Raw genomic sequence first — 70,854 nt, forward strand, 5'->3', positions numbered from 1 at the left:
TTTCTTACTTACTTTTACAATATAATGAATGTGCCAAGGTATTCTGCCTTTATCTTTGATGCTGTAGACAAGGACAAGACTATCCGATTCAATCCATATTTTATTAATTCCTACACAATAGCGAAGATCATCTCTCATCGCTCTAGCTTCAACCAACATATTAGTATCAACATCATGAAAATGGGAGAAAGTAAATCTTACCATACTATTATCATCTCAGATAATACCCCTCACTGTCAATGTTCAGCTTCAAACAATTGTCATTAGATTTTTTTTTTCCCATTAAACCTAAGAGATTTTTACCGGAATGGGATCTTTAATTGTAATCTCGATCTGCTCCAAAGATAATCTATTTAAGAGGTTGCAATTGGATGTTGATTTAACATTAGCATGCGTCCTTTTGCATCTTTCTAACCCTAATTTCCATATTATAATTGAGGGGATAGTTTTGCCAATAGTATTGAAGGTTGAATTACCTTTTTTAGCTTTTTCATGCCAAGATTGAATTATGTTTTTAATAGATTGCCTAGATATTAAATTGGAATTAAAAATGTTAAAAAAGAAGATCCAAAGGTCACTAGCCAAGTCACTTTCTATAAGTAGTGTTTAAGATTTTTAAAATTCTCTTCATCTTAACACTTACATTTAGAAGCAATGTTTAATATTTTTATAATTCTCTTCGTCGCAACAGTAACATCTAAAGACAATTTAAACTTCTTTAGTCCTAATCCTATCATCAACTGATACAACTCTATTTAAGAGTTTCCATATGAATTTCTTTAGCCCATATGCAATGTCAACAGCATGATATGACTTGATAGTTCCCTCTTAAAATAGTTTTTCTTGAGGGAATTGCTAGGGACCATCGCAAAAGGCATTTTGCGCTTGGGCTGTTGCATGTGAGAGCAGCCACACAGGCTCAAAGTTTGTCTTATTCATTTAATTCATATGAGGTGGCTGCTCTCACATGCAACAGCCCATGCGCGAAATGCCTTATGAGATGGTCCCTAGCAAATCCCTTTTCTTAATCATAGGAAATGTTATGCTCACCCCTTTTCTCTTTTCCACAAAAAAGGTTGTATTTCCATCTTTTGATGAAGATTTTCTAATGAAGTCTTGGGTCCTGTTTGGACTGCAAGATACACATTTGCGTCCTATTTGGACTGCATGATTCACATTTCTTTCGCAATTATTTTTCTCAAGACATTCATGATATGGTTATGACTTTGTTTTTTAGAGATCTTATTATAAATTGAATGTCTCTCAAGATAAAATTGAAGGGTGGTGGTTAAAGTCACACTCTCATGTTTAATTAAATCACAAGCCAAAGGAGATGAAAATACTGGGAAAGCGATTGTTTTTTACCCCATAAGTTTATCTTCTGCTTCCAAACTGTCATGATGTGGATTGATAGATAAATATCTTAGAGCAAGTTCCATTAAATTTTCAACCCTTTTCCTTTTGACTTTTTCTTAAAAATGTTTCTATTTCCACCCTTTTATTTATCTCTCTTACGAATTGGAACGTTATAAAAAGACAAACAAAAGAGTCAGAAATGTTGGAAAAGAGGGTGGAAGTATCATTTCATATTCCTTTGACAAGTTTCATGATTTACCAAACCTTAGAATTCAGGTGCTTCAGAGAAGAAGTCAATTTGTCAGATTTTTCTCTGTTTTTTCAATCCTTTTGGTCTCAATTTATTCTCTCCTTTTCTCATCTTTCTCCTCCCCAAAAATCCCATTCCCCATCTTTCACCTCTCAACAAAAGAATAAAGAAACAAATATTTCCTTTTCTCTATTCATTTCAAGGTTGGTTTGAGCACATGGGTAACTGCTTCAATGCTTCTGCAAAAATTGAAAGTGCTCTCACTTCTTCTGGTAAAAGTTTTTGGTTCTATTTTCTCTTAAGATTATTTGAAATTCATGTTTAGAATGAGAATCCATTGTGGTCTTTGATGGGTTTTGATTGTTTTTGGTTTTAATATCTGCCTTTATTTTTATTTTTATTTTTTTAGTTTTGTTTGTGCTGTAACTTCTTTATTTGAAAGCTTGTACTGTATTTACTTTATTCTATTTTTTCTGTATGATTACCTGAAATTCGTTAAAGATGTCATTCCTTGTGTTTCCCCTCATGTTTAGAATGAAAATCCATTGTGGTCTTTGATGGGCTTTGATTGTTTTTGGTTTTAGTATTTGCATTTAGGCTTTTTTTTTATAACTTTTTTGTTTTAAAGCTCATACTGTATTTACTTTATTAAGAAGTGGTTTGATAGTTATAAATATGTTGAGAACTCTGGCTTGTTATAAAAATAGAGTTTAAGAGATTTGCATTGGTATTTTTTAGAATTGTTCTGATACGAGACCTTCCATGCTTATGTGACTGAGAATATGGGTATGTGGTCGATGCCATGTCACCAGCTCATACTGCGGGGTTCAGGGCATGACATGTGTGAAATTGTAAAAGATGGTTTTTTGGTGTTTTAATTGCATTATAAAAATGGAGTTTATGAGATTTTCATTGGTAGTATTTAGAATTGTTTTGATGTGAGAACTTGCATGCTTATGGGACTGAACCTATGGGTATGCGGTCACTGCAACATCACTGGCTCGTACTGCCGGGTTCGGGGCGTGACATATGTGAATTTGTAAGAGACGGTATTTTGGTGTTTTAATCGAATTATAATTGCAGTTAATAAGTACTTCTATTACGTATTAGTTTGCGTTAGAAATGCGAGTTCTTCATGTTTTGATGTGGTTGGTTGTTTTCAGATGGAGATTTTTAGTTTGGGATTCTGGATTTGGCTCAGATGTTCATAGTTTCATTAGCAAATACTTTTCTATGGATTTGATTTGTGTTATAAATGTGATACTTTGTGGGTTTTCACCATTTTTTGCTGTGGATTTTGGATTTTAGATTTAAATTCTTATGTGGCTAAGTATTGGATATGCTGATTCTTCGTGATTTTGTTGTGTTTATCTGTTTTTAGTGTGGATTTTTGTTTGGAGTATGGGTTTACGCTAAATGTTTTGAAATGATTAACAGTTATTTCATATGGGCTTTTATTAGGAAATCTAATTCTTGTTGGTTTTCGATGGGTATTGTTTTTTCTTTATCCTTTTGCCCTTTTTCTTTTGGACTTCAGTTTATGTTTAAATCAAGAAAAAAATTGTTATGGGTTTTGATGGATTTTGGCTGATTGCGTTCTGATTTGGGGCTTTGGGTTTACCTTTAGATGTGTAATAGTTAGTAGTGGTTAAGGTGTACTTCCTTATGGGTTAAGATCGCGTTGGAGATGTGAATTCCTTTTGGGTTTTTATGTCTTATTTCAATTTGTAATTGTGGATACTGTTTTGGGTTTGGGGCTTAGTTCTCGACTTTAGATGTTTGAAATTAGTTACAAGGAATTCTTTTCTCTCATATTCTAACAATTTCTAATATGTTTGTTGAAGAAAATACGGCGAAAGAGCAAGTATTACTTGGTTTGTCAGTCTTTTAATTGATAAAAACAAGCCAAATTTGTGTGGAAGTTTGTGTTTGATTACATTCATGTTAATTCTTTAGATGAACTTCGTTCACTGTTATTGAATTTTATTATTATTTTCTTAACAGAATAAAGCTCTGTTACCATTCAAAAAAAAAAAAAAAGCAGTATAAAGTTCCGTTTAGTGATCATTTCATTGGTACCTTAAAAGTTACAGCAAGGATGTTGTTTATGGAACTTCCAACAATAAAAATAAAAAAGGTTTAGTAGCACTTCAAAGAACTGGTCCCACTTTTCCATTCTAGATTTCAGGAAACCAGATTTTAAGCTAATGGGAACATAACATAATACAGTTGAGCTGAGGTTTAATCTCTGATGAGCTGCAGAGATGGGCAGAGTACAACATTAATAGGAGAAGGGCTGCATATAAAAATCCCCAATGCTTGTAAAGCATTCAGTGACATGGATCATAACCTTTGAAGATGTATACATTAATGGAAGAACTAGGTCATATTGCAGTTGTGAGATGTATTGAAATGTCAACGAAATTGAAATGAAAACAAAATAAGAAATAGAGAACAAAGATCAGAATAACATGATATCATCCAGAGTCTTCACAAACTACTCTCTCCGATACCTTTTATCTCTATTGAGCTGCAGAGCTTGGCAGGGGTGCAACATTAATGGAAGACCTATGTCTAATATCTATTTGATTTGATTCTTTTTTCGCGGTTTCCCTGTCGAAATTCATCTGGTTGGAAACAAACTAATAGTATTGTTTCAGGAGAATTTCTTGTGATTCTGTGTTCTATGATTGTTATCTATATGTACTAACAGTGATGCTTTTTTTCTCTTCAAAATTTAGAGCCATCAAAACGAACATCCAAAACAGGCCTATCATCTGGCCCACCCAGTTTGACAGTGCCATCTTACAGTGAGAAGGGTGCTTGTGAGAACGTCCATACACCACGATCTGAAGGCGAGATATTATCGTGCTCGAATTTGAAGGCCTTCACCTTCAATGAACTAAAAAATGCAACTAGAAACTTCCGTGTAGACAGTCTTCTTGGAGAAGGAGGATTTGGTTATGTTTTTAAGGGCTGGATTGATGAGCAAACTTTGGCTGCTGCAAAGCCTGGATCTGGACTGGTTATTGCTGTCAAGAAGCTTAAACCAGAGGGTTTCCAAGGTCACAAGGAGTGGTTGGTAGGTTTATCAATAGTCATTCATTTATTTTTGGTCATTCATTTATAAGTAACAATGGTTTGATTGGGTTTTGGCATTAATAATTGTAGACAGAGGTTGACTATCTTGGCCAACTTCACCATCCAAATCTGGTTAAGCTCATAGGGTACTGTTCCGATGGTGACAACCGACTATTGGTTTATGAGTTCATGCCCAAAGGCAGTTTAGAGAATCACCTATTTAGAAGTAAGTAATATTCCTTGTCAAACATTTCATGGTTATTTTTGTTAGTCCAGGCATAGCATCCTATATTGTATATAACTAGGACATCAACACTTGTCTTGGGAAGAGAAAAACATGGCGTTTTACCTGACAATGTGTAAGCACCTGCAGTAAATTCACCAGCATTTGCAAATCTCAAAATGCAAGACTCATCCATATAGCAACTAATTGTATGGCTAAGGCATCAATTCCTTATTGTTTGGATCTCATCCAGAACATGTCTAACATCATTGTTTCATTAACACAGCTTGAGTGGTGGATTTGTCTGCTGCCATTATTATCCCTAGTATTTCATCCCTACACCTTATCAGGCTATGTCTGTCATTATTTATGTATCCTCAACCCAGATCCTGTCATAGTTCCATTTTTTTTCTATTTTCACTATTTGATTCTTGTTGAAGTATAAATGATTAAATAACCCCAACTTGAACAGCTTAAGCTTTTGGACTAATTTGCTGTTTCACATGGTGTCAGAGCTATTGCCTCATGGTAGGTACTGGGTTCAAAACCCAAAAACTCCTTGATATTAAATCCACGTGTATGACCAACCCAAAAGATGGGCCACATGTGCCATGTATACGGCCAACCCAAAAAAGAGGGCCACCCATGAGGGGGGAGTGTTGAAGTATAAATGATTAAATAACACCAACTCTAACAGCTCAAGGGATTGAGCCTCTAGCTCGGCTAAGACTTTGTTCTCCTACCTCGAGGTCGGAGTTTCAATCCCAGCTTACCGAAGAAAAAAAAAAACTCTTAAGAGCTTAAGCTTTTGGAGTAACTGGTTGTTTCACAATTCTAAAATTGGGGCCATGCAGTTTCTGCTGCAAGTTTTCACTGTGTTGCTTTTTGCAGGAGGTGCCCAACCACTTTCTTGGCAAATAAGGATCAAAGTTGCTATTGGTGCTGCCCGGGGACTTTCTTTTTTGCACGACGCTGAATCTCAAGTTATTTATCGTGATTTTAAAGCTTCAAATATCCTTCTCGATGCGGTATGCCGTAGAAGAACATTCACCCCACCAGATTTGAAGTAATCATATAAGGGTAGAACTTATTATGCTTTTACTTGTGCAGGAATTTAATGCGAAGCTTTCGGACTTTGGCTTGGCCAAAGCTGGACCTACTGGGGATAGGACTCATGTCTCCACACAAGTCATGGGTACCCACGGCTATGCGGCGCCCGAATATATTGCTACAGGTTTTTCAAATCTATATATCGAAGAATTATTCTTCTTGGTTTGCTTTTCTCATAATTACTAGTATTTGAAAGAAAATGCTTATCCTTTTGCATGCTGATAGTTTTTTTTTTTTTTTATCATTGTAAGAATATGTTTTGTGTTTTCCAAAACTAGGAGGGTATGTCTCAGTCTAAAACAAGGAAAATTGTAGAAGTAGGACTACTGATTGATTGGGCCGCCTGACAGGCCTTTTGGGCCCAGCCCAACTACAGCTAGACTGGGCGTCTATTTTAGGCCCATTTAGAAATTGGGCTGGGTTTATGCGTGAGTTACTACAGTTAAGAGTTTAGACCAAGCCTGAGCAAATGGGACCTGATTTGGTTTGGATATAGTTTTCATGCCCAAAAAGGAAACATGCCACATTTTGTTAGAATGTAACCAGACCTGAACCAGCCCCCCTTGTGGCTCTACAGAAAAACCAATGCCACTCCCTATTGCAAACTAAACAAACCCCCAAAACCTATTTTACAAACCAGGAATGCTAGGAATATGCTTATGATAACGTGCCTGGAGATGAGAAAAAGCCCTGCTAGCAGTAAGGGTGTTATTAAATGACTAAAATATCCCTAGTTTAGGTGTTAATTTTTAAATGAATGCCATCATTTGAATAGCCATCTATAGCTGACCCTGGCCACCGTTGGCCTCATTGGCTAGCCATTGGTGAAAATGAAACTTATATAATTCATGTAAAAATTAACTCCTAAACCAGGGGTATTTTGGTCATTTTCTTTAAAAAAAAGGGTTACAGCCAACATTTTTTTCTCTCCTTAACATGTGGCGTAATACTTATGGCAAAGCATTGCCTTCCTACAATCAGGCTTGGGATGGCTTAAAGAGAAGTTGTAGATGCTAGAGGTTATTTATTTGTATTTTTGGAAAGGGTGTATCAATTAGTTTTGATCATTCATGGAAAGGTAAATGCAATTTGGTTGTTTAGTAGAGAACATGATCATACAGATTCCTCTTATGGGTAAGGGTCATTTTCATGGCAGTAGAGCCATGTTCAGCTATTCATGAATTCTCTTAATGCTTTTCAAATTCTTGAAAGGTCGCTTTTGATTTTAAAAAAATCACTATTCATTCCCCTCCTTGCATGCTTCGTATAACCATCGAGGCTTAAATCTTTGAGCCAAAATAGTATGGATTAGTGAAAGCAGTGAGGCAACTCATATATATGTATTAGGCCTATAATTGCTTGTATCATGCTTTTAAATTTCCATGGAAACCGACACAAAACAATCAAAATGTTTCCATTTCCATCCCTACTGAAACAATTCTAAGACAGAAACTCATACCGAAACCAAAAGCATACGTTTACGTGTTAAAGGGCGGCCCAGTGCACGAGGCTCCCCACCATTGCGGGGTCTGGGGAGGGCTAGATGTATGCAGCCTTACCCCTGCTTTGCAGAGAGGCTGTTTCCGTGACTCGAACCCGTGACCACCAAGTCACAATGGAGGAACCTTACCATTGTGACTGCATGTGAAATATGGTGTATTTACTATGCATATATTTATAGAATTGCATGTGAAATGTGGTATGTACTGAATTATCAAACATGTGGGGCAGTGCATGTCACGAGGTGTTCAATGTTATTAAAACACAGTTTCAAAGTGTGAATTTGTGTTTATTCTAGCATTTCCTGATGTTTCATCTTAAAATTCTATCATTCACATATGTTTCCATAAGTTTCCGTGATTTTAAAGGATTTCCACCGAAATTTCCAACCAAAACCAAAACGTTCCCATTTCCGTAGCCACCGAAACCAAAACCAAAACTGAAACCGAAACCGAAACCGAAATTTAAAACCTTGTCCTGCATATGTGATAACAATATTATATCAGTACTAGAAAGGAAGTGATGCCTTTTCTATCCATATCTTACATGTGTAAGTTGGCGGCTCCAGTGGAGCATCCATGTAGTCAACATTGCATGTCTCCTATGTCAGATATGACATAGTATTGGTATCCCCATGTTGGAAATTTCAGGGTTACAACTGTTATTTGTAACAGGCATTAAAGATTTCATACTAATGTTTCCATAGTTAAACAGGTCGACTATCAGCAAAGAGCGATGTCTACAGCTTCGGTGTTGTCATGTTGGAGCTCTTATCTGGACGCCGCGCCCTTGATAAGTCAAAAAAAGGCATAGAGAAGAATCTAGCTGAATGGGCGAAGCCATATTTAGGTAACAAGCGCAAGCTATTCAGAATTATGGACACCGAATTGGAGGGTCAGTATCCTCAGAAAGAAGCCTATACGGCTGCCACTATCGCTTTACAGTGTCTCAGCTCTGAAGCCAAAGGAAGGCCACGTATGTCTGAAGTCTTAGCAACATTAGAACAACTCCAAGTCCCTAATAATGCAATAGTCAAGGCCTCAAAAACAGAAAAGCAAGCTATTTCTAGTGCTAAAAATTGCCAATAAAACACCTCCCTTCCTCTAAGAATCTGACACCTGGCGCAACCGCATTGCCTTCCTATCAGAAATCACCACGGGTACGCTGAGCAAGGGACCACACTCAATATGGTGTCCTCATTTATATTTGGTAGTTCATAAGAAGTGGGGGCTTGTTTTTGCCAAAATCACGTCTTCAGGAATACGTGCTTATATTATGCAAAATTCATTATGCTGCCTTTGCATGTGGTTTCTGAATATATGTGATTAGTTTTATCCATTTACAATAGTTCTGTAATTGCATTGATTGAAGGTCCTGAATTTCCTTTTAGGCCGTGTTTGGATTGCCAGAATTTTCTGAAAATATTTTGAAAGTAAAAATATTTCTAAAAGTTCCTACTTTTTTACATGCAAAAAAACATAACTTAAGCCGACCATATTCAATTTTTATGTAGAGGGACCTTCAATTTATGATAATATCCCTTTAAAACATAATCATAATATTTCCCTCTAAATTGTGGAAAGGAAAAAATTGTGAGATTTTTTTTCAATCAGAAATGTTTTCTTGCAATCCAAACAGGGCATTAGAGACGACTGTTAGAAATCCCTCACTTCCTCTATGACGCATAGTGTGTCCCTGATCTTGCCTTTGAATGAACATGTGTCGAACCTGTCCTATATTTAAGGAAAGTGGTTTCCCGTTTCCTTGTGCAATATGTGGGGCTAAGTACTAAACATTGTGAACCAGGATATTCTGGATGTAAATTCTGTTTTCCTTGCGAGTACTTATTATATGAATGATTGTCAATTGAAGACTTGAAGTTTTTTGGTGTTTGTTTTCATTGAAAGCTTTGTTAATTTACAGAAAGCATGTATCGCGTTGCTGAATGAGAACATATCACTTATAACATTGAAATGTTGTGCAATCTTGATTTGTGCTTTATAGCCCTGCCCTTCTGCCCATCTCACCCTTCATCAAGATATTGCTCAGAGTCTCAGATTCCATCTAGCATGGCTTGGTCTATGATGTCCCATGTGCGGCTTCACCTTCTTGGTGCTGGCCTGACAATTTTGACTGATTATTTGGGGAACAGATGTAATGTACTCATGTACATCCTCTAATCCAAAAATCTTGCACAAGATGCAAAGACACCCTCAAAACAGAAGAAATAGAGATCCATGACATCATTCTAACTCAAATGTTCCTTTGAAACCTTCTTGTGCATGTATTTTGAGCCCTTGTTTGGGAAGACCTTTAAATCCTCTTTGATTTAGATCTTCATAGTAGGATGTTTTTAGCCAAGGTGGCGTTCCAGTCGGAATTCTCACTGCTGCTCCTCCCCAATGATCTCCTGCTCCTGCTCTTCAACCTCGTCCTCATGTCACCAGCGTCCACTGTCATGATTCCATCAAGACTACCATTAAGTTGATGATTTTGCATGATTTGTAATTTATTATTTGTTGACTCTAAATAGGATATGATTTCATAATCAATACAATAATAAGTTAATATAATTTTTCAGTTAATTGTTAATGTGTTTTTCAATCTTCATACTATTTTTATACATACGCTTTCTCCCGGCTCTTCCACCTGAACTTGATATTCCACATGCGCCAACCTACATATAACATGACCCATAATTTATTTAACATTAAGTTATTTCATTTAAGATGTCAGGTTTAATGTTTTATAAAAGGATCTTTTAATATTTTCAAACTTCCCCTCCTTTTTGTGTCTTCGCTTTTGTAGCTACTTAATTTTTAGTGAATCGTCTTTTCCTTGTGGTGTATATAGGATTCAACCTCCTTTATTTGGGAATCAAAACTCCGCCACAAATATTAATTATCAAAACATTTACTTGGAATTATTGAGCCATAGCAATTCATTTAACAACATCAAGATGAAATATGCTCATAGTCACACAATGTTTCTGGAAGGACCAAGGGTGTTACTAGTCTACAAGAATGCACAGAGCTAATCTACGGTTTATACAAATGACCAAATTATACACTCAAGAATTTCTTGTTTTCTCATTTCCCCTTTAATTTTTTTTAATTCGTTTCACATATCGCTTCCCAAATTTGTTTCCCAATCTGGCAACTATGGTACAAACAGTGCTATGCATCAATCAGCTGGTTGTATTGAAGTCTTGCCATAAAACTCTGAAATCGTTCCAAGCTTGGGGATGCCTGGAAGCTTGATTGGACAGTAACAATGGAAAGATCTTGCTGCTCCAAGTAGTAGTGGTAGAAGGAAGAAAACTCAGCTTGCCATTCAAGCTCTTGTTTTTCCTCTTTCTTGGATGGTTTCATTAGAAACTCCTCCAAATGGAGAATTCCCTCCGCATCGAAGGTTTCTATCATTCCCAAATTATGCTTCCCTCTTTACAGTCGAAGAGGAACTCAAATGAAATTACCATGAGAAATCTAAATGCAATGGTAATTAAAGTCTAAGCTAGAAGAATGCAGATTTAGCTTAAATGTGTAGAAAACAAGGATCAAAGCACAAAGCTTTGATACCACTCATAGAAAACAAAGATCAAAGCACAAAGCTTTGATACTACTGTTTATTATTCTTGTCTTTAATTCATGCTAAGCTCTTGTTACTTTCTATGTTAACAGAGATTGTAGAGGTTCATATTTACAGATCAGAGAGGATGTTTGAAAATCACAAAAATATTCTTCTTTCGAGTCGCTTATAGGCAATGACAACACCTTCAAGACAGATTCTCCACTCAAGTACTCTTCTTGAACTTCTTGGATGATCTCTCCATTAAAAGTTTCCATTCTCTCATGGTGATGTAAAAATCAAGGGATTTAACATAACCTTGTCTTCAATAAGGTGGAAGATGAAGAAAAATGAAGCTTGAAGATCAAGCTCAAATAGTCTCCTAACTTTGGCTGAAATTTCCAAAGGGGGGGGGGGGGGGGGGGGTGGTTGGCGAGATTTCCCTCCAAAATGCATTTTTCTAGATCTAGAGACCAAAAATCAATTCAATTTCAATTTCAAATCAAAGGTCTAACCAGAAAAGAGAGGAAAATGCTAATTACATAGAAAATTTACCTAATTAGCCCTCCTAAATGCCAAATGCCAAATGCCTAAAAGTGACATGAAAAATAGCAACAATGACTAAGCTATTCCTACTAAGTGACAAATGACTAAAAACATGAAAAGACCACAAAATTATCAAACTATCGCTACGTGTATACATGATCAAATGCAGCAATCTTATGCCAAATGGGATATGAAGGCTGATGTAGTGAATCCCGTGGATGTCCTGCATCAAATTGATGAACCTGAACTCCTTGGAGGAGGAGCTGCCCTTTTATGGGTTGAGGGAACACACTTTTACAACTTAGTAGTCTATAAAAGACACTAAGATGCTCTGTCTACAGAACTGGACAAACCAGAGATGTAGAAGAGAACCCTGAGAGAGGACAACTAGTAGAGAAGAGGGCTTAATCAGTTGGTTGTGTTCAAGCAAGAGCCTCGACAGACCCAGTCGAGAAGCGTGGAACAAGTCCGAAGTGGTGAACTGATGATAAAAACACAGTTCACAATATCAAAGTACAGATCTTTAGGGGTGAGCTAACTACCTTGAACCTCTGATTCTTAGGCTTTTGCCTTCGTCAGAAAAGGTTATGATGAGTGAATACTCACCTTTCTGATCGTGAAGATAGAACTTCACTTTGATATTCTGAATCTTTGTAGCAATAAAGGTGAAGGTTTTGAACCTGGTTTCACCAAAGAATAAGGAAGCTGATTATAGCTTTCTTTGTCCTTGTCCTCTCTTTGTTTCCCATTTGAAACTTCTATTTTTTGAAACCATTCATCAAGGAATGCAGTATTGGTGTCACTTTGAGATGATGCTAGAGTGACAATTGAGTTTGGACTTGTTGAATCCTGGAGATGGTGAAGCCACATCACTTTCACATTATGAGGCTCAACAATCTTCAAAGAGCAGCATATACTGGACTTCTGAGCTTCGATTTGTTTTAACAATAATGAATCAGTGCTGTTACTGAAATAGTCATCTCGTGTAGTTGTTGATCAATGAAGCTTATTGCATCTGAATGTCTAAATACAGAAACTAAGTTTCAGAATGTGTCATATACAGAGATGCAGTTGAAAAACTCAAAGGTCACTCATTGCCTAGTAGCGGTGGCAAAATAGATAAAACAAAGAATAAATGGGGCCCTTCGCTGTTGAAGGGGGTGGTATTTACTTCGATCCTGTCGAAGTAGAGTTTCTTAGGAAAACACTCCTACAGGGGCTAATCCTACCAACCCAAAAGTTTTCAAAGAATTCAAAAGCCTGAAGGCCAAATTTCATTCAATTATTCATAGAAATCCGTAAGCTTTGATAACATCTATTTATAAGAAAAAGAAACCCTAAATTAAGAATTAATCTCGGTCGTCCATCTAAAGTAACTCCCAATTTATGATTTCTTACTCTATGTAATAATAAAATGATTTCAAGTCTTGTTTTACCTCCCATTCTCGGTATTCAACAACTCTCCTTTAAAATGGTTGAAGCCATCGCGAATTCATGCAAACGTCACTACGAAACTTCTTCTTCAACCCAAGGAAAGAATATACTCATACCAACTAATGTTGTTGAAAAAACGTGGAGGTACCTCGTTGCTTTGTAGCGTAGGCAAAATAGATAAAATAAAGAAGAAAATGGGGTAGGCTACAGATAAGATGACGAAAATAAAACTTGGAAGAACAAGCGCTCCGACTTTCACACTTAGTATTCAATGACCAACAGCACGTTGATATTTATAGGGAAATGATTCATGCGCACCAACGTTTTGATAAACATGTGCTCCGACTTTTGTCGTGTAGTATTTAAAGGGCTGTCAGAGGGAATATTACGGCTCTAAAAAAGCTCTTAAATCCCTGAAATACTACACGACAAACTTGTGGAGCGCATAAATCATTTCCCTATTTATATTTCCTTATTTTAGTATGGCACTCTCGTTAGGTACGTTTTTTAACTAGTATCATAAGGTTATTATAGTTCGTGGAAAACTATAAAGAGGAAAGTGTTTAGTAAACTGAGTAGTGCCAATATCCAAAGAAGAGAGTGGAGATATCACCTGTATAATATCTCAAGCTTATGCTTATATTGGGGCTGTTCTCCATGGGATATATCCCAAGTTGGGGTTCATTTTACACCAATTATGTTGGAGGGCAAGGATCATCCTATGAAGATGATTCTTGACACACGGCGAGCCAGCAAATTTGAATTGCAGGAATCTTCAGGAAAAGTTTGGAAAGGAAAATTATTTCTCAAAATTCCTACGTTTTTACACACTAAAATAGATAACTTGAACCAATGCCTTTTCAAATTTTACTTAGGGAGAACTTCAATTTATGATACTATCCCTCTAAATTAGCCATAATCACATCAATTCCCCCTAAATTGTAAAAAGAAAAAAATTTCCCAAGAAAAGATTTTCCATCTAAAATACTTTTCTTACAAACCAAACAGCTCCTAAATGTGCGTGCCACACTTGCCTTCTTGTGCTTATATTTTTCCAAGGGGGGAAATACTAGCAGCATAATAAAAAAATGTGGGCCCAGTGCAAGTATTTTTCTAAGGAGAAATTATATGGTGCCCGAATGTGCACTTTTCAGCAGATTTTGGCTTATTCAGGAGTGGCCACTCTCAAGGATTTCTATTGAAGGGATTCAATGATAAATTTCTGAGAGTTCTACATTTCATCTCACAATTAAACATGAGATTAGTAAAGCTTCTTATGCTTGGAGCTTAAGGAAAATTCTTTGTTAATCACACTTAGTAGCCCGAATCGATTGGAAATTATGGAGGAATTCTAATTTTATTTCGTTTTTTCCTACTAAAATGAAAAAAATGCACGTTCCGGGCTCATTATCACAAGAAGTTTATGAGGACTAGTAGCAGAACTTACATTGTAGTCCATGCTCTTTTCAAGTTGCTCTAGAGTCGCGACGACTTCAGTCATGGTGGGTCGGCTTTTGGGGTTGGCGTCGGTGCACCGGAGAATTATATTAGCAAATTTACAGGCTTCTTCCATTCGGAACTTCCCTCGTATTCTCGGATCAATGACATGGAGTAATTCGGATTTTTTGCAGAGATATGGTTTTGCCCAGCATGTTAGATTGCCGACAAATCCATCTGTATGTTCTCTGATCGCCCCACTACCGGAGAGTATCTCGAGAAGTAACACGCCGAAGCCGTACACATCGGTCATTAACGTCAAATGGCCTGTTAGATAATAAGTAATCAAATTTGGGTTATGGAAGTATAATTTTATGCCCTATTTGGATTGTAAGAAAACATTTCTGATGGAAATTTTTTTATGGATAAATGTAGATAGCTTATCTAAGCTGGCCACTCTAAATAGGGGGGTGCCTATGTTGTTTGGGTTATGTTAGATATTGATTCTATAGGTCCATTTTCTGCCTCTGCAGATTGAATGGTTAGGATGATTGTATGGAGATAGTTTCTTAGGAACACCCTCTCTACATTAGGTCCTATGGAATGAATGGGTTGGATGAGTCAAACAAAATGGGAGATGGTGTATTTATAGTGGCTAACTCATATAAGCTATCAGAGCTTGACCTCACATGCATCACCCCCAAGATTTTATTGGGAAATTTTTTTCCTTTCCACGATTTAGAGGGAAATGATGAGATTATGGTTAATTTAGAGTGATATCATCATAAATAATTGAAGGTCCATCTAAAATAAAAATTGAATAGGCTTGGTTCCAATTATCTTTTTCGGTGTGTAAAAAAAGTAGTACATTTTAGAACGGAAAATGATATCAGCACATTCATCTTTTAATAATTGCACAGACCCAGCTTGTCTTTTCATTTTTAATTGGCTTCTGAGAGCTTTTTTGGAACTGTAATAACCTTTTAACAGCTCTTTAAATACTAAAAGACAAGATGCATTAGTGAAAATATCAAAACATGGTTGTGCTGATAACATTTCCGTTTAGAAATGTTTTTCCTTTCCAACCTTATCCACAAAATTCTTGCAATGCAATATCATCAGATTGGACTTAATCCTCACCTTTGAGGAAAAGACTAATCTGCTCCTTTGCACTCCTTTTCTTGCCGACAAAGAAAGTAGAACAAACAATCTATGGTAACAACAACTATGTATGACAACTAGAAAGTAAAATTCTTGCAATCCATCTATTTCAGGTACATCCAAATGGACCCAAAGACTATTATTTGGAAAATTTCTTTCCCACAGAGAGTAGAATAAACAATGTATGAAAACTAGAGGTCTATAGGAAAGGGGAAATGAGTCTTTTCCCAGGCAAGCAATATTTCGGTAGTAAGGAATCACCGATGGAAAGTCAAATAGGGAGGAGACAAGCATTTGATTTGTTTAGAATTACCTCGGAGACTAGTGGTAAGTAGTTTTTGATTGCACGGCATAGACTCAGAGAGTAGGAGAATAACTAGGGGTAACATTATATATATATATATATATATGAGAAAACTGTTGGTGAGCTTAAGCGCACCAGGTGCGCTTAAGTTGTTATAATGCCTCCCATTGGTGCGCTTAAGTAGGACCCAGCGGGACCCAAACATTTAAACGAATGGGAGGTGTTATAACAACTTAAGCGCACCAAAAAAATGGTGAGCTTAAGCGCACCAACTGTTTTCTCTCTCTCTCTCTCTCTCTCTCTGAGAGAGAGCACTATTCCCAGGATTTTTCAACCAAAATTCTATCTTTTCTATAGAATTTGGTTTGAAAGTTAGGAGTGGGCATAGATGTCACCTCAGTAGACATGTAATAATTACTTGGGAAACATGTAAGGAGTCTCTTGGGAATTCAATGCAATATTGACAACAAAGTGAGGAATGGCATTTGAAATTCCTTCAAAATCCTGACGGCTGTCGAGAGTTTGTGCAACCAAACACTAAGAAATTTACAGCTGACAAGGACTTCCATGAGAATAGCAAATGACAACCAAACAATACTAGGAAATAGAAATGTGCATCGGCGGAAAAATAAAAATAATAGCCTTCTGGTTATGTTGAGAATTTCACCTGTGGCGAGATACTCTGGCGCAAAATATCCCCGTGTGCCAAGTACCCTCGTCGAAACGTGAGATTTATCCCCTTGTGGACCAAACTTGGCCAAGCCAAAGTCCGAAATCTTGGCCGTGAAGTCCTGCAAGATTGCTCCTGTTATCAAAATCGATTCTCAAAATCCAAAATGAACAGCCTAGATTTTGCGAGCTGTTGCCGTACTGTAAGTTGATATACTTAGGCCCGGATTGTTTAAGATTATGACAACCTTTTGTGAGTGCCCCGCTGATTATTAGACTGAAAATTCCATTTAAATTTGAGTCCAATAATCAGTTTAGCACTCACAATAGGTTGTCATAATCTTAAACGAAGAGGGCCTTTTAAGCTTCATTCGTTTTGGATTTTGAGAATTGATTCTGAGTCAGAAATATCATTGGACTCAAAATTAAACAAACGAATGTTAGCCTTTTGTATTTTATGAAGGGCTGAGATTAATTAGAGGTGATCTAATCTCTATCAGCGTCTGCCCTACACACACAAAAAAGGTGTTTTAGAAGCCAAAATAAAATTGGGAGGGCTTTGTCGAATGATCCAAACCATTAATTCATTCACATACTCAAACATCCCATTCATCGAACGATCGTAACCATCAGATTTATGCTCTTTAAATGGAAAGTTCAAAAAAATAGCCCAACAGGAAAGAAATCAACGGCATATGAGCGTACGAAATGAACGGTTAGGATCATCGAACAAGTAACTAAAGCTCACCTTGTCAAGAAGAACATTCGAGCTCTTGAGGTCTCGATGAATGACTGGTTTTCTAGCATTGTGCAGATAAGCCAAGCCCCTCGCCGCGCCTACTGCAATTTTCACCCTCCGACTCCAATTCAGTCTCGAACTCCCTTCTGTTAACCAAACACAATATTGTTCAAATGTAACGAAAAAAAAGTTCATTGACGCAACGGTTGGGATCTAATCTACTTTACTTCTAATCAAGTAGCTCTCCAAGCTTCCCCTCGCCATGTATTCGTAGACGAGAATCCGATGGTCGCCATGTGAACACGAACCCATGAGCTTCACCACGTTTGGATGGTTGCATTGGCTTAAGAATGTTAGTTCAGTCTGAAATCACAAACACTAATTAATCCTTCACACGAAGAATGGTCTCTTAGAAATCGAACAAATTCATTAAATCAATGGCCAAGAAGATTAAAGAAAGTCCCTGTGAAACTTGCATAACAAAATGCGCCGCGCATCTTTATCAAAACATTGTAGTGCTGAAATCATTTCCCTATTAATTTCCTACTTTTTTACGCATGAAAAAACAAAAACATATCTTGAACCAACCCTCTAAATTAATCATAATCATATTATTTCCCTCAAAATTGAGGAAAGAAAAAAATTCCTATGAGAAATGTTTTTCATGCAATCCAAACAAGGCCTTAGTTACATTTTTTTCAGGTTTAAGCGGATGTGTAGGTTCATGGATACATTTGTTTAAAACCCCTATTTTATATATTGTGAAACAACCAATTACTCCAAAAGCTTAAGCTGTTAGAGATGGTGTTATTTAATCATTTATACTTCAACACTCCCCCTCACGTGTGGCGCCCCTCTTTTTTTTTTAGGTTGGCCATGCACGTGAGTTTTTTTTTAATATTAAGGAGTTGTGGGTGTTGAACCCAGCACTTGCCATGACGCAATAGCTTTGAAAACAACCAATTACTCCGAAAGCTTAAGTTGTTGGAGATGGCGTTATTTAATCTTTTATACTTTAACACCTCCCCCCCCCCCCCCTCACGTGTGACCTCTATTTTTAGGGTTGGCCTACACGTGGCACCTGTGGCCTCTCTTTTGGGTTGGCCATTATATGTGGATTTTTTTAATAACAAGGAGTTTTGAACCCCTAGAGCGAATATACCATGTGAAACAACCAAGTACTCCAAAAGCTTAAGCTATTAAATATGGTGTTATTTAATCATTAATACTTCAAAATATATGCTAGAGAGCTCACCCGCCATTCGCCATCACCTTGTTGTCCTCCCTTCTTGAGCTTTTTTATGGCGACTTGAAGGCCTTCGCCAGGCTTAGCGGCGGTCATGGTGTAGACATCGATCCATGCTCTATAAACCTGACCGAAACCACCTTCTCCTATGAGATACTTGTTGTCAAATTTGTGGGTTGCAGCTTTTAGGACATTGTAGGGGAAGTTGTCGAGAAACTCATCTTTCACATTCTTTGCATTTGTTAGTAATTCATCCTCACGTATGGTTGGAAGGGGGGGTATCAAATCTATATTGGGCTTCGCTGCATTTTTTTTAAAAAAAGGAGAGAAACAAAAAGATGATACAAATGTTAATAACAAGATCTCCAGATTTTTCGGAATAGAGCGACTAATAAGACGTTTTGATGAACGGTCATGATTCAATGTCCATGTAGGCATGTAGCATATGTGCTTGGTGATCGTGATTGTTTAATGATTCTAAATGTGAAGAATGGAGATCATATTCGCTTGATTACAAATGCAAAACATAGACCTTTGATCTATGCTTGATTAAATGTCTAGAATTATCCGATAAGGGAGAGACCAAGATCAGTATGCAAGCCTTGTGATGGCCAATAACATTCATGCACTAGATCATGGACTTGAGCACCATGCATGTGACATTTTTCCTTAGGCTTTCTGTCTTTCGATGTAAAATGTGCGTAAAACAAAATTTACAGCTATTTTTAAGGGGAAAATGGGCGTAAAATTTGTTTTACGTCCAAACAAATGGAGACTTAATTAAAACAAGGAACAATTTCCAATGGCGGACAAAAACTAGGTGGAATTATCAAAACGACCCATGCTTTTCAGAAATTATCAATGAGGGACAAAAGAGAACTTATCATTAAAAGCTGGACGAAAATGCCCTTTTCTTAAGCAACACGTTTTGCTTTTCCACTTTTCCCTATTCTCTCTTCTTTCCCTCTTTTTTTTACTTTTTCATTTTTAACTTTGTTTTTTTTACCTTACCAGTCATCTTCTTCATCATTTAGCCACTATTGGAGGCGGGAAAACTCAAAAACTTGAAACATGAGTTCATTCCCATCAATCTCTCTATATCTAGGTTTTGTTTTTCATTTGTTTTAGGGTTTTCATTTCTCCCTCTCCCTTTCAATGGAGGATGAGGAAGATGAATCGTAGGGTAGAAAGAAAAAAAACAGTGAAAATGAACGACTGAAAAAAAAAAAAAAAAAAAAACAGGAAGTAAAACCGTGCTCATAAGGGACTTGATAAGTCCATCCGGAATTTAGTAACCCCATTTTGATACTGGATAACCCCTACCCAAGAGACTTGAAAACCCCCTTCCAAAACTCCAGTACCCTCGGCCAATTTTAAGAGATTGATAAGCCCATTCGTAAATTGGTAACCCCATTTTGATACTAGATAACCCCAATCCAAAATACTTGAAAACCCCCTTCCAAAGCTCTAGTATCCTCGGCCAATTTTCAGGGACTTGATAAGCCTATTCGGAAATTGGTAACCCCAATTTTGATACTTGATAACCCCAATCCCAAAGACTTGAAAACCCCCTTCCAAAACTCCAGTACCCTCAATGACTTATTAAGCCCATTCGGAAATTGGTAACCCCATTTTTTATACTAGATAACCTCAATCCCAGAGACTTGAAAACCCCCTTCCAAAACTCCAGTACCCTTGGCCAATTTTCAGGGACTTGATCACCCCATTCAAAAATTGGTAATCTCATTTTTTATACTAGATAACCCCAATCCTAGAGACTTGAAAACCCCCTTCCAAAACTCCAGTACCCTTAGCCAATTTTCAAGCACTTGATAAGCTCATTCGAAAATTGGTAACCCTACTTTTGAGAGTTACTAACTCCCTTCCAGAGAGTTGATAAACCCTTTCTGCTACAAAACCCCCTACCTATAGCAACTCATCTAATGGTTACGATTCTGCTCATGATAGATATAACAAGAAATGGATGTTGTTTTCATTAAATGTGCTTCATGTGTTACATCCCAATTTTTGTATTACAAAAAAAAAAAATTAAGTAAATCAAAAAATGTGTAGCCATCCATTCATGTATTACATCAACTTTTTCTTATACAACCACTTGTCTTCCAAAAAAGTGAGTGAAGCCATCCATGCATTATCTCTAGAACACACCCTAAAATACAAACCGCTTAAACCCTAAACAAGATAAATCAGATGAATGAAGAATAGTGCAAAACCCTAAAAAAAGAAAAGAAAAACAAAACCTAGATATAGAGAGATAGATGGTAAGAACTCAGCATTCAAGTTTTCAAGATTTGCTAGCAACAATGGTGGCTGAACAAGGAGGAAGATGACTGGTAGGGTAAAAAATCAAAAAGGTGATAATGGAAAAGTAAAAGAAGAGGGCAGAAGGAAAAAATAAGGTCAAAACGTGTTGTAAATGCCAAAGGGCATTTTCGTCCAGCTTTTACTGACAAGACCTCTTTTGTCCCTCGTTGATAATTTTTGAAAAGCATGGGTCCTGTTGATAATTTCGCCTAATGTTTGTCCCCCATTGGTAATTGTTCCCTAAAACAATGATCCTTCATAAAGCTTTTTCTTATTATAGAAATAAGAAAAGGGGTGCCAATAGGAGTGTGCCAATAGCATCTCCCTTCAATTTTCTGCATTTCTATAATTTGATTACATATGAAAAAAAAAGTAATTTGACCCGCCACAGTTCAAGTTTTATTTAGAGGGACCTTTAATTTATAATGATATGGCTCTAAAAGAGCCAAAATCATATCATTTCCCACTAAATCATTGAAGAAAAATCTTAAGAAAAAAAAATTCTACAAGAAATATTTTTCCTGCAATCCAACCAAGGCCTGGGATTAAGGCCTATAAAAGTCAGTGCTTTAGCTTCTCCCAGTGGAAATTACCTTGGCTTTGAATGTAAGGAAGAGATGAATTTGTCTCTTTATTTTCTCCAAAAGGAAAATCTTGTGGAGGAGGAGGTAAATTTTGGACTGTAATATCACCTTCTTTCTTTTCTGCAACATTAAACATGTAATCAATTTCAACAAAATACATATTGAAAGAAGAAACAACAGAAAGAAATGTACAAATGAAAGCAAAGAAATCAAACCATGGGAAGCTCTTATGGTTTGTGGTTCTTGGATGGGGTCTTTAGCCACTTTATCTAGGCAATTCCCCATCAACCCAAATGATCTTTACATAAGAGTACGTAGTAGTATATGGTCTTCAATGCATTGCTTCTTTGTATATACAATGAGTAAGGAGAGGTAATGAGGATTCGAGTGCTTTGGAAAGATGGTTCCTTGGACGATTATTTCAATGCTGAGATTGTCTTGGTGTCTACATTTCTTAGTTGTTTCATGGTGTGAAGACTGAGGTTGGGAATTTAATACTTGCTATTTTCATTCTCACGTGTCTAACTTTGTGTCTTTTTGTGGCACGAGTGTCACTTTTGAGCAGTGAAGAGTTTTTATATAATGAAAGGAAGCGCATTGAGAGAGTCTCATTTATGTTGTGGCCCAACAAATGAACGGTTTGGATCATTCTATGAAGTGGGTCCCACTATATCTTCTCCGTCGGGGGCCCTATAAATGAATGGTTTAGATCATCCAACAATGTAGGCCCCACTTTTTTGTTTTCTACACTTGTATGCATAAAACAATTTCAGAAAATAACAAAAATACACCTAATCATGTGTAAATTTTCAAAGAAGAAAAAAAACAGGCGACATGAACAATACGAGAAGAACTAGGCTCGGTCCCTCCCCGACTAGAAAACCTTTCTACTCTTAAAATTAAGGCCCTGTTTGGATTGCAGGAATTTTCTAGGAAAGTTTGGAAATGAAAAATATTTCTAAATTTTACTACTTTCTTTTGCGCGCGCACACAAGCACAAAAAACAAAAAAAAAAAAAAAAATTTACAGCCCACCCTATACAATTTATACTTAGATAGACCTTCAATTTATGATAATGTCCTACTACATTAACCATAATCATATCATTTCCCTATAAATCTTGGAAAGGAAATTTTTTTCCAAGAAAACATGTACAGTGATAAATGTTTTTCTTGCAATCCAAACAGGGCTTAAAGACTAATATTTATAGCTCTTAGCCACTATCTTATTTCTTGTATGTCTAATTACAAATGCCACGACAATCCCCATTCCAATTAAGCAGTCAAGTCATCAAAACTCTCTTTTCTAGTTCACACAATTCAACTTCTCAAGTGAATTCAAATCTATCTCAACTACCCAAAACTTTCCCTTCATCAAAACACCCATTTCAAGACCCACTTTCCCTCTTGGAAACATGCAAAGGGATTGATCAGTTCAATCAAATCCATGCACAAATCATATCCACTGGCCTTATTCACAACCCTTTTGTTGCCACAAAACTTGTTGTCTTTCTCTCTTCACATCCTTCTCTTAGAAGCATAGAAAATGCTTGTTTAATTGCTGATCAAATCAACAAACCAGATGTTTATATATGGAACACTATAATTAGAGGTTGTTTGGAGGGTAAATATCTCAAAGAAGCAACTTTGGTCTATGTTTATATGAGAAAGAAAGGTTTGAAGATAGATAGTTATACACTTTTGTTTGTGATCAAGGCATGTGGGATTTTGTCAGGTGTTTTTGAAGGGGAAAGTATACATGGGCAGGTTTTCAAAATGGGTTTTGAATCAGAGATATTTACACAGACTGCACTCTTACAAATGTATGGTCAGTTTGACAAACTTGTTTCTGCACAAAACCTGTTTGATGAAACTACTCAGAGAGATTTAGTTATGTGGAATACTCTTGTTTCTACATATGCTCAGAGAAACCACCCTTATAAGGCACTTTCAGTTTTATGTGCCATGATTAATGAAAATGTGAGACCAAATGGAGTGACTGTTGTTAGCATTCTCTCTGCTTGTTCATCCTTGAAGGCCTTGAAAGAAGGAAAATCGGTCCACGCTTATGTGATTAAAATCCTTGCGGGTTTCGATGTGTTTGTTTACAATGCATTGATTGATATGTATGCAAAATGCAAGTGTTTATCGAACGCTCGTCGGGTTTTTGAAAAGATGATAGTAAGGAATGTAGTTTCATGGACTTCTATGATTAATGGATATAGTGACAACAATTACCCATATGAGGCATTGGGTCTGTTTAGAGAAATGGAGTCTCAAAATGTAAGTCCTGATGAAATCAGTTTGTTGGGTTTGGTTTCTATGTGCTCAAAGTTAGGAAGCTTAGAGTTAGGGGAATTGGTTGATCAATATATAAAGAAGAAAGGGTACGGACAAAGTACTTCCATGGCAAATGCTCTAATGGATATGTTTGCTAAATGTGGTAGCATTAAGAAAGCTTGTCAAATTTTTAACAGAATGGCGGCAAAAACTTTGGTTTCTTGGACTACTATGATTCAAGGGCTAGCTATGCATGGGCATGGTATTGCGGCGCGTATCAGGTTCTCTCAGATGCAAAGGGAAGGGTTTAAGCCCGACGGAATTGTCTTGCTTAGCATCTTATGTGCATGTAGTCATGCAGGATTAGTCGATGAGGGGCGGAGAATTTTTCGATCCATGACAGAAGAGCATGGTATAACACCATGGATGGATCACTATGGATGTATGGTTGATCTTCTTTGTAGAGCGAGGTTAGAAAATGAGGCATTTGCGTTTGCGGAGAGTATGCCGATGGAACCAGATGCCAAAATATGGCGCGCCTTACTTGGGTTATGTAAAGAACAAGGAAATGTAGCTCTGGGAAGGCAAGTAATGAGCCGCCTGCTTGCGTTGGAGCCCAACGATAGTGGGAATTATATACTGATATCGAATTTATATGCGACAATTGGGGAGTGGAATAATGTGAAGGAGATCAGGAATGAAATGGGATTCAAGAGAGTGATCAAAAGGGATCCTGGTTGCAGTTTGATTGAAGTAAATAACAGTGCAAATATGTGATGGAAGAATTCACCTCCCCATTCCTTACAAGTTATGGCTGTTAAAATGAATCTCAGCCTCATTACATGAAGGAAAAGATTTTACTTGATATATGGTCAAATTCCAACTTGCTCCTGGTAATTTTACCATTTTTTAAGTTTTAACTGCAGATCACATGTTTTCAAAAGAAGACATACTTTGACCTATACTGTGCTGTGGGCAATCTCTGCACTTCTTGTAATTATCATGTACTTTATTCAATAAAATTTGTCTCCTATACAAAGAAAGAAAAAATAAATGTTAGTTTTGCAGCAATTCTTATTTCATCAGACAACCATCTTATGTGTAATAGGATTTGGCCAGGCATTTGAGACGCATTGGTATTGGACGATTCTCCTTTTAGAATTGCCTTTAGTTGAGTCTTCAGGACGGAGGATACTACAAGGACACATTGGATAAAATCCATGTTCCATTGGTAAAGACTTAACTTCTGTCATGCGTTGCTAGGAATGTGACTATATAAGTACCCTTTTAGTCCAATCCGTCGGTAAAGTTCAACTTTGATGGCAGCTCTAAAGGCAATCCAGAACAAGCAGGAATCTGAGCACTCTTCTGTGAAAATGAGGGAAGAACACTTCTATCCTTTTTCGGGGATCGGCTGGGTCGTGTCAGATGAGGTGGAAGTGAAAGCGCTTCTTTGGGGCTTGAGATTGTATGTGAAATCATGGTCTGATCAGTTAATCATTGATGAAGATTTAGCTAAATTACTGGCGTGAGCTAGAAACAAGGCTCCTGGTCCATGGAAATGGGCCAGCATATTAACAGAAATTTGAGATATTTATTCGATTGTGCGCCCAGACTTGTAGGATGACTCGTCCACATTGCTGTAATCTGGTTGCATTTGTTTTCTAATAAAATCTGTTAATCTTTCAAAAAAAAAAAAAAAGGGTCTTATTCTATCTTTGCTGATTGCTAGCAACTCAGAAAGTTATTAAGTGTTCTCTTTTGGAGCAGAATCATAGGATTTTAACCATAAAGTATATTTCAGATTGCTGTCATTCAGATCCCATTGCTGGCAGTTTATGCAAAGGATTGAATGGAATGCTAAAGGCAAAAACATAATGGGAAATCCCCAATTACCACGCAAAAGATGTCTCATCCCATGATTTTCTTTCAGAATCATGGATAAAGCAATTTAATCAAATATTATACGACTAATCGGCATTTATCCAGTGAATAATGTCAAGAAAATCAGGAATGAAATGGGATTCAAGGAAGTAATCAAAAGGGATTCTTTTTTAAGCTCAATTGAAGGAAACAACAATGTATACATATAATGTCATAGTTCATCTCTCCATTCCATACAAGCTATGATTGTTAAAATGAAGCTCAGCCCCTCACTAAATGCAGAACAACATGTTTCTTGAGAAGTGAACTATATTGAGACTTCGGAGGGGGAACGAACAGATGAAACAATTTTGAATGGCTAAGAACATATTGAATTATCTAGATAGGTTCACTGAAGATTTATATGAGCCGATCTGGATTGCTCTTTATTATAATCAAACATTCTCTACAATCCGGTTTTTCAAGAGCCAAAACATGAGCTATGCAAGTCCATAAAAGTCTTACATGATTTTCTTGGAGTAGGTTTTCCGAGACTTAAAGGAATCTGGACCTAGTTGTAGTGAGGTGTTCTCTGTTCTCCACTTAAACTTACATCCATGGACAAAACGAATAGTTGTAAGAAAAATGGTCTTGTGCTATTCATTTCTCAACAATGAACTCTTGGATCTCTATTCCTGTGTGACGGGCACCACCTTGCATTCTCAACAAAACTTTATCACCAACTTTAAGCGAGGTTACTGGAATGGCCGATTTTATGGGTTTGTCCCCTGTGAAGAAGAGATGGAAAATCAAATATACAGCAACAGATAAAAAATACAATAAAATCATTCTAGGTTGGGGAAAATTGAGTGTACAGATGGAATAGACCTTCGCAAGGATGGACTAAACCAACAGTTTCTGCATTCTGCAAAAGGATGCTGTAGGTGTCTGTGTAATCTGAATCTTTCTGCAACTGCACAAAGTATTTACTAAGATACAGAAGTGAGTAACATCAGCAAAGCCATACGTGTGAAGTTTTATCAAGGCAACAATCCTACACTGGAGTAGTGGCCCATTCGGCACAGCTGGGAGAATCTTATGGAGGTAGTTCCATATGCTATTATTTGACATTTGTGGAAAGAAAGAAACAACTGCAAACACTATTCAAAAAAAAAAAAACCCAAAGGAACAGCCGCAAATTTGAAGACAAAGAAAGGTAACTTGGGAGGATAATAAATGAAATTAAAGTGGTGGGGTAGAAGTGAAAAAGCCCGATCTTCCTCACCGATGGGAGATATCTTAAGAAATTGGAAGGTGGCAATATTTGAGAGGATGAGAGTGAAAGTTTCTCCCAAGTGGAAACCCCCTTCCCCTAGTTGGATAAAATTTAACTTTGATGGGAGAGCCAAAGGAAACCTAGGGAGGGCAAGAATCGGAGTCTTTTGAGATAAAAATGGAAACACTATTGTGGCCTTTTCCAGACCACCTGGAATTCGTGGCTCTAATGAAGTGGAGGTGCAGGCCCTATTATGGGGACTTAGATGGTTTATGAATCCCCGCTGGGGCCCTTAATCATTGAAGTCGACTCATCAAATGCTTTGGCTTGGGCTCAAAATAAATCATCGGCCCATGAGAGTTGGAAAATGTCATCACGGAAGCAAGAGACCTGTGCAAAAAACTGCAACCTGAATTCTCACATATGAAACTGTCGGCATTTGATATGGCGGATTGTTTTACGAAGGATGGCGTGGACAAGATTAAGGTGGAAATCATTGGGTCATAAGCGAATGGAGGAAACAGGTAGCGCTTTGTATGGGTTATGTTGGCAGGGGATAACGACTTTGTATTAGTGTGTGGGATGCCTCGTCCCCTTCTCATTTACTACAATCTTGTTTTAATTGAATAAAATCATTACTTTCTTCAAAAAAAAAAATACATGTGAAGTTCTGTGTATTCCGAATCTTTCTGCAACTGCACATAGTATTTACTCAAATACAGATGAAACTTAAAAATTATTTCACATGAAATAGGGACTGTGCAGGGACCCTACTGTTAGGAGGAAAAAGGCCTAACTCTTTTTCCTTTATCTTGGTGTTATTTATATTCTATTTATATATTTAGGTGTATTTAGCTATATTTCTGCTTCTATTTACTAGATGCATTTTTCTATAACTTACGACTTTATGTATCAATATGTATATAATAATAATATAGCCAACCCCAACTAGTTTGGGAAAAAGGCTTAGTTGAGTTGAGTTTATGTATCTAATAATATCTTTCACTATATAACCAAAAACTGCACAGTCATCTCTGGGTTTTGGCGTTCCTGAGTCACCATATTCAACACCAACAAATGTAACATATATAAGTTACATGTCTTGCATGGCAGAATATTTAAGGTTTCCTTTCATGTATATACTGCGCTTCTATACCGACTTATATCTTAATTCAAAAACACAAATTGGAATCTTCAGTAGATCCATTTGCCGAATGCCTAAGTGCCAATTACAAGGAGTTTTATGTCTCCTTAGTAGATCAAATTCCAACATGAGACTGGCAGTTATAACATAGAATAAATGAAAAAGAAAAAGAAAAGACAATTTTTGCACTTTTGCAGAAATTGCCATTCTATGAGACAACCAGTGTATGTGTAATAGGAATTAGTCGTTCTTGAAAAGCATTGCTATTAAAACAAGCAGGGTCTATAGTAAACAAACCTTTGCCTCTACAAGGATGAGTGGTCTTGATTCAATCTTTACACGCCCAACAATAGCCGTTCGTTGCAAACCATTTTGGTTGACAACAATAACCTCTTTACCTGCCTGCAACTCTGAAAGGTAGCAAGTTTTCCCTCCTGGAATAGCAACGTAGGAATGTACTGGTCCCTGTAAACTTCAAAAGAAAATAACATAATTACACCAAATAACAGAAATTCTCAATATGGCTAGAGTCAGTTGATCATCCCTAACAATATATTCATTTTTATCAGTATAGCTGCTTCCACATTTGATTTTGATATAGTATGTTGCAATCCAATTTGTATTTTTCAGCCTTTGCCAAAGCCTAAATTGAAAAATGGGAAAAATGCCCCAAATAGACATCATTTTACTACCCCAAGGATTTCATGTCGATTTCAGTGTCGGTTTCAGCCACCACTGGCACCGAAATATTTTGGTTTCGGTGGAAATTTCAGCTGAAATCAGGTAAAACCCTGATAAAAATTTTGGATTTTTAAAAAATTCTACCAAAATGTATAATATTTCGGTGGAAATTTCGGTGGAAATCTTTACATTTCAGTGGTAATTTTCAAACTTTGGGTGGAAATTTTGTAAATTTCGGCGAAATCTCAGAATTTCGGGGTGAAATCCTATATTTTTCCTACTCAATGTACTCTTTCGGTTTCGGTCCAAACCGACACCAAAATTATTTGGCCGAAATTTAAAACTATGTTACTACCTTGCAACCAGCATCAAGTCTTTTAGAATATCTTTAAACTTTTTGCTAGAGATGGAAGCTTCAAAAGGAAGTTCAAAGCCTCCGTAATTCAGCTGCAGCTATCTGGACATAATCAGGCTTTGAACGGAGCAGATGAAACGGAACCAAGTTGACTTGGAGCAGCTAAGTTACGAAAATGGTGATGGTAAAAATATCATTGTCGCCACTACAAATTAAAAAGCTCACCGCATTAACTCGGAAAGGTCGACTCGCAATGTAATTTGACTCCAAACATTCAGAGTGAACAAGAAAAAGTCCTCTAGCAAAAGAACCAACCTGTAAAAAGCAATTATTCATTTATTAATGGAAACTCCACATCAATTCATTGGGTAAATAAGATTAGATATAAAAATCTATATCAATACCATGACGTTATTTACTAACACACATATCATGCAAAAAGTAACAGTTAGTCGTAAACAGATAAATTAAGACAAACCAGAAGGCCTTCACCAGGTCTCATGAGACTGCAAAGATCCACGCATACACGATCACCCATTCCTGCCATTTGCACTCGTGTTACAATAGCCTCAGTCAAGTTCAAGAGATTCCCCACTTCATTTCTTCTGTCAAAATAATCCTGATAATATTAACCACATTAAGAAAAAATGATTCATCACAGTCCCAATAACCAATAGACAGTTAATAGAAAAAATAACATCAAATTTTGAATGTATAGTAGATCTCAGATTGCATGGCATTCAGTCTGGGCATGGATTAAATGCAATGCAAAAGGCAACAGCATAATGGAAAAATCACCAAAACCTTGCACACGAGACGAATTAGAGTGCTGGACATAGTATCCTATATCTTAAATTGAATTATTCACCCAAATTTTCCAAGACAAAAAGATAATTTTTTAATGATGTGGAGATACAGAAACGGAATGGAGATCTCCATGAGATTTTCCCATGGCTGAACTCGAGGATGATTTCCATTGCAAAGAAATATCAATTTCTCACGCGCAAAGCTCGCATGGTCCAAGCGAACTTAAAACTCATACAAAATTCATGTTCAACTGGTCCTGAACTATTTACAAATATTAGACGGCCACTAAAAATTGCATAATAGGAAAGGCATGACAGAAAATTTGCCTTCAGTTCGAGAATAGCTTCCACATCCTCAACTTTCAAAACGACTCCACCAAGACCTTGTTCGAGTGCCTACAAAGACAACTCATAAAAATGTTACTCTTTCATGAATCTAAAAAACCAAGATGACACGAGGGCCAGATATGACCATCATTAGAAAAGTACACGCTAGAAGAGTTTCTTTATTGGTATGAGTTCTAAAACATATAAGATTTACCTCAAGGAAAACTTGTGCTTCAGAGGGTGTTTTTGCAACAGCAAACACTGTTTTCTGACTTCCTTGAAATGCTGCAACAATATTCTCCGCAGGTATCACCTTAAAAATGCAGAAATAAGTATTAAGAAAGAACGAAATAAAAGGCATCTTTACTTTCCATTGAGCGGATGAGTAATAACCATTCATCTTCCTGGTACAAAACAGTGCATAATTCAATATTTCCATTCTTTATTCTTGGCGCGGCCATAATGAATTCCTGGTAAATTTCTGAATAAGAAACAGTTTGAGGTATTTAGAAAGGTGGAGAGCAAAGGTGCTGCACAACTAAGGCAATGAGCTCCGAGGCTAGAGAGGCCAAGGCCTAAAATATAGCCAAAAATTTTTATTTAAATGTAGTAACTCTTCACGACACAAAATTTGCTAAAAATAGAGGAAAAAATAGTAGCTATCTAACAGACAGAACAATCAAAGTGCATCATATTTCATCAATATCTGGCAAGCGTATATATCCTGTTTCAGATTGAATTTGTCTACCAAAATTCATAAACATATATATCCATTTAACTACTAATTAAATGCACTTCTATGAACCATAAATATTCTTTTGAGAATAAAAGTATAACAAACATTCCAATACATCTACTTTTAGAGGTCACCAACACTTTCTCCTAATAATCCAGTTTCTTAATCTTGTAAGACAGTCAAAGTTCCTCAAAATCAGAAAAAATATTTTTCTGAGAATGTAATCCTCACTGGGCTGCCATTACAAATCTTTCTATATTAACAGCTCATGGAATCAAAAATTCCAAACCATAATTTATAGATTTTCACCTTTTCTTATTTAAAGTTGGGCACATACACCTCTCACTTCAGATGTTGGAGGTGTTAAACAAAATTTATTGATAGGAGATAGAAAATCCAAGGGCCTCATCGCAGGTCATTACTTTGGTAAAAACAAGTACAAGTGATAGAAAGAAATAGTTCAGAGCCACTAACATGTGTAAATCTTTCAAAAAATGAAGAACCCTATGAAACAAATCATATTGTACCTTAAATTTCCAAAGCAGGTAGAAAAATGAGCAAACCTGCCAATCCAGCAAATTTATAACTACATTCTCTGCTTGTTCGTCAGATGGTTGGAGCTGTTGTAATTGTTGAGGAGAAGAAACCTCAGAGAATGTAGCAACCCTTTTGTTCTCACTGTTGAAAAGCTTGTCGTCTTCAACAAAGAGAGGATTGATCAATGCAATTGCTGCAGAAACACAAACTCCAAAATTTCAGAATCAAGAAAAATTACAGAATGCTTCTAGAATATGAATTCCCTAACAGACATAATTTAGTTAAGTTTAGATTTTTTTCCCCTCATATTTCTTAACCAAACTTGAATGAATGCTAGTGTTAAAAATTAATTAAACAATTCCATATAATCATCTAAGCAAATAAAATCATGAAAAGTGGATTGATCTTATTAGAGACTCGTTTGGGGTATTTGCCAATGTCCTAGTCACCCAAGTTTTTCATTAACTTGGTCAAGTTAGCCATTAGAAAACCTTAAAAGATATTAAAAGCAATAAAGGGATAACCGTGTTTTTAATTGACTCATCAATTCTGTAGGGAATCAAACCGGGTAGAACTCGCCCCTAAAAGCTAGCTTTTAGAGGGAGGGTGCCCATTCCCTTATAACCCATCCATTTCACATGTCTGATGTGGGACTATTGCTTTTGTGTGGAACCCCAACAATCTCCCCCTGCACGCGGAAGCAACGTGGACCATCTCGACCCTCCACGTGGCGGCAACGTGGGAACCACGAGATAACTACACCGGGGTTTCCGAGATCTTCCCCGAGGGACATTCCGCCCACAGAGGCAAACCGGGGTTACCACGCCCTAGCTCTGATACCATTTGCTGGGAATTAAACCAGGTAGAACTCGCCCCTAAAAGCTAGCTTTTAGAGGGAGGGTGCCCATTCCCTTATAACCCATCCACATCCATTTCACATGTCCGATGTGGGACTATTGCTTTTGCGTGGAACCCCAACAAATTCAATGAAACTCATCCTAGTTAATGAAACTCTTGACGAATTTTAGACAACTGTACAAGCAGGAATATGACTGATTCTAGGTCAAGGTTTTAAATTTCGGTTTTGCTCATCAGCGAAATAGAAACATTTCGGTTTCGAAACAAAAAATCGGCTGGAATCTTGTAATATCACGAAAACATTTCGATACGAAATAACGGCTGATATCCATGTAAGAATCTTCACCACTGGTTTTTCTTTTTCTTTTTTGTCGTTTTTTAGAAAGTTTTAAAAGAATCTCATTGTTATTCTCTTTTCTGCAAGTGGAATTGATTCTTTTCAGGGTTTCTGTCGAAATGTCAACATTTCGATAGAAACTTTCTTTCTTTTTTTAAATCTGAAAAGTTGCATGTTTTGCATATTTCGACTGAAACATTAACGAAATCAGGTAATTTTCCGAATCCAATTGAATTTCATTTCAGTAGCAGCAACATCGAAATATTTCGCCCAACGCAAAATTTAAAACCATGTGCTTGGTTAGGTCTGAAACCAAGCAACTGAGTTGAGTCAAACAGGTGAGATTTTAAACATTACTACTAGCTAATTAAAAGAAAAGAAAGATGTAGCTCTGTCTTTTATACTACCTTCTCATGTGTAAACAGAAATTATGATACAATTATACAAATACTTTGTATGTGAAATTAAAACAATGCCACTATTCTACTTAACACTATTTGCTAACCAATAAAGAAAATGAAAGGAATGAATTGAGTAAGATATAAGTCCTCAGTAGCTTACAAGACCACTCATTTGCGAGTTCTCTATCGCGCGACATAAAAATGAAAGTGTTCCAACCTCGCTCGACAGCAGCTGTCATGACTTGCTTGCTCTTAGTCCACAACCATACAAGCTTTTGTTGCTGGAAATTCTCAAAGGTCTTCGCAGAAGCCATTGCAATGTGAGAATTCAGTTGCAATTCAGCTCTCTTGCTATTGAGCAGAGTTGCAAAGTAGACCCCTCTACAGCTATTTCCTACAAAAACCATCACCTAAAAAGTACATTTAAAAACTTGAAGAGTAAAACCATAGAACTAAAAAGAAGTTTTGAAACATGGTCTGCACAGGTTCAAATCCTTCAGCATGAAAATCATGACTCGGAGTGAGTTAACTCAGTTAGTTGAATGGGTGGAGCTAACTCGGTCTGTGAAAACATTTAAAAAAAGAAGTAACCATAAACCCTCTCATTTTTGCATCTTCTACCCCTCTCTTGGAGAACTAGTTTCGTGCTGTTCATCATCGACCCAGAAAAAATATCGGGTCAATAAATTCAAATTTACTAAAAAATAGCAAAAGAAATTAGAAATTCCAACATTTCTAACAGAGAGAGAGAGAGAGAGAGAGAGAGAGAGAGAGAGGAACCTCTTGTGCAAGCTACTGAGGAGAGCTGTGTAAGATTTCCGGGCACCAAGGATGATAACATTGCCATGCCCCTTTTGCTTCTAATTTTACTAGGAATTGGAATTTGGAATAAATGGAGATATATTGTCATAACTCATAAGCATAAGGTCAGTTAAAAAATACACTCAATGGGTGTGTTTGGCAACCATGAAAAAAATTTCGTGTTTCTTTCCACTCGGTACTGATATTGGCACGAGCATGTATTAATAATTGCACAAACCCAGATTGTCTTTTCTTTAATAATTGGCTTCTTACAGCTTTTTGGGAACTGAAAATACTTTACAGCTATCTAAAAAAGAAAAGACAAACCGGGTCGTTCAATTTTTCCTGATTTTGTCTTATTCGCTTAATTCGGCTGTTTTTACATGCAAAGGTTAGACGTAAAATGGATGGGTCGTAAGAACGGAAGCCACCTGCCACTGCCACTGGCCTCGTAAATCTCAACTTTGATGGGCCTAGCATGGGAAATCCGGATCCGAGTGAGATAGGGGGCATGCTAAGAGGTGAGTCGGGGCTAGTAAGATGGGCTCTTATTAAATGTAATACGATGGCTTAGTAGGGGATCTCATTCCTATCCATGGAGGTTTGCCCCATTCTTGGATGAGATTCAAGACTGAGTGGGGGATTCGAACCTCATTCGAGCATGTCAGGAGGTCTGCCAATGGTGAAGCTGACCAGCTAGCCATGGTTGAAGAGTCCAAGGAGGGCTAGAGCTGTTTAATTTCCTCGAGATTTTATTTTCTATGGGCTTTATCTCTTCCTCTAGGGGAGGGCTACTATATTTTCTATGATGTATTTTTCTTTTTTGTTTTCCTCTTCTTGCGGCCATTCAAAAAAAAGGTCAGCCACAAAATGGCTTTCCGCGGAATTGCGTAGTGCAATCCATTATTAAAACATGGCAGTGCCAACATCAGTAACCCTTTTTTATCAATAAAGACATCTTTATCAAAAGAAAAACATCAGTAGCCTTCTTCTTCTCTTTTTTAATTTGTTATCCTCTTGTTTTTAGGCAAAGATTATTTCAGGTGAAACTTTTTACAGCTGTTTCCTTCCAAAGTTTGAGCTGAAGTATTTTGTACTTAAAAAAAAGCATTAGCAAACCATTAAAAAAAAACAGTTTTCAATGAAATTTTTTTCTAGGAAAACATTTTCATTGTTACTAAACTGGATTCCACTTTCATATAACCTGAATTGGTAGGCCTCCACTAGGCCCATGTTCCATGTTAAATAGAGATCCGATTCACTAGTTCGAGTCCTGAAAATATTGAACTAGTTGTCTTCCATGTAGTAATCCAATGGGCTTTGAAGCCCATCTAGCTAAACTTGAAAAGGTAGCTCCCCTTGTAACTGGCGCCTCTATTCAATTGCTCATTGCGTAGAAGGCCCATTGGGCTTTCATCTCAGCCACATTGTTTCATGATTGAGCTTATCACCCAATGGAAATTGGATTGATTCTGTGTTTCGTAGACATGTTTGAGATGAAAACCGAAAAGGGTTCAGCTTATTCTACTACTACTCCTCTGATTGGGCTTGGGTCCAATGCCAAAAATTGATAGTATTGACGGGCTTGGATAGCCAAAGAATACAGGCCCATGTTTATCAATGGCAACTACGGGCCGGGCTCAACCCAAACCGAACAAAATTTGCTTGCATGCAGATGTTTTGTACTGTAATTATCCTCCCAAGGAGTCATGTGTCTTGGACATAACCTAGGACTCCATTATAAAGGATGAGATGGTGATCTTTTTCATGTCAGAGTCCATGTACATATGCAAGTCAGACGTAATTTCCATTGCTAACTTAGCAAGATTAGGAAAAACTAAAAACCAGGGCAAGTTTGGATCAAATCCAGTCAAATTTGGAAAACCAAATCCACTTTAACTATAAAAGTATCTGTTCTTTGTCATATATAATTAGAACTTTCAAAATTTTGTGGTTCTATATAACAATATAAAGTATAAACAGCAGTCTCTGATAACTAGTAGCCTATGATATGCAAATTCCATGATTGATTTGCCTCAATTCTAACACTTGAAGAATAATTTTTGCCAATCCGAATCAATCCAGGAAAAAAAAGTATAAACAGAAGTCACTGATAACTAGTAGTCTATGGTATGTAAATCCCATGATGGATTTACCTCAATTCTAACAACTGAAGAATAGTTTTTCCCAATCTGAATCAATATCGCGCCCATACTGGATTATCAAATCAAATTCCTTTATCAAATCAAATTCCTTTGATGACCTGGACTTTTTCAACAGATTATCAGAATTTTCTTGGAGTGGTCTTTTAGTACTTGTTTGTTCAATGATGGTGTCAGCAGAAATGGTGGTGCAATTTCTTTCCGAAACCATAATTTGATCATTCAAGCCGGTGTCACTTAACCCACCTGTATTTGGATTGATCTCCATTGATAGAATCGTAGGAATTCTGCTATGATCATTGGTATCTTCACTCAGATAATAGTATAAGGTTTGTGGTTTTATGTCATATCTTTCTGAACTTTCAGACGAGTTTAGGCTGTTGTCCATAGAGCAATCTTTAATCTGAGCTTGTTGAGTAATAGACATTCTCTTCCCTTGTTCCTCTAATACTGGCTGTAAATACTTCCCTTGTGCTTCATTTTCTAGTCTCGAGTGTCTCTGCACCTAAAACATAGCACCCACAATTACAGAATTGATCACCGCCATGAAAATGAAATCAACAGTTTCATATGGATTCGAAGCATTTTATCGCACCTCAATTTGTTTATGCAGCTTCTTCTGCTCCATTTCCATCATCAAAGCTCTAAAACCCTGCAAGCTTTTGAAAACAAAACCTTCAAATAAAATATCTGCAAGATTTTGAGAAAAAAGATTAAATTGGTTGCACATTTTTTCTGAAAAGATTCATGTTTTACCCATTAGCTTGTGCATGGGTTGTGTGGGTTCTCCTAATATTTTCATCATTGATATCCACACCTTTAGTCTTATGGTGTGTGTAATCTGTTATCATAAAATAAACCCATCAAAACCCGAATGAGGGAAGATCAAAAGGATCATAACATTAACCAAAACTCACCTTCCCCGTTGTTTGCATCACAGGTCTTGGACTTGGAAAGTCGATTCTTACACCTGTAACGCTGCAATTAAAATGTAAATATATCGATTATGTTTCAAGGTGTTTGGGCTATGATTTATAACTAGTTTCGAAAGCAGATCTTGCCTTCAAATGGCTCTTTAGATGGCGCACTTCAAGTCCAGGGACTCCCATCATCCTCATAACCGCTGTAGGTGTTGCAACTGTTGTTTAAAACATAAAAAAATAATGAAAATATCATGTAAACATCCATGAAACATTTGAATTATTACATAGAACTAGAGAAGATTCTTTCAGAAGTTGAACACTACTTAGTACTTACTCTCTGCGCCTCCAAGCTCAGAAACCGCATCAACAAAGCATTGCTGAAGCTCAGTAGTCCATTTAAGCCTGGGAGTGAATTTAAGCAATCCCATATCACTTTGTACATTGCCAAAAGAAAACTTGTCCACAACTTTAGTGTGCACCATTCTCTGCAATTTCATTTCAGTTGGGTGTAAAAGCTTACAATATCAATAAGGAAACCATAACCCGAAAAACAAGAAGAAGAAGAATAGAAATCAAAGCAGCATAATACAACAGGTAAATGATTTGATCTTTGAAACCGTATTTTATTTTTTGCTCTCAAAGAAGGAACATGGTGTCTGATATTTTCTGAAAAATAATAAATGAACACAGGACGCACATAAGATGTGATATCGGTGGCACAGAGGCTACAATATCATCTTCCAAGTCCCTCCCTTTCTCCCAGCTCAAGGCTTCCTCTTATTCTTTGTCTGAAGACACTGATGATGTGATTGGCAATCATATGGCTCTTTTGGAATGGGTTGACGCAGAAGAGGACAGAATTATCAGCATTGCAGAGAATGTTGAGATCTCTTTGAACTACATGAGATTTGAAGCTCTAACTAATGTTGTACAACAATGCTGAAATCACAGAAGCTGTGAACAAACAGAAGGTTTCGACTTTTAGCAAGATCGACAATGATCACAAAGCTCTTAGTGAGGTTGCTAAGGGCGTTTATGTCCTTGAGGGCAGAGAGTCTGCCGAGGGAGATCTCAACTCAAAAGGATGGTGCCCCATGAAGATGAAATTTATTGCAAGGAATGTTGGAATATAAGGAGGCTTGGTTCAGGATTAGAAAATGATCCATGTAGACGAACCCAACTAGTGTCATGATTAGACTTAGTCAATTTGAGCCAGGAAGATCCTTTCACCTTCTTCATGAAAATTTTCTAAACGATTCATTAGCCGACCCCAACTAGTTTGGGAAAAAGGCTTAGTTGAATTGAGTTTAGTAATATAAGGAGGCTTGGGGATAGCTCCAAGATCAAGGCGGTCAGGCACTTCAGGACCTCCATGAGGTTGGAGCTGATTTTCCTCTAGGAGGCTAAGAAAGAAGTCTTCTCAAATAAATTAGTTCGAGCTCTGTGGGAACCGGTCACTGTGAATGGGTAATTAAACTGGCGGTAGGCAGATCAGGGGGACATGATTATCATGATGCTGACATTTTGGTGAAGGGGGATTCTAAGGTGGATCATTTTCTACTCGGTAAATGCTTCACCAACATGCAGGATAAATTTAATTGGAATTCTCTTACGTGTATGGAGACCAAACGATATGAAGCTGAGTTCGGAGTTGTGGACAGAATTGGAGGTTATTCAGCAATGGGGATTTGAACATTGGTGTACCCGAGGGGATTTCAACGTTATTTGTTTTGGGGAGGAGAAGACAGGTCCTCCTAAGGTGACTACCAGCATGTTGAATTTCAACTCCATTATTAACAACCTCAGATTGATTGATCTTCCATTGGATGGTAAGAATTTCACATGATCCAACAATAGGCCATGTCTGCTAATGGCCTGCCTAGATCAGTTCCTGCTTTCCTCTGGTTGAGTGGATCATTTCCCCAATGCCTTTCAACTCGTCATCCCTAGAACTTTTTCTGACCATGCTCCTTTGTTCTTTGGTTAGGACGCTCGTCATGGCCCATTGCCTCCTTTTAAGCTCAACAACGAATGGCTCCGATTCTAGAATTTAAGAACTCGATCAAGTCATGGTGGGAGAATTGTAATGTCCAAGGTTGGGAAGGCTTTAGGATGTCTAAGAGGCTCCAACACATCCAAGGCAAATTCAAGGAATGGAAGACTTTATACTTTGGTTCGATCAGGAAAAAAAGAGAGGCCTTCGAATCTGAGCTTAAGATTGTGGATCGAGAGATTAAAAATGAGATTGTCGATGAATCCAAAATCAATAGGAGAAAGGAATTGTGCTTGGAGTTTGAAAACTGTTTACTCTTGGAGGAAATCAGATGGTGTCAAAGGTCCAAAGCTCTATGGAAGAAATAGGGTGACAAGAACTCAACTCAACTAAGCCTTTGTCCCAAACTAGTTGGGGTTGGCTAATGAATCCTTTAAATAGGGTGACATGAATACATCCTTTTATTCATTGGATGGCTTTAGCCAGGCAAAGAAGGAACTCGGTCAAAGGCATTCGTCATAGCGGCCAATAGATTGATGACAAAGCAAGAGTAAAAGATATAATTGTCAGTTTCTTCAAGAGAGTCTATCTTGGAGCCCCAAGTTGGATGAGTGCTCTTCAGATCCCTTTCTTGAAAAGACTCAATTCCATTAGCACATATATGTAAATATATTTTGAACTTTCTAACAGTGTCATTAATAGAGTTTTGGTTCTTTTTTAGATCTATTTTCTTTCCAAAAAAGGAAAATTTAGGTACACACAACCTTGGTGAGAAAATCTCACATAAAAGTGCAAACAATAAAGACAAGCGATCCAATGCAAAGTCTTATTAGAAAATACCTAATATCTAGGAAACTCAAAATTAAGTTCAAGTCGACTCGAAACTCTCTAATGGACTAACAACTATCCCCTTAAGGCCGGATACAAACATCACAAAACTTAAAATCAGATATAACTTCACTTGGATGCACTTCCAAAGTTGATAACCTCTCTACTCTAAATAGACAAACATGATCTTAAAAATCAAGTCGTGTGTCGATGTATCAAGTCCATGACACTTTTAAATCACAAAAGCTGCATTGCTCACATCATAAAGAAAACAAAGGTATCAACAACATGCTCAATGTATAATCCTTAGCATCAACTGTCACTTTGAGACACTCCTCAAAGTCCTCGATGTCGAGCGCTAACTTCCAATGTGCCACGGGGTTTAATTCAAACAATTAAGGCAAAAAAAAAATTCTATACACATAAGTACATAACAGATAAACATAAAACCTCTATGGTGCAATATGATCAGTATTGGTCTATGGTTAGATCTTAGGTAACGTTATTCAAATTCATAAAAACCATAACACAATTACGAGGAATAATGCACATACATGACAATGTGCATGAGCCATTGTCATGTAATAGAATGAGAAATTAAACTCAGAATATATGTCAGTAAATTAACAGAAAAGCAGGGTGGCACGCACTCTCCTGCTGTTGTGGTGCTGTTGTGGTTGTTGTTGTCTGGCACTGGAGGCCTCCACCTGCGGGGTGAACCCCGGCGGGTGGGATGGATCCACACTGGATCCTTGAGGATGGCTCGACTCGAGCCTATTCATGAGTGCGGCGATTTGAAGGTCTTTCTCCTCGTAAGATTAATTCCCATTTTTGCATGGCTTGAAAATTTTCTCTCTCAGAAATTATCATATATTCATCTGATTGCACTTACATGTGCAATTCATTAAAAAGAAATATGATATGATAAGATTCATGTTTAACAACTAAGATGATGCATGCACATAATGAGTGTAGGATCCACATACATGTATTAAGTTAGTATTATATGAGGATTGGAGTTTAACTTTGGAAAGTTGGGTGGGGCCCACCTTTCTCTACTAGCTGAAAGGAATCTTAACATTGATATGAATATGAAAATTAAATTAAAATAAGAAGATAACCCAAAATTAATTCAAAAAAAATTCTAATAAAAATGATATTCCAACCTGGGCAGAATCAAAATACCACCTCTTGGGATGGGAATCAAATTCCGTCACCCTCTAATTCTGCCCTGGTGTCAATTCCACCCACTTAATTTTGTTTTGAATGACATTCCACCCCTTTGATTCCATTCCTTTTTTAACCAAATGTCGGTGAAATTAGAATCGGATATCGAATGGACGGTTTGGATCATCCTATGGTGTGGGCTGTACAGTCCATTTTGAAAAATAGGGGGTGAATATTGTAATAGAAGGGGGTGAATTTATCACTGCCCTCAATATTAATGTAATTAAAACTAACTCAAAGAGTTTTAAACACTAAGCTACTTTTAACTTTGTACATCCGTCGGCAAACAGGGGTCTTTGTAGTTTTGAAAGGGGCTGTCAATATCAAATACAAAGCGCCCACTGTTTTTCAAAACCCTATCTATTCGGATTCTTCCTTCCAACAGAAAAAGGGAAGAGAAGGTCCGAATTCGATCCGAAAAAAACAGCCAGGAAAACGTGTTGCCGTCAGACTCACGGCGTTCCCTATCTCCGGCCGTGAAAAGTGAAAACCCTCCCACTTTTGATATATACGCCCTTTTTTCTTACTTGGGCCACCCACTTGAAGGGGCTGGCCTAGGAAAGAAAAGGGCCTTTGTTTCCTACATTCAATGGGTGCTGTTATCAAAACAGAGGGTAAACAATTATTACCCAAAAAATTCCCAAAAAAATTCAGAAAATTCACAAAAATTCCAAACAAATTTAGGTAATTTTGATGTTACCTTCAAAACCTTCTCGTTTGTGGGCTGATGATGATTTCACGATCTAAAAAAAAAAACTCTCCTCTAATAAACCAAGATCAGATTAAGTGAAAAGGGCATTCATAATAGAGGAAAGTGTTTCTACTCGGTCCCCTAGATAAGCTTATCTACTCCTCCCTTTAAAAAAATACAGTGGGCCCACGCTGTTTGGATGATCCAAAGCATTCATTTGATAGGTCTTAACATAGATAGGGTGTGCCCAAAAAATCAGCACCAAAGGGTCATCCTAGCCCTTCGTTTTGTAGTGCCTTGTGGTGCCCAGAATGGACACATATAAACGTCCACGTTTATATGCGTCCATTTTGGACACGGTGTGCCCAACAGAGAGAAATCCTAATCCTTATTAGCTCAAATTAATTCTAATTTCAATTGTACCCCCAAGATCTTAGGTTGCACCTCAATCGTTTCTAATTTCAATTAGGGAAAGGTTACTCGGTCGAGTAGATAAGCTTATCTACTCGGTCGGGTTAAAAACAGTGGGGGCCCACATTTTTGGGGTGATCCAAACCATTCATTTGAAAGGCCCTTACCTAGATAGGGTGTCCACAAAAAATCAGCCCCATAGGATCATCCTAACCCATCCAACAGTGGAGGGAAAAATGTGCAGATTTGTGGACAAGCTGTGTTTGTCCATTTTTCCCCATTTTTCCCTCCACTGTTGAAGGGGTTAGGATGATCCTATGGGGCTGATTTTTTGTGGACACCCTATCTAAGTAAGGGTCTTTCAAATGAACGGTTTGGATCACCCCAAAAATGTGGGCCCCCACTGTTTTTAACCCGACCGAGTAGATAAGCTTATCTACTCGACCGAGTACGCACACCTTTCCCTTTCAATTATACCACTAAAATAGAAAGTTTGGTGTGGATGTTTTTTTTAAGAAAACTCAAGATTGATAAACCCGGCCCAACCATAGACCAGACCCAATATAGTTTCTTAGGTCCGCTAGTGTTTTTGCCACATTTTCGTACTAGTAGTTTATTATATTAAGGAACTAGAAAATTTGATATTTAACTACTAGTAGTTTTTACAAAAACTAATGCGGATTTTAGAATCCGGGATGGGATTTCTTCAAAATTGTAGCTTAGAGACAAGAGAAGAAGCGGACCAGCCGTCGTTTTTGACTCGTTTTATACTTCTCACCCTTCTTTCAGTCAGGAAAAGAGTAGCAGATCATCCCATATTTCCAGGTTTTAGAAATCTCAGGAGGCGGGAGAGATTTTTAAAACCTGAATTTCTCAATTAAAATCCAAGAAATGCTGTCATGACAGCATACGCATACAACAGCTTGATTATGAACCCTCTTTTACACTGTTTTCAAACTAAAAACCTGGATTCTAAAATCTGCGTATCTAAACAGCCCCTAAAGATCTACAGATAATAAAAAAAAAATTAACGAACTAGAAAATTTGATATTTAAGTCCTAATTGTACAATAAAAAGAAGTAAAGTGGTGATTTACCTTCGAGGTCTAGTAACACAGGTTCAAATTTTGTAAGTTCCAATGCTCCTTCCTCAAAAATTATATAATAAATCTAATTAAATCATTAGAGAAGAAAAAAAATAAAGTGAAATCCTTGGTGCCCTGTAGAAAATAACGTATATAAGGTCCGATAAAAAGGGCCCAAAGTAGAATAAAGATATGGATGCAATACGTGTAGGTTTTATCGTGAGAATGGAAACTTGCACTTTACTTGCTTGGTGCCCCGAAAGGAAATACCATCTATCATATGATAGTGGTTTTATCATGAGAATAGAAACTTGCAATTTGTCTTCCTTGCTCTACACACCAAAGATAAATACTTGGCCCTTTCTTAGCGTGTTGCATGAGAAAAAGAAAACACCCCAAAGTATGAAAGGCATGTTTTGATAATTGCACCAAGTAACCTTGTCTTTTACTGCTTAACCAGCTGTGAAAGGTTATCACAATTTTCATTAAAAAAAAAATAATAAGAAAGAAAGCTCTACAAACCGATTGAGAAAGAAAAGACAACGTGAGTTAGTGCAGTTATCAAAACACGGCATTGTGAATATCAGTAGCGAATATGAAAACACCACATTATTACATTCTTTTTGAGGTATGCTAGATTCATAGGCACCCTTGCAAAAAAAAAAAGGGGGGGGGGGGGGAAGGGCGCTCCCATTGGTCAAATTCCATTTAGGGCTTGTTTGGATACCTCATTTTTTGTATGAGCGAAGATATTTTCACTCAGCTGAAGTACGCATTCACTCCCCTTATAAAATTAACAGTGGGCAACTTTAACGCTTTTTGACATCAAATCAAGTTAAGAGGGGAGTGAATGCGTACTAGAAGGGGAGTGAAAATATCATTGCCATTTTTGTATTTGGATTTGGAATTGAGTTTTGAATACAAAATGAAGAGATCCGCCAGCTCATGTTGAGGGAGACAGAGAGGGAAGGGGGTACTTCCTACTGGAGTGGAGAGGTTGAGGAGCAAAGAGGGTGAAGGAAACTGCCAGATCTGTGGATTTCCAATTACTTATTTCCACAGCATATTTGGAAGTCTGTTTTTTTTTTCACTGTGAATCGCTGATTTGGAAATCCAAGGATTTGATACGGATCCAAATCACAACGCAAAATGGGCTGCAAACGTGACAAATCCAAATCAAAATTCTCTCTGCATCCAAACGGGCCATTTACACTTAAATGAAATTTGACCAATGGGGGCCCTTTGCTCCCTGTTTTTTTGTAAGGACCGAGTCTAGCATTCGTCTTCTTTTTTATATGAATGTATAAACACGGGAATTTATATGGCCGGTGGACGGCTGTGCATGCACGTGCACTCTACAAAAACAATGGCACCCACACTGTTTGGGTGATCCAAGCCATTCATTTGTTGGGCCCTAATGTAGATATCATTTGCCCAAAAAATCTTCTCCATAATATGACATCCTAACCCTCCAATCCATGGAGGTTTCTATACTGTGTTGTCCATTTTAAACCTCTACAAATCGGAGGGTTAGTATCATCCTATGGAGAAGATTTTCTAGGCACACTCTATCTACATTAGGACCCACGCAAAAAATGGGTTGGATCACCCAAATAATGTGGGCCAACTGTTTTTTGGGTTGTGCACGGCCGTCCATATAATTCTACTTTGAGGGAAAAGAAAGGCAGAGTTGTATTATGAAGTTATAACCTAGGATCGATCCTCCGGAACCGCAGGAATCCTTAGACTGGGATTCCAACTCAGCATCTTTTGATTGTGATTTTGAGAAGAGTTGCTCTTTGGAGAGCACAGTACAATGAAAGTTGTAAGCTGTGTTCGGGGCGGGGGGAGATTGTCTATTGTTGGCCTCTATGGTAGAATCAGTTGGGGGAAATAGTTAAGGACTTAAGGAGAACATGTTTTTCTTCTTTGCCATGTTTTCCTGTGTGCGCATGTGTGTGTGAGAGAGAGAGGTTTCACTCATAGAGCTCAGGAGGTTGGTCTTTCTTTCTTTTCTTTCTTTCAAAATTGCCAAGGCCGCAAAGAGAATAAGAATTAAAAAAATGGAGAGATTCGAAGAAATCTTAGTTGGAAGGGATGGTTTGCATTGGTATTTTTATGGGACGGGGCAAAAACTGAGTTGGCGATTCCACCATAGGGCTCGAACCCTAGATCTCGACCCGAAGAAAAAGAAGATTGTTGTAGTGTTGCTCTGTTTATCTTCTTTCACGTTTTTCCTTTAGTCCCTGATTTTGTTCTGTTCTTCTCTTCAATGTTCACGGATTTAATGAGAATGAGCCACCGCTTCATATTCTTGTTTTCACGTCCAAGGTGCCTATGTTTTACTGCTTCTCCATTTGTTTCTTGTGTGTCTGTTCTCTTCTAGCAACATCCTCACAAGAAGTCCATGTCTCGGTTAGGAAAAATTCTTATTTTGGTGAAAGGCCCATTTCCATATTTGCTGCTAAATTGGAGGAATATGAAATTGTTTTTTGCTTGAAACTGAGAAGAACCTTGATGCAACTTTTGCTCATCCATTCAATTTTTTTTCTTTCTAGATATCAGAACAGAATGCTTGCTGGGAAGGAAAAACAATTAAAATATGAAAAATAAATAGATAATAATATTTAATGAAGCCCAACCCTTTTTTTTTTTTTGAGTCGAGTCAATGCAGGTAGGGGTGTAAACGGATCAAATTCGAAGCGGATATGGTTATATCCGAATTCGATTTCAGTATACACTATCCGAATTCGGATTCAGAATCGAATTCGACGGATATTTAATATCTATTACAAAATTCTATTCCTGCGGATATTGTTCAAATTCGGATATTATCCGTATCCGTTTATCCGGTAAATTCGAACATTTTGTTGCAGCACTTTATCTTTCTTCTCCTTCTTACTCCTCGAATGAATTTTCCAAACCCTAAAACCAGACCTCTACCTTCTCTTCCCAAAATTAACTCTCAAACCCTAATTTTTTCCTAAAAGGAAAATTTACTTTTCTTTTAGAAACAAAAGATAGTGTGTCATTACTAAAAATAAATATTAATGATATTATTAATCATAAATAAAAAGGATGTACTTCTCGGATTCGGATGTTAAACGGATCGAATATACCATTTACCAGATTCACATCCGCTAAGAGCCGGATTTCTCATAAACGAATTCAGATAATATTCACTTGAAACAGATTCGGATAATATTCGCTTTAAACGGATTCGGATGCGCACGGTAATCGAATTTTCGAATATCCATGTACACCCCTAAATGCAAGTCAGGTTTTACCCGACGCACTAAAATCTCTACAGTATAATGGCATTATAGGAATAGCCCGCCATTAATATTTCACATTTTCACAATACTGTCATAATCTCTTAAATGTTAAATATCATCCATTGTACTTTCTAATCAAATCGATGACAATAACTAAACCCTAACAAACTCCCAAATTAAGCATTCAACTCTGACCTCATACTGAGACCTAAACAAGTGAGACCTTAGGAATCGATCATCATCACAAAGCCGAGAGCACCATATCAATTCTCCATCTAGGCAGAACATCTCAACTCTATTTAGCCTATAAGCTCTAATCCCACACGAGCTAATAGCTTAGATCCTCTATCCACTCCAACACACATTTATCAATTTATCGAGTAAACATGTAGTTTACTAACTTCTCTTTCTAGAATAAGTGTGTTTAACTAAATAAACACATTTAGAAAATATTTCGTAAATCTTCGATAAGAAAACATAAGTGCATGACATGATCATCTGTTCAACTTACTAAGAGTTCCTGGGGGCACGGCACAAGGACCAACTCCTCACAGGGTGACAAGAATAGAGATTAATCTTGTATCTATAGGTAATGGCCTACAACACATATGGTATGATACACAGTCGTGGTGTAATTTTAGAAAGCTCCTAGAAATCTCAAACTAAGTGTCACCCAGTCACATGAGAGATGGTAAGTCCTCTTCTTCATACTGATCACGAGAGGAATCGGAGCAGCATATCACCTACACGTGATCAGCCACATCAATGTGTGAGTAGCAAATTAGCCTGTGGACAATCATTAATAATTACACATTTACTTCCACAGATTAAACAAGCGCAACCACAATCAATAGCATGATAAAAGTAACTTTCATTCAACATGTACAGGTAAAATTGACTAAATGTGTAGGCTCTCAGTCCTTCCGAATAGACACTTATGGGTCCCACTCGTGCATCATTTAACCGATCTGATGATCGTACATCAGATATTGAGAATACCTTGATGCTATAATCTTAATTAGTCCATGGATCCATCAACCCTCATTTAGAGTTTTGTCAAAAAAAAGGATAAAATGTTGGGGTGTTCATTATTCGGTTTTAACCAAATAACCGAACCGAACCGAATTGATTCAGTCGGTTCGGTTTGGTTTTTTGCTAATTCGGTTCGGTTTCGGTTATCTAGGGAAAAAATTTCGGTTAACCGAATGACTGAAATTGACCAAAAATAAACATTATTTTTTCAAAAAATTGTGTATGGGCACTCCGCAGGATGATCCAAACCGTCCATTTGATTTATCACAACTTCAATAGGTTGTGCTTAAAAAACCGTTTCGATAGATTGATCATAGCCCTCCGATCAAACCGTCCAGATAGATTTTTTTTGTCTTTTTATCACTATTTTAATTCGGTTCGGTTCAGTTCGGTTTTCCTAAAATTCGGTTCGGTTTTAGTTTCCGAAATTTGATAACCGAAATTATTTCGGTTATCAAATTTCGGTTATTTCGGTTCGGTTATAACCGATTGAACACCCCTAATAAATGTTGGTTGGTAGTCTTTTATAAGGGGAATCTGTTTCTCACATGAGGTATTCTGATTCCGTCATATTCAGAATGAAATTTTAATTTTAATTTTTAGCATTAACCTTTTTATTTTAATTTTTTTCATACCATTTGCAGGCCAGTGTATCAAATAGGATGCCGATTCCAATTCCTGATTCCACATCATTGCAATGTGGGCCATCCCCAATCGTTCCCAACAGACGGCCAATATCAATCACCAGAAATTTGTACGGTGGTGATCAAGGAGAACTACCATTTTTACTAGTCCGAGGACTACCATACTCCCCCCAGCAACTTTATCCATTCGAGATAAAATTACTAACAAAATTAGATCATTAAGTCCCCCACGTGACAGCTTTTAATCAGTCTTCACCTTACCAAGTCAAGAAAACATTTTCCAGAATTAGCCAAAGAATCCTTATCTTTTATCCTCATAAAGCTCTTTGTACGTGTATATATACAGAAGGGTCTTCTTCTTAGGCTGCTCATTCTGCCATGGCTAAAATCCCTCTACTTTTTTGCTTTTTTCTTTCTTCATTTGCTCTTGTAGATTTTTCTACTGCTGCTCCAAAGAAATTTGTTGGGGTTTATGAGATTAAGAAAGGGGATTTCTCTGTGAATATCACTAATTGGGGAGCTACTGTGATCTCAGTAATTCTTCCTGATTCAAAAGGTATGGATTTTTTTGTGTGAAGTGATATATCACCCCTTTTTTTACTACTCTTTTACATTAGAGGGGGCTGTCCCAAGTTAAAAAAGGGGGTGAATATATCATTTCCCTTTTTGTGGGTATTGTTTATTGAAGATTGGAACTCAAATTTTTTGGTTAAATTTAGGTTTGAATCTTGATTTCTTGTGGGTTTTTGGTGTTGGTTTTGCAGGACATTTGGCTGATATTGCTCTTGGATTTGATTCAGTAATTCCATACATTGTAAGATATGTTCTGTGTCTTGTTTTTTGGCAGCCATGAAATTTTAGTTTGTGAAGTGATGATAGAGGAATATAGAAGGTGGGGGATAGAGAGGGTAAGAAGTGGATTAAAATCAGGGAAAAAATAAATAGCATTTTGATTTTGGATTTTTTTTCCTTGTTTTCAGACTTTTTACACCCTTTCCCCACTCAAACCCTCTCTACTCTATCCCTAAACTAAAATTCCATGGAAAAGTTTTTCATGGCAGCCAAGCATGGGTTTTCTATTCATCATATATGTAGTTGAATTTTGAAAAGAGTCGTCTCTCTACATGTATTAGTCCAAAACTCTGGCGCACTACTGTAGATTTGTTATATTATATTCCTTTACAATAATTTTTATGGGGTTTATATCTTATTGGCCATTATTTTAAACGGGTGTCATTTTCTGTTACAATTACAAGAATGTGTTAACAGCCAGTAAGAAAGTTAAAATATAAAGAGGGGTCTCGTAAAGTCGTAATCATGGTTTTAAATTTCGACCGGTGGGGACCGAAACCGAAATTTCCTAAAATTTGATATTCCGCGAAATACCAAATTTCGGCCGTCTCGTAAAGTCGTAATCATGGTTTTAAATTTCAACCGGTGGGGACCGAAACCAAAATTTCCCGAAATTTGATATTTTGCAAAAAATACATATTTTTAAGCCAAAATTTTGGTATTTTTGGCCGAAATTTCGGTAATTTCGGTCCGAAATTTCGGTAATTTCGGTCCGAAATTTCGGTAATTTCGGCCGTCTCGTAAAGTCGTAATCATGGTTTTAAATTTCAACCGGTGGGGACTGAAACCAAAATTTCCCGAAATTTGATATTTTGCAAAAAATACTTATTTTTCGGCCAAAATTTTGGTATTTTTGGCCGAAATTTCGGTAATTTCGGTCCGATCCGAAATTTCGGCAATTTCGGTCCGAAATTTCGAGAAAATGGCATTTTAAAAAATTAAAATAAATCTCGGCCAAAATTCAGTCCCAAATTTCGAAGCTTAATATGAAATTTCGGATTTCGGTGGGGTCCGAAACCGAAATTTAATGCCATTTCGGTATTTTTGGGCGAAATTTCGAGAAAATGGCATTTTAAAAAAATAAAATAAATCTCGGCCGAAATTCAGTCCCAAATTTCGAAGCTTAATACGAAATTTCGGATTTCGGTGGGGTCCGAAATAGGTACCGAAACCGAAATTTAAAACCTTGGTCGTAATCACAAGGGGTTCAAAATGCCGCCCCATTTTAATAATCATTTATTATGGATTGTTTTTGGAGAAGTGATATATTCGCTCCTTTTTCCACTTGGGCGACCCCCCTCTCGTGTATTTATGAATTATGACTGGGGGGAGGGGATGAATAAATAATTTCCCATTTTTCATATATAATTTGTAGGGTTTTTTATTATCTTTTTTTGAGTAAAAAAATCTATCTTGGTATTTTGGTAAAAAATTGATAACACGACCAAATTTGCTAAATTCACTAAAATAGTAAAATGTGATGACTGTATTTGTAAATTATCAAACTAGAAGACTGTGTTTACAAATAAAATAGAATACTTCTTTTGAAGAAAAAAAATCCCTAATTTGTATTAGGGATACTGGCACTGCCATGTTTTAATAATTGCACAAACTCAGCTTGTATTTTATGTTTTAAATTAACTTCTGAGAGCCTTTTGGGAATTGTATTAACCTTTGACAACTGTATCAATAATTAAAGACAAGACGAGTTAGTGCAATTATTAAAACATGGTAGTGCCAATATCAGTAGCCTTTGTATAAATTTAGTTTTCGTGATCTTTTTATATCTTTTTTTTTTTAACTATTTGAATAAATAGTATCACAAACTGTGGATGTCGATAGCGCGCCATCATTTTCACTAATTTCTTTGAATTTCTAAAATATAATTTCTATGTAGATGCATGATATTTATTTTAGAGGACTGATATCTGCACTAACATATTTTGATATTGGCACTACTCACTTTGTTTTACATTTTTTAATTAGTTTTTAAGGGCTTGTACCATTCTCATGATTCTAAAAACACCCAATCAGAAAAATGTAAAACAAATTGAGTGCTGTCATTATCAAATATGGTAGTGCCGATATCAGCTATCTAATTTGATTAAAGTATATTGATTTTTTTAATTATAATTGCTACTAAAATTTTTTGAATCTCAAAAATGTAATGGCTATATACATAGAGAAAACGGTTCCTACACACGTGTAGATAAGTTATCTACACACTAGCTTAAAATACAGTGGGGGCCACATTATTTGGGTGATCCAAACCATTCATTTTTAAGGCCCTCGCATAGATGGGGTATCCACAAAAAATCAGATTCATAGGATCATCCTAACCATTCGAACTCTGTAGGCAAAAAATGGACTAATTTGTGAAGGTTTAAAGACATCCATTTTACCTCCACAAATCGTAGGGTTGGGATGATCCTATGGATCTGATTTTTTGTAGACAGCCTATCTATGTGAGGGCCTTTAAAATGGATGGCTTGGATCACCCAAACAATGTGGGTCCCCACTGTATTTTAAGCTAGTGTGTAGAGAACTCTCTACACATATGTGTAGGAACCGCTTTCTCATATACATACTGTATATAGTTTTTATTTTTAATTATCATTTCTTTATTTTTATTTTTATTTTTGCAGAATGATACTACGTATTTTGGTGCAATCGTCGGGCGGGTGGCCAATAGAATCGCCGGGGCTCGTTTTAAGTTAAATGGAAAAGAATATAAATTAGTTGCTAATGATGGAAAAAACATGCTTCATGGTACATTTTTTTATCTTATTTTTTGCATTTATTTTTTTCCTTTTTTTTTTTTTTTTACATTTTATTGAGTTTATTTATTTTATATAGGTGGGCACAGAGGATTTAGCAAGGTTATATGGAGTGTAAAAGAGCAAAAGGCTGGAAAGTTTCCATACATTACATTTACTTATAGGAGCTTTGATGGAGAACAAGGTGATTTTCCTTTTCCTTTTTTAAAAAATTTTAGTTTCAGGAGGCTGGTTTTGTCACCCAACATGTTTGATATTCGCACCGCCTCATTTGTACGGTATGGCCCACTCCATAGGATGATCCAAACCGTCCCACTGTTGCGCTACAACGTATATAGGTTATGCCCCAAAAATCATTTCAATAGGATGATCCTAACCCTCCGATCTATAGAGGAACTATTTACTATATGGAAATGACTTTCTGGGCACAACTTATTTACGTTGGGGTCCAGCAAATGGACGGTTTGGATCATCCTATGGAGTGTACCAACCATGCTTTTTGAAACATAACGGCCACACATTATATAAAGGGCGATGATTTTCGCACAAATCTAAGTGAATTATGTGGATGCTTTTTTCATGTTGCAGGGGTGCGAAGTATCCCACAGGGGGTGCTAATTTATCATTGCCCTATATAAAATCTCCATTTATCTATGCTTATGTTAGATTTCATGCATGGAGTAAAGCTAATATGTACCGTGTGGGCATGTGGGACCCCAAATAGAAAGAGGACAACCTTATTAAAACAGGGTGACAACTTTGATGGCTTGAACAATTTGCTAACTATTGACCAATATTTTTACTAATCCTTTTTTAAATGGTAATATTTTATTTGTATTTTAGAAAGATTGTGAGGAATAATTAGTATTTTCACCCTCCCCCTTTCTCAGTAATTCCACCCCACTTTGGTTGTCTTTTCCCAAAAATGAGGGAAAAGACAAATAAAAGAGGTTGAAAATTGGAAATGTAGTCTTCTTTATGAAAAAACAAACAGCTGGGGTGGAAATGCTGAAGAGGGGTGGAAGTATGCACTGCTGTATTTTGATGGGGGGCACTCCTCACTTTATTAATAGTACGGTATGGCCAACGCCATAGGATGATCCAAACCGTTCATTAGATGGGCCACAAGCCTAAATAGGTTGTGCCCCAAAATTTATTTCCGTAGGTTGATCTTAATCCTCCGATCTGATTGTTAGAGGGTTGATCCTAACCCTCTATAGATTGAAGGGTTAGGATCAACCTGTGGAAATAATTTTCGGGGCACAACCTATTTAGGCTGTGGTCCATCTAATGGACGGTTTAGATCATCTTATGGTATGGGCCATACCGTACTTTTAATAAAGTGAGGAGTGCCATCATCAAAATACAGTAGTGCTGATAACATTTATGTATATGCTGTTAAAGTGGGGCCCACCAACTTCTCAATGGCTGGGCTTTCTTTGACGCAAGAGGGGCACAGCTTGATCCAGTGCATTTGAATATACACCAATTGGGTATGCTGTTAAAGTGGGCCCCACCACCTTCTCAATGGCTGGGTCTTCTTGTGACCCTTTTATACTGGTACAGCATGATCTAGGGCACTTTAACAGTGGTGACAGGTGGGTCCCACTTTAACATGAATCATAAAAGAACATTCATTGATAGTTGAATCAAGGTAAGCTTAGCTATGTGATCCAAATTCTTCATTAGGGTGGGATTGATCTTCAGTACTCCTCAAATTGCATGGTTAGGATTGCCTGATCAGTCTTATTTTATTTAATCAACTATGATGATGGGTTCCACCAAAATTAATGGTTAGGATCATGTATATACAAGCCACACATACTGAATTAGAGGTTACGCGAGAAATTGTATGATGTATGGCCTTATAAACCTGTAATTTTCAAAATGTACGGTACGGCCCACACCATAGGATGATCCTAGCCGTCCATTTGTTGGGCCACAACGTAAAAGTTGTACCTGAAAAAATCATTTCCATAGGATGATCCCAACCCTCAAATCTATAGAAGTTTCTACACTGTGCAGTCCCTCTATGGATAGGAGGTTAGGATCATCCTATTGAAATGATTTTTGGGGCACATCCTATATAAATGGACGGTTTGGATCATCCTGTGGAATGGGCCGTACTGTACATTTTTAAAAATACGGGTTTATACCCCCACGCATCATATACTCTCTCAAGGTTACACATTGCAAGTTGTGTGTGAAATGTTTGGTTTTTCGCACTTTATCAGATGATCTTGCTAGTATTAACACAAACTCTCTTAAACTGTGTAGGATTTCCCGGCAATCTCGCCGTTGCCGTGACCTACAAAATCACCGGAGATTACGAATTAAGCGTCACCATGACAGCCAAAGCTCTAAACAAGCCCACCCCAGTGAACCTTGCACAACACACCTACTGGAACCTCGCAGGCCACAATAGTGGTGATATCCTTTCCAACACACTCCAACTCTTCGCCTCTCACTACACGCCGGTGGACAGCGGCCTTATACCCACTGGAAAAATCCTCTCCGTTGAACAGACGCCTTATGATTTCCTTCGGCCCTACAAGATCGGAAGCCGGATTGACAAACTCCCAACCGGGTAGTGTGAAACAACCAATTACTCCTAAACTATGTCACAAATATCGTTCTTTCTTGGCAAGGGAAAATCTCAGGATATGTTATTTTATTTTATTTTTATTTTTTGCTTTTATATCGAGAAAAAAATGATAAAATAAAATTATTTAAAAAATATATAAAAATATCGTGAAATTATCGCTGTAAATGAAAATATCACTATATTTTTAAATTCTAGGGATTATTTCGGGATTTTGACGTTTTATCAAAATGTCACAATAAAATTGATATATTTTGAAAATATCAGAGATAGTTGTGAGTTGTGACCTGTGACATAGCTCCAAAAGCTTAAGATGTTAGAGTTTGTGTTATTCATGCATGCACGTGCAGGCTATAAAAAGAGTGGGGCCCACATGTTTTGGGTGATCCAAACCATTTATTTCTTGGGCCGAAATCCAAGTTAATTCGTCGGATTTCGATCAAAATTTAAAACCATGGCTGTGGGGCAATAGCCCATGTGAAACAAGCAATTGCTCCAAAAGCTTAAGCTGTTAGAGTGTTCTTTAATCATTTATACTTCAACAGGTACGACATTAACTACGTGCTTGATGTCTCCCACCCGGATCACCACGGTATGAAGAAGACGGCAATGGTGAAGGATAACAAGTCTGGTAGATCAATGGAGCTTTGGAGTAACCAACCAGGGGTGCAGTTTTACACTGGCAACTTTTTGAAGGATGTTGTGGGGAAAGGTGGGTATGTTTATGGGCCTCATGATGGACTTTGTTTAGAGACTCAAGGGTTTCCTGACTCTGTAAATCACCCTAACTTCCCTTCTCAGATTGTGAATCCAGGGAAGGTTTACAGGCATGACATGTTGTTTAAGTTTTCATTTTAGTAGGAATTGAAAAAAATGCAAGGGGTGATGTGGGGTTTTCTGTTGGAAGAGTTTGGTATTTAACTTCTCAGTTCTTGCTCATGATTTTGCAAGTTACACGAAGAGAATTCTGATGTAATTCAAACAAGCTACATTGGTTATCTAATTATGTTGTTAATCTTCAATGAATGTATTTTGATCTTTTGTCCGTCTTTAAGTAGATGGAAAATTCTCAATAGAGGATATACATTTTATATTTAAATTTAGGGTGCTGATATATTTACATGAACCTGCATGATATTTTGTTGAATATTATGAGCAGCATCCCTCTTGTTAGATGAGAATCCCACGTCTTAGGATAAATTAAAATCAGGTCTGTTTGGTTTTACAAGAATTGATTGTGAGTCCAAAACCCGATTATTAGACTCAAATTTACATTTAATTTTCGGTCCAATAATCAGTTTTGGATGCACAATTGGTTTTCAAATTCCAAAACAAACCTGGCTAAGTATTTTGGTTGGTTTCGGAGTGCCATGACATCTACCAGCGGTGTTTAGTTGCATGTTTTGACTTCAAACTACTAGTAGACTACTTTACCTTGTGTCTTCCTTATCTACTCCAATGGGTGTGTTTGGTTGCATGAAAGCTAAGAAGTCAGGGATTTTGCTTCGCAATTGGGTGCCATGTCAGCAAAATTCCCTGTTTAGTTGCAAATATAAAATTCAACTTGTTGGAGACTCCATGAGACGTCATTCGTGTCCCCTCTTTATAACATCCAAGCCAAAATCCATAAAAAAGGATGGAATTTTTGCTTGAAATTCCAACCCAACCCACCTTTAAATCTCTCAACCCTAACATAACTCGTTGGACCACCCGATTTTCCATATCGGGTCCGATTTGGGTTGGTAAGAGGGAAATAGGAAACGTTAAAAAAAAATGTATATTGTTACAGGTTAGGTCAGATTCGGGTCTTATGTCGAAGGCCCCAACCTTAACCCTACTCCAAATTAAATCAGGTTGGCTTTTCCCAGCCCAATTCAAGGGAAGGGCAACCGAACCAGATCCAAAGTCGGGTTAAACAAGTCGGGTTCGGAGATCCGAAGTCAGGTTAAAGAAGTCGGGTTCGGATTGGGCTGTACCGGACCCAAGTTGCACCCCTAGTGGCATTACCCTGCCATGTAGGGCTGATTAGGGCTGTTCTCGAAGTGAACAGAGGATAGCAAGCCTATCCAAGGATAAAATAAACCCTATCTTGCTATCCCCACACCTAAAATAAACATGTTAAGTACCTTATCGATACGCCAAAAGCTCTAGAGCTGATGGAACGCATTAGGCAAGGCCCTTTAAACCTGTCCCATACCAGGCTGAGTCCCACCCAGTTCCATCCCTAGACAGGCCCCCACTTATGATCACAACATACCACCACGCTTCCGCACCCGCAGTCCTCAGCGGCCCACTATGCGATGGCTTTCACTCTAGCTTTTTTCCAGGTAGCCTTTTTCATAGGTCGCCCCTTCTGTGACTCGAACACGGGGCACGGTAGCTGCTCTGATACCAAATGTTAGGTACCTTGCCGATGCGTCAAAAGCTAGGCAAGGCCCTTTAAACCTGTCACATACCAGGCTGGGTCCCTCCCAGTCCCATACCTAGGCCGGCCCCTACTTAGGACCGTAACAAAACCCTAGCTTAACTCAGTAACACCACACGGCGTACATTAGCGACGACCGCTAGCGAATTTCCGACTACATTTTTTCTAAAACAGAGGGAGGAGATCGCGTCTCAGAGTATTTGGACCCTCCGATGGAAAAATTAGACGGTCATGATCTCATTCACGACCTCCAGTCTCGCCTCCAATCTCTCCACAACAGAGTAGCGGTAAAAACCCTACCACTTTCTTCCTCAAGCGTGTCTTTATCATTTTAAATTTTCTGAATTAGGGTTTTGCTTTCTTGAATTTTTTTTTTATTTGTAATTTTTTTTTATTGTTTGTGTGGTTACTGAAAAAATCAGGAATTGGAGCTTGAGAATGCAAAATTGTTATCTCGGATTGTGAATTGCCGTTGTAATAAGGTTTGAATTTCTTCATTTACTTTTTTTTTTGGAAGAAAAATAGTTTCTTTCTAAGTACAAATTAGTATATCTACTGATATTGGCACTACATTTTTTATAATTGCACTAGCTCATCCTGTCTTTTATTATTTAGATAGCTCATCTTGTCTTTCTTTTTTTCGGAAGAAAAATAGTTTCTTTCTAAGTTGGATTGAGTTTTCATTAACACAAGAGCATACGAAACTACAATTTAGTATGGCTACTGATATTGGCACTACATTGTTTTGATAATTGCTCTAACTCAACTTGTCTTTTATTGTTTAAACAGCTGTCAATGGTTATTACTGTTTTCAAAAAGCTCTTAGAAGCCAATTATAACAGAAAAGACAAGCTGAGTTTGTGCAATTATCAAAACATGGTAGTGCAAATATCAGTAGCCGGTATCTAATTATTCTGTTAAAATTTTGCAATCTACGGTTCTAAATATAAGAGACAGTTCAGTCAATTGCAATAAGAAAACAGAAAATAAAATAAAATAATGAACTTCAATTCATCAAAGAACTGCATGAATTTTGTCCAAGCTTGATTTAGGGCACGGATATTGGCACTGTCATGTTTTTATAATTGCACTAAATCACCTTGTCTTTTATTATTTAACCAGTTGTCAATGTTATTAAAATTCCCAAAAAGCTGTCAGAAGCCAATTAAAAAGAAAAGATAAGTTGAGTAAGTGCAATTATTATTTTTTGAATGTCTGCAAGAATTTAATTAACAGAACAGGAAAACTGAGTTAGTGCAATTATTAAAACATGGTAGTTTTTTTTTTGTGTTTAAAATTGGGAAAAACGACAAAAGTAAAATTATTTAAAAATATATAAAAGTATATAAATTAAAAAAAAAGGATAAAATAAAAAATATTCTGATATTATCACGGTAGATGAAAATATCACAGTTTTTTTTAATTCTCAGGATTATTTCGGGATTTTGTCATTTGATCAAAATGTTGCAATGAAATCGCTACATTTTGAAAATCTTGGAGATATTTGTTACATAGTGCCCATATCAGTTGCCTTGATTTATATAAGAATTTATACAAGTTCTTTTGATGCAGATCGAGGATAAAGTAATTCGAAAAAATACTACTGCTAAGGGTGATGACACAGGGCAATCCAGCTGCGGATTTTCTTTCATCAGTAGTGATAATCTGGTTGAAGATAACAGGCAGTTGAGCGTAGTAGGTGATGTACTGCCATCCATTTTGGTCCAAGAAAGTTCTAAGAATGAAAGAGATGAAAATGTATGCCAGAAGGATGGATTTGGAAATGGTTTACACCACGAAAAACCCGGTCAATATAAGAAGGAAAAATCAAGAGAGAGAATGCCAGGTTACTTTCAACGCTATGTTTGAATTATAAAATTTTCACACTATATTTATAGGGAAGTGATGTCGGCACACCATGTTTTGATAATTGCTGTAATTCATCTTGTCTTTTATTATTGAAAGATCTGTCAAAGGTTATTCCTGTTCCCAAAAAGCTCTCACAAGCCAATTAAAAATAAAAGACAAGCAGAGTTTGTGTAATTATTATTAAAACATGGTAGTGCCAAACTGCCAATATCATTAGCCTATTTATACTGAAAAATCTGCTAGTATTTGCATGCTTTGGATTATCATTAACTTCAGGTGATGCAACTTGTTCAATGGGCATTACTCATCTACTGTGAATATACTGTGTCATTCATGTATTATTGAATTTATATCCTGTGCTTATAGCAACACTGTTAACATATGGAAGGGTGTGAACGAAATAAGTAGCGGTTTGAAATTTTGAACGACTGCTGCTGATATGATACAAAGTTACAAACATTAAAGTTCGAACTAGTGTTTAAATAGATTGCTATTTTTTTCTATTGATTCTTAAGTTAACATCTTATGAGAAATTAAATATCAAGAGCCTGTCCTCGATCGTGTTTGATTGTGTTCCCTAGGTCCTTGGCACTCAGCCAGCATGGCTGCTGTATTTTTTGTTTTACTACTGGTCCCTCTCTTTGTATTCTATAATCTGTTTCTTAAATCCCTTTACTTAGGATCATGTTATATACGGATTATGGGAAGTTTCCAAGATGAAGAATAAACATCTTCTTCTTCATCTATTTTTTTAATTTGTTACATAAGATGGGTTCAGGCTTACCTTGGGTTGTGGAATATAGATAAATTGAATGCACTGTTACATGGTCTATATAAATGATATAGGAGGAATTCTTTTTTTTTTTTTGATGAGTAGGAGGAATTCTTTGTAATTGCTTGTACGTATATAAATATTTATAAGTTGTTAGGTATAATATTTTATGCACTTTGTCTTAGTGTTTCGAATAAAGAAGTTGTGAGGTTGACTGGAACTCGTCATTCTTAGGGTTTTGCCCTATTTGCTCCTTTCTCTATTTTCTTTGGTTTTGCATGGTTGACATTGGGATGGAAAAAGCAAAAAAGTGTTTCTTCTTTTTCTCTTTTACAATATTATACCTCAAATGCTTTAACTCCTTATACCATTTCCTATTGGCATATTAAACTATTACACCGTCTTTAAATCCTTTTTTTTTGGTAAACTAGCAAATTAACTTTTGTTCAGCCTCATCTGATACTTGCATGTTCAGAATTAGTTGTAGATAACATTTCTTTAAATGGGGTTCAGCTCTGAGATTTTGAAGGCGATTTTTAGGCGATTTTGGAGCTCCCTCCCTAGGTCGATGGAAACCCTAGGGAGGGAGGCGTTTTTCTTCCCTATTTCTCTCTCTCTCTCTTCCCTATTTTGTCTCTCTATCTCTCTCGTCTCTCTCTCCCTCACTCCTCTCTCTCTCTTCCCTATCTCGTTTCTCTCTCTTCCCTATTTCGTCTCTCTCTCTCTCTCTCTCCTGTCTCTCCCTCTCTTCCCTTTTTCGTCTCTCTCTCGTCTCTTCCGTCTCTCCCTCTCTCTTTTCTTGATATCTCTTTCTCCCCTATCTTCTTTTCGTTCACTTTTCTGATCTCTTCCTGTTCTCTCTCTTTCTACTTTTTCTACTCCCCCTCTTTCTTTTGCTCTGGTCTCCATCTCTCTTAGATCTTTCCTATCTTTTGATCTTTCCCTTTCTCTCCCTTGATGGGCAAGGGAGGTGTTAGTGGCCGGATAATGCCTGGAGTTGGGTAGATCTTGCAGGGGATGCAGCAATGGTGTCTGGAGGTGCAAAATGGCCGGATCTGGGTCCGAGTGGGCCGGATTTATTGGGGAAAGGATCGGATCTGGGCTGGGTGGATGGAGAAAGTGGGTTGATGAGTTGTCGGAAGTGGTGGACGTGGCAAGAGTGTGAAAAAGAGTGGCCGGATTCAGGGGAAAAAAAGAAAGAGGTTGGATATTGAGGATAAAGATGGGTTTTGACCGTAGAAGGGTAGGATTAGGATGAACAATGGTGGGCTCTAGGATTAGGTGAAACTAAGAGTAGGATTAGAATTTTAGGTTCTGGTGAAGCTGAAGGGGAAGAAGTTAGGGTAAAAATTAGGGTTTTTGGCTTCATGGTTTAATGGAGATCCCCCGGAACGGGCGGTGGCGCAAGGTGGAGGCCGCCGATGATCGGATTTGATGGATTGGCTATCTTGCACGGTTAGAGGCGCACAGTAGCTTTAGGCCTTTGGATGGGATTTTTAAAATTTGAATTAGCCGGCTAGAAAGTGGTGGAGCAGTCTGAGTGACATGGCAAATCACAGCTATGATTTGATGGGGTCCACAAATATGGCACTTTCAAATGAGACCATTATGCAATGTAAAGGAATGGAAGGGGGAATGGTGAAGGCATTTTCAGCTGCGGTAGTAGATGAAGAATTCGAAAGGAAAGTGAAATAGGTATTCGGCCGGGTGGCAACGCATGGAAATGTAAAACTCGTTGTATTGGTTGACCCAGAAGATGATTTTTTTGGCTTTTTACTGGTCTAGGAGCAGACTCGTTGCCACCCTTAATTGATTCTATGTAATGCAAGTAGGGACCCCTGGTCCCCAATGTAATCTTCATAGTATCAATGAAATTGTCAATTTTCAAAAAAAATAAAATAATAATAACATTTCTTTAAATGAGCTTCTATTCTTCTTCTAGCAATATAAACTAAATGACTCGTGGCTGCAATAACATTTAAATATTTATTCTTACTGTATGAAACATGATGGCAACATGAAGCATTACAATTTGGGTTATTTTTTGTACAGGTTGCAACTTGAGGACCATGCACCACCATGCCAAGAGATATGTTGCTCTGAAAATCATGTATTTTGGTCAGAGGTATGTCTGTTTTTTCGAAATGGAGAGACATATCTTTAGTTTAGTGTATTTTATTACCTACTCAATCTGTACAAATACAACTGTACAACCTACTGATACCCAAAAACAGAAACTAATGCATATCTACGTGATTGCTGTAATAAATAGGCTCATTATATTAGATAGGTGAGTGCTTAAATTGCCTATACTTCAATTGGGTTAGTGGCATAGCTGATGTCCCCTCTTGGGTTGAACATTTTCTGTCTGCAGAAGTGCAAGTTTTTCTTCACTACCCTTGGTATATTACGTGTATTAAACTCTGAATTGCTTTTATGCTTATTGGACTCTGTGTTAACGATTGGGTGTGTGTGTGTGTGTGGTATTACGATGGTATTACAATTATATCACGATATTTTAATTTTTTTTCTTAATTTATATGTTTTTAAATAATTTTATTTTATCATTTTTTCCCGATATAAACCCAAAAAAATAAATAATCTATCCTGAGATTTTCCCTTGCTGAGAAATTCCCGAGAACAATATTTGTGACAGCTTGTTTGTCTTTGAAATGCTTGGCATGGAATTAAAAGTCTTCAGATTCTTGTGCAAGTTTGATCTCCTTTTTCTATTTGTGAAATAATTGTGAAACATCTTATGTATTCTGGAAAATATAGAATGCAGGTCTAAATTCATCTCACAGAAACTTAGTGTATAGAATAATTTGAAATCTCAGGTATTCTGCATCATCTCAGGTATCCCAGTTTCAAGTCTTGTGATCAAGCTAGATGTAGGGTTTTGTTGGAAGCTATGATTAAAGAAGAGAAATGCACAGTTGCCTCCTTGCTTGGGTTACACTAATCTTTTTGACCCGTTACCATAGTTGTTCACATATAAAGATGTGTTTTTTACACACTCCATTCATTGTGTAAGTGAATAAGGTGAAGGCTTCATAATGATGTATGCTTTATTTATAGGTTTTATGGTTTTGCTTCAGAAGCACAAATGGATCCAACTATTGAGGTGTGTCTCTCCCTCCTCTTCCAATAATATGAGTAATTTGATTAGAGGGTTTTCTTTAAATGTTTTTTTTTTGGAAATAATTAAATGTTATTTAATTCAAGAAACACAACTGCAGTGACACATTATCCAGCTGGGGATTTGGTGTTGCTTTCGTTAGTCTGTTTTGGATATTTTCTTTTTTATATTCTTTTGGTTTTGTGTAGTCCGAAATATTCAAGGCACTTGCAAAGGCAAGGCTTTCAGCCAGTGACAAGGCGGAGGTACAATACTCAAGGTGTGGTAGAACAGACAAAGGGGTTTCCTCCATCGGGCAGGTAAATTGATTTCAAAAGCACCATTTTGCTTCATTTCTAATTCTAGTTCTTGATGCTGGATTAACTTCAGGCATAACCATTTTGTTTTTTGTTACCCCAATCCATTTCGGAAGTTCGATTTGTCCTTCATATGGAGGAAATGTTGAATCATTGATGTTGTTATTTAATTAGAGTTTGAATTGGCGATGTTTCCTTGTCTATTTAACACTTGAGAACGCACTATAAAAAACAATGTTTCCAAAGGTTCTTGTGGTAAACACCTCAAGGTCTAAATACGGGAGAAGTGCACAAATAACCTTGGTTACTATCATTTGGATTGTACTCTTCATAGGTGAGGTATGGCTCCACTCCTCTAAAAAGTAATCGAAGGATATCCTGTTTGTTTATTTTCTTGAGTTTTTCTCTCTGCCATATGGGGATCATCCTTCACAAGTATCTTAAAGGGGGCTAAATATGATGTTGGTGCCCATCATCATTATTATTATTATTTTTGGATGGTACCCGTCAGGCCATCATTAGTTATATCGGAAGTGATTTAAGTCTTTTTAAGGTATTGAAGTCACTTTATGTCCTTTTATTTTAAGTCACTTGAGTGTTTTTTTGTAATAAAGGTGGAGCCCATCATTCCTTCGACTTTCTTAAGCAGTAGGACCTTATTTCATGGTGTTTAGAGGTGGGTTCCTATTTTAGTGGGGTTTTATGTGGGGACTTTCTAGAGTTATGGTTTTAAATTTAAGAGGTCCACATGTTAGTGTTAAGTCGTAGGAAAGAGGGATTGAGCCTCTAGCTCAATATTCAAGGCTTTGTGCTTAAACCTGGTCAGAGGTTCGATCCCAGCTTTACATCATCTCTGTTTTTTGCGGTTCTAAGAATTTAATGTTTCCACGAGATATTATTTTTTATTTTCATAATACTAAAGGCTAGAAATACACATTTGAAACCCAAGATCAATTGGATTTTAGTCTATTTCTACTTCATCGAAAATCAAATCTTAGTTAGCTCTGCGTAAATTTTTGTATCAGAGCTACAAGAACTAGTTTTTCTTCCCCTTTGATCATGCATCAATTTTTTGTATCAGATCCTAGGTTCTTGTGCCTACTCAAAGTGGCAGGATTTTTAAAGAGAAGTTACATTGCATCATTCGTTCTTATTTAAGTGTGTTCTATGCGGGACCTATCTAGAGTTTGGGTTTTAAGTTAAACATGGTCCACATGTTAAAGTGTTATGCCAGAGGGATGTCTCTAGAATCACAAGTGGGAGGTCTATATATTGTAAATGCCTTAGGGCCATCGACTTATGAATGAAAAGAGAAAACCCTTGCGCAACTTGTATGTGATATCCTCTCCTTCAATCTTGGTGTGATGCCTAGATCAACCCTAGTGGTGTGATGCCCTAGGATGCCTTTGTGTGATGCCTTCATGGTTCTATCTTCTTTTACTCTTATATAAAAGATATTTCTCCATCTTTATCTTATTCCATTCTTATTCTCATCTCTAAACCGTGTTTGTTTTTTGCGATTCTAGGGTTTTAACGTTCTAGTGGGATATTGTTTTTTATTTTGATCATACTAAAGGCTAGAAATATGCCTTTGAAACCCTAGATTGTTGGATTTTATAGGTTTCCACATCATTGAAAATCAAAACTTAGTTTTCCCTAGTTATGCATCACTTCCCCTTCAATATGTTAGGAAGTTAGTCTAAGCAGATATTGAAACAAAGAAAAGGGAAAAGTTTTCATCGCCGCCCGAGATCTTGTGAACTTCTTGCATGGAAGGGGTTCTTCGGAATCTCCCTTGATTTTCATTTTATGTCTTCAAATGAATTCAGATCCCTGAGTTGCGCCAATTTCTTCGGAAGTTCCCTTGATTTTCTTTGCATGCGTTCAAATGAATTCATATCCATGAGTTGCACTTATTCACATCACTGAGGAGGAAAATATTTATAGGGTATTTTTGTAAATTCATTTGTTTTTAGTTTCTTAATAGTATAGGTGTTATTGGTGAGCTGTTGTTGGCACTTTGAAGTGTACAAGTTACATCTGATGATGTGACATAAAATACTCAGCCATAAATTTGAACTTCTTCTATATGGTATCCTTTAAATTATGATTTCATAATTTACATGCCTTTTAACTGTTGATATTTTGGTATGTGTCATAGTTTTGTTTCATATCATTTTCCATTAGTGATATGTACACGTTCCTTCATTTTTTTAACATTTTTCTTATCCTTTTATAATTTTATGCCTTTTCTTTTAAAGTAGAAGATTTTGAGACATGCACATCAGAGGCTGCTTCTTATAACAGAGCATGCTTTGGTTTGATCTTCACCTTGAGAAACACTGATAAGAAATTTTTTTCGCAGGTTATTTCTCTATTTTTACGATCAAATCTTAAGGACACTAATGGGAATCTAAATTGCAAGGACATTGCACCAAAAGAACTATGCGGTTAGCCATAGTGACAACCTCTTCTTATTTGCTGAGTTTTCTCTATCATTAATTTTTGAACCAACATATTAATTAGTTTTATTGGTAAACAATTAGACAGAACTTCTTACTAGAATTTAATTATTTGTTATTCTGGTTGTTTTTGAAAAGAAGTATTCAAACAAGGTTTCCTGTAGTTTTAGACACTCAATCTTTCTGCCCATATTTATGTGAATAACTTATGTGAATTATCAATTATCTACTATTTCCAATAATGTTTGCATTAACCGCAAGTGGAGATAGGAATTCTATTACGTAATTGCAGTTGAATCTCAGATTTGTTAATTCTGTGTCACTGATTTCTCTCTCAGACGAAGAAATTGATTATGTGAAAGTGCTGAACAGAGTCCTTCCAAAAGATATCCAGGTCATAGGCTGGTGTCCGGTTCCTATTGATTTCCATGCAAGGTTATATAATCTTTTTAATTGCTTTTTTTCTGTGCCCCAAAAAATATTTAATAAATATGAAGTCTGCAAAAATCTATTCATGGCCTTGCTTGTTTAAAAATAAATGTCTAAGCATCCAAAGTGCAGAGACCTTTCCGCTGGATTTTAGGAAATACAATAAATTATAAATAATGTGATGTATGTTTTGTTTCTGCGACCTTCGTCCCTTTGATAGGCTGACTTTAGTTGGATTGTCTGTTTGTTTAGAGTTGAATCTTTTCATGGTTGGAGAAAATAACAGTGTGAAGTAGATGTTGGTTTTCCATAACCCTTGGTGGTTTCTTTTGATTTTTCTCACAAAGGCTAGAGGACTTAGTTCTGTTAAAATTTGAGATCCAATGGCTTACTTAGAGGAGAACATTCAATGAATAGTGGCAGTGGGGGAGTCGCTGTCACTAGTTGGTTAGGAGGTTCTTCATTGTCTCAAGATTTTCCGAGCCCTTACAGGAATTGTAACGGCAGGAATGTTAAGTTTCCCAATTGTTATGAAAGGTTTTCTTTATTTATTTATTTTGTCTGTGTGTGTGTGTGTGTTGTGTGTGTTGGGGGGGGGGCACCCTCATTTTTTTCGGATGTCTTCATTTTTAATTCTATCTAACCTTGTGTGGCCGCACATCCATCTAAGCATTCGCTTCTCCGCTACACTCATCTTATGCACATGTTGCTTCTTGTCGTACAACGTGGCTGGCCTCACAACTGTCTTATAAAACTTTCCCTTCAACTTGGTAGGTATTTTACGGTTGCATAGAACTTCTGAAGAATGCTTCCACTTCAACCAACCTGCTCTTATTTTGTGGCTAACGTCCTCTTCAATCTCTCCTTCCTTATGTAGGACTGAACCAAGATAGCGAAAGATATCCCTCTTCGGTAACTCCTGTCCAGTCATATTTACTACATCCTCGCCTCGTCTCCTTACATTACTAAAGTTACACTCCATATACTCTGTCTTTGTCTTACTCAGTCTAAAACATTTGGATTCCGAAGTAGTTCTCCATAACTCTTAGCATTAACTCCTGCTTTGGTTTCATCAATTAATATTATGTCATCTGCAAATAACATACACCACGGCACCTCGTCCTGGATACCCTCCATAAGTTCATCCATAACTAGATCTTTTCTACATTTCATGTCTTTCCATAACATACATCCATCTTAAATAGAAAAAAAGAAAGAATCTACATTTCATGTCTCTCCTAGATCTTTTCTGCTTCAGATTGCAATCTATGGTGATATGACATTGCTTGTATCTAGAATAGTTAGCTCGGTCGAACACAAATTCAGTTTTTTTAATTCTTCTTGCACCTGTGTACTATTTTTAGATGACTAATGTGAATGTGATGTATCTGTAGCAATGGAACTGAGTTTTCCTGCAACTGTTAAGGGGCTGTTTGGATACGTGGATTCTAGAATCCAGGTTTTAGTTTGAAAGCGGTGTAGATTTTACAATCCATTATCCTGGATTTTAAGTAAGAAATCCAGGTTTTAGAAATCTCTCCCCCATCCTAAGATTTCTAAAACCTGGAAACACGGGACGATCTCCTGCTCTCTCGCTCGAAAGAAGGGCGAGAAATCAGAAAACGACAGACGGTCTCCTTCTCTTGTCTCCTATTAAGGATTTTGAGGAAATCCAATATTCTAAAATCCGTGTATCCAAACGACCCCTTACTGTTTCCAGTGGACAATGGGATGTGTGAAGTTTTACCAGATTTTCAACGTAAAAAATTATTTGAAATCGATGTGACTATTATTGGCTTATCAAATTGCAGGTTTAGCTGTATGAGCAGGGAATATAAGTACCTTTTCTGGAAGGGGAATCTGGATACATCGGTATTCACATCTCTATTGCATGTGATTCAGCATATTTCTGTGCTTCCTTTTTTTTTTCAATAAATAGTAAACTTCCTTGTATTTCTTGGCTGTATTCTTCATCAGGCAATGGAGTTAGCTGGTAAGAAATTTGTCGGGGAACATGACTTCAGGAACTTCTGTAAAATGGATGCAGTGAATGTGCACAATTACAGGCGGAAAATCACATTGTTTGAAATTTCTTCTTGCAATAAAAGGTCAATAAATGCTCCTTAAAGGAATTCCATGTTATGTGACCTGTTCATATGTCCTATATTTATTATATGTTTCAAAAGATGCTGGAGTTTTCTTGTTCTATCATTTGAGTTAGTTTGATTGGACATCCTAACATGGTTGACAGTTTGTAGCAATAGGACATTCCTTTCCATTGAAGGTTAGTAAGCACTAAGTAGGGTTTTTTTTTTTCACTTCGACATTCATTGTCGTTTGCAATTTTGCATTTCTCATTGTGTGAAAAATAGATGCCAGCTTTTATACAAAGGATCTAGAATTTCGTCCATTATATGTTAGAATCTTTAGATCTCCAACGGCGTTGACATCAGCAAAGAGCCCATGTGACCGTATTAAACAAGTCAGCCTCCACCCCCAGTTTCCCCACAAAAAAAAGCTTAATGAGGATGCAAAGACCACAAAAAAGGCATTCGCTTCGGATTTATTGGAATAGATGCATTGATTCCTTTTTAAACAACTAGGTTTTGTAAAATTTTATTGTTGGAGAGAATTTACTCCACTAAAAGCCATGATGGCTGTCAGTGTTTGTAGTTTTCCTAGGTGTCCACCATAATACGTCAGCATAGCCTTAAATGGTGTAAGCACCGATGGCTTGATTCCTGGTGATGAGCACCGATTGCTTGATTCTTGATGGTGATAATTTTCATGCAAGCACTTGTCTGAGCTAGTTTCTTTTGTGTAATGTGTGGATGAAGTCCACTTTTTAAGAGGATATTTTTGCAACTTGATTCTCAAATTTAGAAGGATGGTGCTATTTATTTATCTTTTTCTGTATTGTTTCACAGGTCTAGCGGCGAAGAAATATGGGCAGTGATAATTAAAGGTAGTGCTTTTTTATGGCACCAAGTCCGATGCATTGTTGCCGTGCTGTTTATGATTGGTGAAGGTCTTGAATCTCCTAGTGTGCGTACACGATATCCTTATTTTATCTGACTGGTTTCGACTTTCTACAGATTTGTCACCACGTAATTTATCAGGCCACTATATGTTGCTTCATTCATTCCATTGGTTATATTTATTCTTCTGATAATTATGGAAAACTTGAAATAATGTTGAGCAGGAAAGAAAACACGTTGCACCTATTTTAGAATTCACTATTAAATTGTTGATCCACTGGTCTGATGATATTGTGGAATTATAATTCTTGTGGGCTTCAACTCAAGTAAAACCTTGGTTAGGTAGGCTTTGTTATTTTGAATTGTCAGGTTCATAAATACAAATGGCAAAAGAGTAATTCTTGTGGGCTGTTTATTCTGCTTCCCTGATTGAATTGCATTGCATTCTGTTCTTGTAGTAGAAATGTTCCTTGACCTCCATCAGGAACTTATAGAGATGGACAAAGAAGTGCAAGAGAGTAATCTCATAGCTTTTTAGTCCAATGCTTGAGTTGAGGTCACCATTTGTTCCATAGGCTTGTTGACAGGTGGTCTAGTTGGCCTGAGAGCTTTATTTTTCCTTGGGATGTGGTTGTTTTGTTATATTTTTAATTTTTCAATAACCGGAATGAAACCTTCCCCTAGAAAAAAAAACAAAAAAAAGAATAAAAAATCTTTATTGGTCCCTCATGTTGTCATTGTATTTCCCTTTTCTCGTTTCCTTTAGAGGAAGTTTTGTGAGTTTCCAATGTCAAACTCCGACGCTTTCGATGTATGAGCAATATCTAACCTCTTTTATCATTTTGGTTCTATCTGCCTACTATGAGAGAGTGTTGAATATGATGTAGGTTATAGATGCATTACTGGACATTAACAGGACTCCTAGAAAACCGCAGTACATCATGGCATCTGAGCTTCCATTGATTCTTCAATCATGTGAATTTGAAGGTCTCAACTTTGTCTGTTCATCAGGTATTTTTGTAAATTTATGTCATTATCAGCCTTAATTTCTTTATATGACGTAGCAACTGTGACTTAAAGTTCATGATTATTTTCGAATAATGCACTTCAACATCTCTTTGGATAGGATAGGATAGGATGGTAGAAAATGATCCACGTAGAAGAACCCAACTGGAACCAGGATTAGAGCCGGGTAGATTCCTTTTTCTTCATAAATTTTTTCTAAAGGATTCATTTAGCCGACCCCAACTAGTTTGGGACAAAGGCTTTGTTGAGTTGAGTTGAGCACTTCAACATCTGGTGCATTTTTTCAAATATTTTCTTGATATACTTCATGTGAGAAATCGCATCTTGATTTATATGATGTAGCAACTGTGACTTAAAGTTCATGATTACTTTCGAATAATGCACTTCAACATCTGGTGCATTTTTTCAAATATTTTCTTGATATACTTCATGCGAGAAATCGCATCTTGAGGATCCTCATCTCAATTCAGTTGGAGGAATATTCTGAACTAACATGGTTTTGTAACATTTTCCATGGAATGTTTACAATGGAAATGGCTATTACCCATTGACCTGTGTTGGTTCCTATGTACATGGGTTTTGTGGTATTTGGTCTTTTCCTCTTTATTCTGTCTGTACGTTGTTTAAGTTAGGGGGCAACTCAGGTCGGGTAGCGTCGGGTTGAGTCCTACCCAAACCCGACCCGAGGAACCCCTTTTTTTCTAACCCGAACCTGAACCCAACCCGAGTTTTTAAGCTTACGAAAAAGGAAATTGATAAAAAAAAATTTCGAGTTTCACTCTGGTCGGGTTGCCCAAGCCCTCAACCCGAACCCGAACCAGGCCCAAATTTTTTTCAGGTTCAACCGGACGGGTTCGGGTTGAACCCGACCCAAGTTACACCCCTAGTTTAAGTCACTTAAGTGACTAAACGTGTATCGTGGGGACCCAAGTTGCACCCCTAGTTTAAGTCACTTTAAGTGACTAAACGTGTATAGTGGGCCCACTAGGGATTTGCACAGAACCTAAGTAATATAGTTTGTGGG

General features: G+C 37.1%; 4 protein-coding genes, 1 long non-coding RNA gene and 2 pseudogenes across 16 annotated transcripts in view; 4 read left to right on the plus strand and 3 right to left on the minus strand.

Moving 5' to 3' along the window:
• The first annotated feature begins 1,563 nt into the window (after positions 1 to 1,563).
• LOC143857554 (putative serine/threonine-protein kinase PBL3) lies at positions 1,564 to 8,858 on the plus strand (annotated as a pseudogene). Its single transcript, XR_013238725.1, has 6 exons — positions 1,564 to 1,878; positions 4,348 to 4,688; positions 4,778 to 4,913; positions 5,802 to 5,938; positions 6,021 to 6,144; positions 8,235 to 8,858. The product of XR_013238725.1 is annotated as a putative serine/threonine-protein kinase PBL3 (transcript).
• Positions 8,859 to 9,358: 500 nt separating this feature from the next.
• On the minus strand, positions 9,359 to 19,061 carry LOC143857625 (putative serine/threonine-protein kinase PBL11). The gene is made up of 6 exons (XM_077368076.1): positions 18,633 to 19,061; positions 17,605 to 17,740; positions 17,387 to 17,523; positions 16,637 to 16,760; positions 14,515 to 14,831; positions 9,359 to 9,973 (listed from the first exon to the last, which is right to left on the minus strand). The coding sequence occupies exons 1-6, from the start codon at positions 19,059 to 19,061 to the stop codon at positions 9,956 to 9,958; spliced, it is 1,161 nt and encodes a 386-aa protein (XP_077224191.1). The 3' UTR covers positions 9,359 to 9,955.
• Positions 19,062 to 22,782: 3,721 nt separating this feature from the next.
• On the plus strand, positions 22,783 to 24,588 carry LOC143857626 (pentatricopeptide repeat-containing protein At1g08070, chloroplastic pseudogene; annotated as a pseudogene).
• A 1,287-nt stretch (positions 24,589 to 25,875) lies between these two features.
• LOC143858117 (3-dehydroquinate synthase) lies at positions 25,876 to 34,082 on the minus strand. 10 transcript variants are annotated; one of them, XM_077368741.1, is made up of 11 exons: positions 33,913 to 34,080; positions 33,293 to 33,526; positions 31,563 to 31,729; positions 30,478 to 30,576; positions 30,264 to 30,332; positions 29,609 to 29,749; positions 29,356 to 29,445; positions 29,131 to 29,222; positions 28,392 to 28,566; positions 26,563 to 26,641; positions 25,876 to 26,462 (listed from the first exon to the last, which is right to left on the minus strand). In XM_077368741.1, exons 1-11 carry the CDS (start codon positions 34,040 to 34,042, stop codon positions 26,335 to 26,337), a joined length of 1,404 nt encoding a protein of 467 aa, XP_077224856.1. In that variant the 5' UTR covers positions 34,043 to 34,080; the 3' UTR covers positions 25,876 to 26,334. The 10 variants fall into 10 exon arrangements, 8 of the variants coding, with proteins under 8 accessions (XP_077224856.1, XP_077224855.1, XP_077224860.1 ...); XM_077368740.1 differs by having other exon boundaries at positions 26,563 to 26,647; positions 33,913 to 34,078; XM_077368745.1 differs by having other exon boundaries at positions 26,563 to 26,647; positions 33,293 to 33,542; positions 33,913 to 34,078.
• A 1,881-nt stretch (positions 34,083 to 35,963) lies between these two features.
• LOC143858319 (uncharacterized) lies at positions 35,964 to 37,497 on the minus strand. The gene is made up of 5 exons (XR_013238909.1): positions 37,353 to 37,497; positions 37,013 to 37,233; positions 36,852 to 36,936; positions 36,691 to 36,754; positions 35,964 to 36,600 (listed from the first exon to the last, which is right to left on the minus strand). It is a non-coding gene; the product is annotated as an uncharacterized LOC143858319 (long non-coding RNA).
• An 11,036-nt stretch (positions 37,498 to 48,533) lies between these two features.
• LOC143857783 (uncharacterized) lies at positions 48,534 to 55,479 on the plus strand. Its single transcript, XM_077368265.1, has 6 exons — positions 48,534 to 48,759; positions 48,968 to 49,017; positions 51,701 to 51,824; positions 51,912 to 52,016; positions 54,110 to 54,419; positions 54,980 to 55,479. The coding sequence occupies exons 1-6, from the start codon at positions 48,582 to 48,584 to the stop codon at positions 55,290 to 55,292; spliced, it is 1,080 nt and encodes a 359-aa protein (XP_077224380.1). The 5' UTR covers positions 48,534 to 48,581; the 3' UTR covers positions 55,293 to 55,479.
• A 1,431-nt stretch (positions 55,480 to 56,910) lies between these two features.
• Positions 56,911 to 70,854, plus strand: part of LOC143857713 (Pseudouridine synthase family protein) — a 15,215-nt gene continuing 1,271 nt past the window's right edge. The window contains exons 1-12 of one of the 2 annotated variants that reach the window (XM_077368162.1): positions 56,914 to 57,146; positions 57,282 to 57,341; positions 58,432 to 58,705; positions 61,553 to 61,625; positions 62,579 to 62,624; positions 62,828 to 62,938; positions 65,301 to 65,385; positions 65,736 to 65,832; positions 67,638 to 67,698; positions 67,804 to 67,934; positions 68,754 to 68,871; positions 69,692 to 69,815. In XM_077368162.1, the coding sequence (XP_077224277.1) occupies positions 57,072 to 57,146; positions 57,282 to 57,341; positions 58,432 to 58,705; positions 61,553 to 61,625; positions 62,579 to 62,624; positions 62,828 to 62,938; positions 65,301 to 65,385; positions 65,736 to 65,832; positions 67,638 to 67,698; positions 67,804 to 67,934; positions 68,754 to 68,871; positions 69,692 to 69,815 (1,255 nt within the window). In that variant the 5' untranslated portion in view covers positions 56,914 to 57,071. Of the gene's footprint in view, positions 57,147 to 57,281; positions 57,342 to 58,431; positions 58,706 to 61,552; positions 61,626 to 62,578; positions 62,625 to 62,827; positions 62,939 to 65,300; positions 65,386 to 65,735; positions 65,833 to 67,637; positions 67,699 to 67,803; positions 67,935 to 68,753; positions 68,872 to 69,691; positions 69,816 to 70,854 lie in introns of both variants that reach the window. The other variant, XM_077368163.1, reaches the window with a different exon arrangement.

This window comes from Tasmannia lanceolata, unplaced genomic scaffold (assembly GCF_043159265.1).
Source record: "Tasmannia lanceolata isolate RefF3 unplaced genomic scaffold, GAP_Taslan_0.1 ptg000025l, whole genome shotgun sequence".
In the NCBI taxonomy this organism is placed as follows: Eukaryota; Viridiplantae; Streptophyta; class Magnoliopsida; order Canellales; family Winteraceae; genus Tasmannia; species Tasmannia lanceolata.

Excerpts from the sequence above, each read along its gene's own strand:
- LOC143857625 (XM_077368076.1), bottom strand. The coding sequence starts at position 19,061 with ATGCCTACATGGACATTGAATCATGACCGTTCATCAAAACGTCTTATT. Across the intron at positions 17,524-17,604 it reads GGAGAGCTACTTGATTAGAA|AAGGGAGTTCGAGACTGAAT; the intron begins GTAAAGTAGATT and ends TTTGGTTAACAG. Across the intron at positions 14,832-16,636 it reads GCCAGAGTATCTCGCCACAG|GCCATTTGACGTTAATGACC; the intron begins GTGAAATTCTCA and ends ATTATCTAACAG.
- LOC143858117 (XM_077368740.1), bottom strand. The coding sequence starts at position 34,042 with ATGACAATATATCTCCATTTATTCCAAATTCCAATTCCTAGTAAAATT. Across the intron at positions 33,527-33,912 it reads CTCAGTAGCTTGCACAAGAG|GAAATAGCTGTAGAGGGGTC; the intron begins GTTCCTCTCTCT and ends TGGTTTTTGTAG. Across the intron at positions 26,463-26,562 it reads TTTAGTCCATCCTTGCGAAG|GGGACAAACCCATAAAATCG; the intron begins GTCTATTCCATC and ends TCTTCTTCACAG.
- LOC143857783 (XM_077368265.1), top strand. The coding sequence starts at position 48,582 with ATGGCTAAAATCCCTCTACTTTTTTGCTTTTTTCTTTCTTCATTTGCT. Across the intron at positions 49,018-51,700 it reads ATTCAGTAATTCCATACATT|AATGATACTACGTATTTTGG; the intron begins GTAAGATATGTT and ends TTATTTTTGCAG. Across the intron at positions 54,420-54,979 it reads ATTGACAAACTCCCAACCGG|GTACGACATTAACTACGTGC; the intron begins GTAGTGTGAAAC and ends ATACTTCAACAG.